This window comes from Carassius carassius, chromosome 7 (assembly GCF_963082965.1).
Source record: "Carassius carassius chromosome 7, fCarCar2.1, whole genome shotgun sequence".
NCBI lineage: Eukaryota > Metazoa > Chordata > Actinopteri > Cypriniformes > Cyprinidae > Carassius > Carassius carassius.
The window spans coordinates 16958040-17030128 of NC_081761.1; the positions used below are offsets into that span (position 1 = coordinate 16958040).

Here is a 72089-nt window from a genome sequence, read left to right on the forward strand (position 1 = left end):
CTGGATACGTACTGGATCCGGGTGACTGCAGTGACCCTCTGATCTGGATACAGACTGGACCTGGAGGCTACGGTGACCTCGGAATAAGAGAGAAACAGACAAATATTAGCGTAGATGCCATTCTTCTAATGATGTAGCAAGTACATAGGGTGTTATGGGAAGTGTTCCCGGTTCCGGTTTACCTAATTAATGCAGCCTAAAAATCCTTTACCGGATTTGAATATTAAAAGCATATTAGTATGTTATGTGTAAGCCAGGTTAAAGAGATGGGTCTTTAATCTAGATTTAAACTGCAAGAGAGTGTCTGCCTCCCGAACAATGTTAGGTAGGTTATTCCAGAGTTTCTATCTTAGCTTGACATAAATGTTTTGTGTGACCTAACATCCCTAAAAGTAGTAACACTTCACATCCTAATTGTTCCTCTTATCTTTTCCATTATTATTTGTGTTGGAACAGTAGTTAAAAAAGTAAAGTTTCCACACCAATGCCATTTCCACACACTTCCACTAACCTTTAAGAATCCTTTTGTGAAATGGAAAGTTTCTATTGATTTTATACGCTTTTCATTAAACTGTAGATGCCAGTTAACCTTTATTTTTAGGAGTGTAGATTTTATGTAGGTATACAAGCTATATAGCTATAAGTATACTAGTTGTCTTGAGAAATTGCCAAAGTTCTTGTATGGATGTCAGTTGCTTTTGTCTCTTCATAAAGTCCCAGGTGAAGATGTTGAGGTAAGGGTTCTGTTGAAGGACTCCACGTTCATACAAAAATCTCATGATACTATTAGAATACTTCTAATATCTAAATCTGACAATTAAAATTTGTATTTAAATTTAAATTTCCTACTGGTACACTGAAGCCAAATATACAGCTTAGAACATTTATTATTGTAAATCATCTATTATGTGCCTTAATATTTACCAGACTACTGTTGTATTGTATTGGAGTAGCTTTTTAAATACTTATATTGACCATATTGTGCTTGCAAACATGTTCAAGGTTTAGTCACTTCCTCACTTCAACAACAAACACATCAATTCTGCCATTCTATGTAAACCGTTTGCCTTTTTACTTTTTTGATGCAGGTATGAAGACAACAGCATTTTTTTTTTTAATTCCTCTTTTTCTTTTACTCTACCTGCTTGTGAGCAGAGAGCAGCACTGCTAGGGCTGTCAAACTGGATCAGAGCTCTACTGATTACTTCCACTTTGTCACCTTCATCAGGAAATGATTCTGACACACACTCACACCCTGGTCTCTCCACATCAATATGTGCGCTGTGGAAAAAAAATGCAGATGGGAAATAAATAATAAAAAGGAGGGCATGCTCCAGCTTTACACTCCCATTCCCTCGATTTCTTTCCTTTTTCTTTTTCTTCCCTTCTGTGACCTTACCACTTTATGCGAGAAAAAACAGTCATGTCTCAAAATTTAATTTCTGTCTACATGGACTCCAGCATTTTGAGAGGATAACCATTTTTTATCTATATTTCTGTAAGCGGACATTATACAAGTATACATTGTGGTATTTTGATAGGACATATGGTGCCAAAATATTCAGCTAAATTGACTATTCCTTTTTGAGGCAAAGTGTCTGTGTTTATCTTGACTGCTCTATCACATTAGATCAACCTGTCTTTTTTCCTCAACCCCTCACCCCCCCTCCAAGAGTTGTGTGTACCAAGGAGTTGCCAAAATTCATAGCACAACAGATCACGGCTCAGCATGAGCATTCCTTGCAGAATCCCTGAGGGATTACTTAGATGACTGCACCATCCCTGGGGTGGGCATGCCTGTGGGAGACACAGGGTTCAGACCCAACAGTACCACTAAAAAAAGTGAGAAATTTCTGTCTACACTTTTTTCCCCCTGTGAAATAGTTTTTTTTCATATATTTCATTTATTGGATGTTACTGTCTGTTTGATTTTTATATATAACATGAGCTATATAACATGAAAACAAACACATATGTGAAATGTCATATGTTTCAAATATATTTATCATGACCAACTAATATGAATAACAGATTCATTTCAACAAACTGATTTAACACAACGAACACTGCACGACCAATATCTGTATGTTTTTGTGTTACTTTATTTTTTGCAGTTGAGGACTGTGTGTTTTCTGGGAACCTACTTCAAATCAAAGTGTGTGAATGGGTTCAAGAACAGAGAAGGATTAGAGCCCTCTCTGTTGAGGTTTAATCTCAGCATTCAACATGTTCTTAATGGCCCTTATCACTTTGTTATCACTAACCAAGGGGATTTGTCATAGATGAGGCTGCTGTCAACTGCAGTAATTTTCCTCAGCCCTGTACTGCCAGCTGTTCAAATGCTTCATATTTCCTGTCCAACATACTTTCCTGAATAGCAAAGAGTCAGTAACAAGTAATAAATATACATTTGGCACTTTTAATTAATGAGGTGCAGGTCGTCAAACTCAAGAGGTGAATTATTTTTTTATTTTTATTTTTTTTAGTCTACTCAGTTTTGAGACATAATCATAATCAAACTGTAAAAAAACTAAGATGCAATTTCCAGCCAAAATGACTATCAGCAGCAGGAAAACCTCAAAATACTTTTCGTAGTACATGATCAGCCTCATATGTGAGACCTTTCTGATATAGTAAGCTTGGTACCTCACCTGGTACAACATCCATGAAACAAGAGTCAAGAAAAAAGAGGTCAAAGCAAAAATACATGGTTACTCTAGCAAATGCAGTTTAAAAGGTTCTAATATATACCATTTACGTACTAATATGTGCACTTTAGACACTAATATGTATTTTTAAGGCACCGAAATGAAACCTTAAGGGTAAATAAGGAACAAAGTTGTATATTTTGAAAGGAAATACAGCTCCAGTGACAGCATGTGTATTAAGTTTTTTTTTGTGTATACATTTGCTTTTGGTACCAATCAGGTTTAGGGTATGATTTAGTGTAAGTGGTCCATTATTAGATGTTAGATCCAGTGCCAGTCACCAGAAACTGGTAACAATATATACCAATTAAAATAAAAATGTTGGCAGATTCATGTTTTGGATAAAGATTCAGATTAATCTGTTTTGGATAACACTGAACAATTTCTAGACCTCTAAACCACTCACTGGACCTCTCAAACTTTGCAAAACGCAACATATCATTTTTTTTACAGAAATGTTGTCACCAGTACGTTTCGCAGTGAGACTGGATTGATTTTCTGTGGTCTATTTAAAGTTTTTTTCAGGTTTATTCAACTTGTATATACTGAGTTGTATATATTTAGTATGGAACAATAAAAGTGTTTGACAAAATTCACATGTAACATGAATTTTGTATCCTGATAAATAACAGTGGTGTAGTTTGCAATTTAGCCTAATCTAATCACCCAGAAAAAAGACTAACTAGTTTGGAACCAGGTTTTTTTAGTTTTGATAATGTTATGTGTCCCATACATTTTTTGTATTAGAAAAAGTCCTTTGTTCCCTTTTCCACACTTTCAAAAATGATTCTGTCCTTACAATATCCAAAGCCCAATTTACCCAAACACCCCGTCTACCCATCAACCTTCAGTATTCCATCCACCCAAACCATCACCCCAAAACGCACCCTTTCCACGCATTACAAACCACATGGGATTTCAGTCTCTCTTTAAAGCTTAATGCCCCTGGGAGCGACTCTCTTTTCCATGTGACATCTTTGCATTCTAGGGGAAGATGGGAATGACAATGCCTGTTTCTTCACGTATTTTCTTCCTTCTTTTTTATCGCTTGTGATAGATTGCATTACAATTACACAGACATGAACTGCATGCTTGCATTAGGATAATGGAAAGACAAGAAATACAGTATACTGTATATAAATTATAACATTTAACTGCACGTTTGATTAAAAATTTCACCATTTCCCGGCATCAAATTACATTTCTCACTTTTTTTTTGTTCGTTTGTTTGTTTCCTTTATTATTTGAACACGTAAAAGCATCACAACAACAATATACAAATTTTTTGATATCTTTAAAACAAAAACACATTTACACATGCAACATTAGGGTAAAGACAATGAGCAACTTATTGGATAATTCATTTCGGAATGTGTAGTTTACTGTAAGAATAAAAATGCATGTCACAAATCTTACTGTGATGTTCACGAAAGTTCTTTACTGGTTCTCTACCTACCTTTGGGCAGCTTTTTAAACAGATTCAACCAAAACTAAATGGAATGCAATTGAACTTTGAGAGACTATACAAACAACCTTAAATCACCTTCTCTCAGTGTTACCAGACTTTTAAAAGTGCAACATGGCAACAAGAAAGTGTGTCCTGCACTGCAATATGCCACACAAAATCAACAACTGAAAATAAAGAAACTTACTGGCTTTTGTTTACTGTTTGTACACAGCATGTGAATTACAAAACATCACATTAATAGTGGAGGTCACAACGTGTCCTCTCAAATTTGTTGGTTTAATTGAAAAGAGGTATTCTTAAGTCCCTAGAAAGCCTGGGAGATGGCAGAGAACAATTAAGTTTATGATTATTGCATTAGGTCTAAAAATATGTGTTGTGTTTTAAAGAGAGTTGTGATCTCATTGGCCATTAGTCCATTGGTTGACATTATTTTCTTTTGTTTGTAATGATTGTCTACTCAGTTCTTTACAAGAATTGCTGCAACGTGCACAGCCGAGACACTAAAACACATTGACATACACTGAAAAATATACATTATGATGCTGCCAAAAGTACAATAATAATTACACAGGAAATAAAATTACAAAGTTTTTTTTTTCTTTTTTGAATATATTTGTTTAGCTTGTCCCACCCTCTCTCATGCTCTGTCATCCACAGTCTGGGCTTCTTGGGTCCTTGTAGCCCTACAAGTTCTTTTTGTGGTAAGTCTGTGGCATCAATGCATATGATGTCACTTGTTTCAGAGTCCTAAAAGAACCATCGAAATGCTTCCCCGTTGTTTACTGGTGTTCTCTGTTGAAAACAAAAAAGGAATGTATAGAGAATCAGCAATATATATTTCAGAACATTTTACAGTAAAGTTAACATTAATTAATGCATTTTTAAAGCAAGTAGGTACAGTGCAGTATATTGTTACATTTATTCAAATGATTAACATTGCTAATTAAATTCAATCTGCACATCTCATGTTTTTATCCTGATGTTTGAGTAACTGCACACTTAACCACGCCTAAGCTAGTTTTGTGTGTGTGTGTGTGTGTGTATGTGTGTGTGTGTGTGTGTGTGTGTGTTTGTGTGTGTGTGTGTGTGTGTGTGTGTGTGTGTGTGTTTGTGTGTGTGTGTGTGTGTGTGTGTGTTTGTGTGTGTGTGTAAATTGTGAAGAAAAAAAAACATAGTTGAGCAAGTGGTCTAGGATAATGAACACACAAGGTTAAGCCTAAAGCAATGTAGCATTCTATAGATTTAAAGTGACAAAAGAATGTATAACAAGGTATAACATAATGTCAAAGGAACCTTTTTTTTTCAAACAGCAACTCTATTCATCTATGTAAGTTATTTGAAAGGTGTTCAAGACCAAAGATGGTATAGGCTTTATTAATGGACGTTTTTATAGTGGTTCATATTAAATGAGCATTTCATAAGATCATTCAGTGCAAGGACACTTATTATCCAGCAAGCAAGTTGTAAGACATGACCAAATGTGACAACAAAAGGGAAGACGTCTTTCATTCAACAAAAGCTTAGATTCACCTCATCACAATGTATTGCTTGCTTGAGAAGTTTATGAGCATGTCATTCTTTCCATTCAAATTGGACCTCAACATTTAGGCCTACTGCAACACAATGACTACTATAAAAGATGACAAACTAAAAACACCTTAAGCATAAGATGAGCTATGAATAATTTCATGAGGTGCCGTGTGTCACCACATGACAAATAACTGAAAATAAAAAGAAACATGATGTGAGCAATAATATAAATAAAATTTGTAAACAGTAAATAATCTACACATTGTATTGATGCCACCTTACAGTGCTGGTAAATCGAGTACTGCATCTATCACTGAAGACATTACAGAATTATTATGCACAGACTCCACACTTTCCTCAAAAATGATTACGTTCACACTCAGCATTCATGTTCATTCTTAATGTTCCTGTTTGCATGCAACACATAAAAAATTTACTTACTCTGAAATTAAGCCTTTGTTGTGCCATCTTAATGGCAAATGCAACCTGTCCTCCAACCAATACGCCCGTATAGGTCGTTTGTCCAAATCCCTGAAATACGACCCATCAGAGCATATACTACAATTGCGCCCCTATTGGCAAAAGGTCGTTTTCATATTAATGTTTTGTACTCTTTTATTTGCACTCTGATTTGCGTTTCGTGTAGCTCAGTTGGTAGATTATTGCGCTATACATTGATAGGTAATCATGCTATCATGGGTTAGATCCCAGGGAACGGATGTGCACGAAAATGTATATGCTCAATAAATCATAATTTAGCATGATTTCTGTGAGGGTTAGGTTTAGGGGTGGGGTTAGGTGTGGTCATTCGAACGAATAAGCCACCTAGTAAAATATGTAGGAAATACTGTGAGATCGGTGTAAAAAGCCCACACATTGCATTTAAATAAACGTGCGTTTTGATTGGTAATGACGTTATACGTCATTTCATGACGAAAGACGCAACGCGATACTGTCATTATTTTTACACCCGCTAGAGGGCGCTTAACTTTAAAACGTAAATATAGGTCGTAATAAGGTGCTTGCACAAACGACCTATATGGTCGTTTTTTGTTGGAGGACAGGCTCTAAGAAGAGGCCAAGCACCCTTACTCTGAAAAAAAAACAAAAAACTACACTATTAAAAATAAAGGTGTTAAAAGGTTCTTCACAGCAATACCATAGAAGAACCATTTTTGATTCCACAAATAACCATTCAGTCAGATGTTCTTAAAAGAACAATCTCTTTCTTACCTTTTAAAGATCTGAATGTTAAAGGTTCTTTATGGAACCAATTAGACAAAAATGTTATTTTTTGGCATCGTGAACCACCTTTATTTTTAAGATTGCAGGCATGCATTTAAGATTTATTTATTTGAATTTCATACAAAATGTCCATCCATTTGGATTACTTAGTTTTAAAATACACTAATAAACTTAATGTGATGCATACATAATTTTATTAGATGTATGTAGTAGTATTAATAAACTGAATGTGTTTTTAAAAAAAATGAGGGGGGGGGGGTTCCTGGTTCATTCACATAACTGACAAATATGCAATGCATTAAGTTTATTATTGGTAACAATGTGTGTTGACAATATTAAATTTAGGCCTAATTAAATATTTTTCTTGAATGTATTCTCAAGGGACCAATCAGACAAAAAGGGGAAATAATGTCTTGGTTACGTATGTAACCGTCGTTCCCTGAAGGAGGGAATGGAGACGTTACGAATGGGATCTCGCCCGAGAGCCCAATCACCTTCGAGTGGTACAAAACGAGCCAATGCTACACAATTTGTATCGCGAGCTCCGCCCCGCAGAGCGGGTATATAAGGAACAACGCGAGCAACTCGCATTTAAGTCTTCGCTGAGGAGCCAAGCCAGTGATCCGGCCGTTCAGCTGAACAGCAATGTGGCAAGGGGACGTAACGTCTCCTTCAGGGAACGAGGGTTACATACGTAACCAAGACGTTCCCTTTCAGTCGGTCACGTTCGACGTTAAAAATGGGGTCCCTTACAAAACGCCACATGGCTGTCTTCCAGCGACCCGTGTGAGTGATAGCACCCTGTCGTGAGGCCAACACGAGTGAGGGCCCATAACTTAAACAGAATACACTGGGTAGCATATTCCAGCTGGAGGTATGCTGGCAGGCTGCCTGCCTGTGGGAGGACTTACAGAAGGCAGGTATCCACCCAGGTGGTGATACATAAGAACTCTGAGGTACCCAGCCCGCAGGGTGGAAGTTTCAACGACAGAGCTAGCAAGGGGATTGCCAAGGGAAAGACACATGCTGCGGAGAGACTTACTGTGGACATACACACGTGGGATTGCCCAGAAAGGGGAATCACAACACATGGAGGCACCTAGTCCCACACAGGGCTGACCAAAGGGCATGTACACAAGTGTTGGACATTAACAGTGCATTAAGAGTGGAATGGCGCAGCAAGCGGATTGACACCGAGCAGGTCCTTACTGGCCCGAAGGGGCGAGTACCCAGGAGGACACGGGCTCTACACGGAGATTATAAAATCTCGCGAATGTGTTAGGTGTCGCCCAGCCCGCAGCTCTACAGATGTCTGTTAGCGAGGCGCCATGCGCCAGTGCCCAGAAGGAAGCTACACTCCTAGTTGAGTGAGCTCTCACCCTTAGGGGGCATGGGAGTTCTTGAGCCTGATAAGCCAGGACAATAGCATCCACGATCCAGTGGGAGAACCTCTGCTTGGAGACAGCCTTTCCCTTCTGCTGGCCTCCGTAACAGACAAAGAGCTGGTCTGAGGTCCTAAGGCACTGAGTTCTGTCCACGTAGGTGCGGAGCGCACGTATTGGACAGAGCAGCGCCATGGCTGGGTCTGCCTCCTCCAGGGGCAGCGCTTGCAAGTTCACCACATGATCCCTAAAAGGAGTGGTGGGAACTTTGGGCACGTACCCAGGCTGGGGTCTCAAGATAACGTGAGAGTTAGCCGGCCCGAATTCCAGGCATGCTTCGTCAACTGAAAATGCCTGCAGGTCCCCGACCCTCTTCACCGAAGCCAAAGCCGTCAGGAGCGCAGTTTTCAAAGATAAAACTTTAGCTCAACTGAGAGCAAGGGTTCGAAGGGAGCACTCTGCAGTGCTGATAGAACCACTGCAAGGTCTCAAGAGGTGACTTGCTGAGGGCGAGGCGGATTGAGCCTCCTTGCTCCTCTCAGGAACCTGATGATCAGATCGTGCCTCCCCAGAGACTTACCTTCAACAGGGTCATGGTGAGCCGAAATGGCGGCCACATAGACCTTGAGGGTGGAAGGAGACAACCTTCGTTCCAACCCCTCCTGAAGAAAGGAAAGCACTGACCCAATCGGACATTTCCAGGGGTCCTCACGCCGTGAAGAACACCAAGTGACGAAGAGGTTCCACTTCAAAGCATAGGCGTGTCTGGTGGACATGGCTCTAGCTGAAGTGATGGTAGCTACCACCTGTGGTGGCAAGATACCTAAACCTTCCGTGACCCGTCCAGGACCCACACAAGTAGGTTCCACAGATCGGGACGTGGGAGCCAGAGGGTGCCCCGTCTCTGAGAAAGAAGGTCGTTCCTCAGAGGAATTGGCCAGGGAGGGGCTGTCGCGAGGAGTACAAGTTCGGGGAACCAGGTCCGGGGGGCCAAAAAGGCGCTACCGTGAGGACCTGCTCCTCGTCCTCCCTGATCTTGCACAACGTCTGTGCAAGAAGGCTCACTGGGGGAAACGCATACTTGCGCAGGCCCAGCGGCCAGCTGTGTGCAAGGGCATCCATGCCGAGAGTGCCATCGGTCAGGGAGAAAAACAACTGGCACTGGGAATTTTCTGGAGAGGCAAACAGGTCTACCTGAGCGTCTCCGAATTGTTCCCAAATCAGCTGAACCGACTTGGGGTGGAGTCTCCATTCCCCGGGGTGAGACTGCTGCCGTGAGAGCTCGTCGGCTGCACGATTGAGCCTGCCTGGAATGTGAATGGCACAAAGCAACCTCAGATGCTTGTGACTCCACAAGAGGAGATGGCGAGCGAGTTGCGACATGCGGCGGGAGCGTAGACCACCCTGACGGTTGATGTACGCTACTGTCGCAGTGTTGTCCGTACGGACCAGAACGTGCTTGTCCTTCAGCAGGGCCCTGAAGCGGTGCAGAGCAAGCCATACTGCTAGCAACTCGAGGCAATTGACATGCCACTGAAGTCGGCGTCCTGTCCAGGAACCCATTGCACGTGGAACCCCAGCCCGTGGCAGAGGCATCTGTTGACACAACAACATGTCTGGACACCGGTTCTAGGGGCACGCCGGCCCGTAGAAATGAGGGGTCCAACCACGGGGTGAAGTATCAGCAGCAGGCCGGAGTGATGGTCACTCTGAGCATGCCCTGTTGCCATGCCCATCTCGGGACTCGGTCGTGAAGCCAGTGCTGAAGCGGTCTCATATGGAGTAGCCCGAGCGGTATGACCGCCGCCGCGGACGCCATATGCCCCAGGAGCCTCTGAAACAGTTTCAGTGGGCAATTCAGCAGTGACTGCGCACGCTCGTTCGTAAGCCGCGCGAACATGGTGACCGAGTCTATTTCCATACCGAGAAAAGAGATCCTCTGCACAGGGGAGAGCTTGCTCTTTTCCCAGTTGCCTTGAAGACCCAGTCGGGCAAGGTGTCTGAGCACCAGATCCCTGTGCTCGCACAACCGCTCTCGAGAGTGAGCTAGGATCAGCCAGTCATAGAGGTAGTTGAGGATACGGACACCTTGTTCCCTGAGAGGAGCCAGGGCTCCCTCCACGACCTTCATAAAGTCGCGGGGAGACAGGGCCAACCCGAATGGGAGAACCTTGAACTGATATGCCTGCCCCTCGAAAGCAAACCGAAGAAACGGTCTGTGTCGAGGAAGAATGGAGACATGAAAGTACGCGGCCTTCAGGTCAATCGCTGCAAACCAATACATCAGACGAAAGCATTCGAAAATGCGCTTGGGTATTAGCATCTTGAACGGGAGTCTGTGCAGAGCTCGGTTCAAGGCACGCAAGTCCAGGATTGGCCGTAACCCACCTGTCTTCTTGGGTACTATGAAGTAAGGGCTGTAAAAGCCGGACTTCATGTCGGCTGGAGGGACCGGCTCTATCGCGCCCTTTGCCAGCATTTGCCGTGAGCTCCGCGCGCATGACAGGGGCATCTTTGCCCACCATCGTCGCATAGACACCCCGAAACCTGGGGGGACGCCGGGCAAACTGAATCGCGTAGCCGAGCCTGAGCATTCGGATGAGCCAGCTGGAAGGCCTGGGGAGCTCTAGCCAGGCTCCCAGGAACCGAACCAGCGGGGTCAAGGGGACTACAGGCGTACCCACATTGGGGCACCGTGGTGGAGCAGACAACCCTGTCATGGGAGGCATAGCGTTACTTAGCGGGAGCGGAGTGCGGACACTCGTTTGACTCCAAGTAGCAAAGAGGGCATGAGAAGGCGAAGCGTTCTTGAGCCGGCTTTGCATGGAAACTGGCAAGGGGAAAGGAGAACGAGAGCGGCGAGGAAGCACATCGCCAACTGTCGTTCATGGCCTCTTGGGACCCAGAGGTAGAGGAAACAGCTCTTTTAGTGAAGGTTTGGGTACCACCGGCTGCAGGGCCAGTGGCGGAACAAAAAGAAAACGAGAACAAAGGATTCTCCCCCGGCCCTCCTCCGGGGGAAGGAGTGGTCCTGCTTCCATCTTCTGATGAGCTGACTGACTGAGGCAAAGCTCTCTACCACGTCGCAGAAGAGGCCATCCTGGGAGACCGGGGAGTTCAGCCATAGGTGGCGCTCCTGGACCACAAAAGTGGACATCACCTGACCCGTGGAGCGCGCAGTGACCTTCATCGCCCGGACAGCGAGGTCGGTAGCAGTGCGCGCCTCTTGCAAAACCCCTGGGTCAGCACTGCCCTCGTGCAGCTGCCGGAGCAGCTTGGCCTGATAGACCTGAAGTGAGGCCATGGCATGCAGGGCAGAAGCGGCCTGGCCCGCAGCTCTGTAAGCCTTGGCCAGAAGCGTGGATGAGAACTTACAGTTCTTGGAGGGCAGCTTGGGACCGCCATGCCAAGCGGAGGCGCTCTGTGGACACAGTAGCATCGCAACAGAACGCTCCACCGGGGGAATCCCAGCATACCCCTTGGCCGCCCCGTCATCGAGGGCAGTGAAGGCGGAGGAAGTACCAGAATGGTTTAGAGCAGTTAAAGGTGCCTTCCATGAACTGGTTATTTCCTGGTGCACTTCCGGGAAGAAAGGAACCAGAGGGGGGTGCTGGCGATCCACATGAGCAGCCCCCAGGAACCAATCATCCAGCCTCGAGCACTCGGGACAGGGCGGAGGATTCCACTCAAGCCCGATGCTCTCCGCTGCCCGGGAAAGCACGGCCGTCAGCTCGGGATTGGACTCGGACAACGCTGGCACTCCCAAGGGAGGCAACGCAGCCGAATCCTCATCTCCCGAGGACTCAAGCCCACCTTGTGATGCGGCGATCGACATACGGTCCTCTTCGCGAGCCCCGAATGAGATGTCAGGAGCCTGAGAGGGTCCAGCAGACTCATCCGGAAACTCGACTGGCTGTGAAGTATGTGAGGGGGGTGTGGCCCGAGGAGGTTGGCTCGTCGGGGAAGCCAACACAGTAACCCTCAGATCATCCTGGCCACCAGCCGAAGTAGCCCTCTAACGAGAAGAAGAGCTAGAACGGGGTGTGGCAGAGGGGACTCTATACCTTTTAAGGTAACCGAGTCTCGATCTCAACGCCGAGATGGTCATGTCCCCGCAATAAGAACATGAGCCATCCACGAACGGAGTCTCAGGGTGCTGGAAGCCCAGACACGTGACACAACGATCGTGGCCATCACGAGGAGCGATGTATCGACAGCACCCAGAAACACACGGGCGAAATGACATCTTTAAAAAGACGCAAATCGGCCCGTATCTCTTTTGTGAAAGAAATTAGCTCTTTCAGAGGTGTTGAAGCGCTCAGGGGAACGTGGGAACTGTCGCAGGAAACCCAGACGAACCGCTGAATCGCGCCGTCACACCAACACCAGCTCTTGCTTGTAGCACTCCGGGGAAAGCAGCACACGATGTGCTCGGCTCCGAAGCGAAAGCTTGAATGCGAGTTGCTCGCGTCACTCCTTATATACCCGCTCTGCGGGGCGGAGCTCGCGATGCAAATCCCGCAGACCAAGGTACTTTGTGTACCATTGGCTCGTTTTGTACCACTCGAAGGTGATTGGGCTCTCGGGCGAGATCCCATTCGTAACGTCGAACGTGACCGACTGAAAGGGAACTGCTTTTTAAAGTTGAACAGTGCAAAATAATTTTCTTGAATGTTAAGAATCATGAGGGGGTAAAGTGTGCAGGAGGATGATAGCTTCAGTAAAAAAAAAACAAAAAAAACAAAAAAAACATGAATGACTAAATGTAAAGAGCAGGTACGGGAACAGATAGAGCCATGGACAAAAGGATTGATTTGCATAGAGTGGCTCTCTTCTCACATATATTTTGGATAACTGCCAGCCACTGAAAACACTGAAAACCAGTGTTGAGATTTTTTGGAAAAAAATACCTTTGGTTTTGAATGAGAAACAGTCTAGAGAAAAACTCTGAAATAAGATGTGGCTTAGAGAAAAAAAAATGTTTCTCTAAATCCATATATTTTCCCCCATTGAACAGTCCCTGGTGGAAATGTGGCTCGCTATAGACAGTAATGACCCTGATGTGCGTGGCCAGCATGTCTGCGTTTTGTTAAGTCTCGCACTATCGATCTGGTTGAGGCTTCCTGAGTGCTGCTCAAATTCACTTCCAGCCGTCTCTCCTCGCCTCACTGCTGTGACCAGGCACAAAGAGAGCTCAATTAGCACAGCTCGACGACGGCTCTCTCCCGCCTGCGCACTCCATCAAAATCACTCCATCAAACCACCCAGAGAGAGGGGGAGGGAATGGGAGATAGAGGGGTAGTGATATGACAGGGAGATTCAAGTAGCTTTGAGGTTTTATTTTCAATCAGAAGATGCCAGGACAAATGTTCAGCTGGCCAACAGGGCATACAGTACATACATATTAGCCTGCAGTCAATGCTTAGTCTTTTAGATACATGGAAAATCTTTTTTAAAAATATGTCTTCAAGGTTGCCAGCATATCAGAGACCACATTGCTGTCGGGTAATATTACTTTTTTTTTTTCTTCTTCTTTTTTTTTTTACATTAACCAGAATCTGATAATGTCAGAAACTGTAAAATATTAAAATAATATATTGTAATGCTGGCAGTCATATCCAACATTATCTCAAATGTATTCGTACGTCTGTAAAATTTGGTTTTACCAAATGAACATTTGCATACACACTGAAATATCATATTGATATACAGTAAAGTAAATCCTATATCTAAAATTTATAAACAGCTTTATAGATGTGGAAATATTTATGAATCTTATTTAATTTATGAATATTGGTCTCACTTTAAATTCACTGGCCTTTACTACAATGTACTTATATTTAAATGAAAAGGGTCATATGACATTGCTCAAAATAACATTATTTTGTGTATTTGGTGTAATGCAATGTCTTAACTTTTATAAAGAATATCTCTTTGGGTTTGAGACTTTAGTCTTTGCAACTTTAGGGATCTTATCTATGCACAAACAGCTCGTAACACTCCAAAGAGAAAGGAGAACTTGAAATTGTATCATATAACCCCTTTAATCATTTGGTACAATGCACTTATTATTCACACATGTTTTTACAATGTACTTATGCTTTAAAAATGACCTGCATGTAATTACATCTGAAAAACAATTCTGTAATTGCATTTATAATACACTGTTGACCAATCCCTTACGTTTTAACCCACCCTTAAACTTACCATACCACCAAACCTGTCCCTAACCTTAACCAATCACACCTCAATAGCAGCCAATGTGTTCTGCAATACAATACAGACTCAATAAGCACACTGTGCTAATTTAATGATGTAATTACATTAAGGCCACCTAATAATCTAAAGTGGGACCTGAATATTTAATTAATTTAATTAATCAGTTGATTTTGTTATGAGCAATGAAATTTTACATTTTTCAGGTGCATTTATTAGCTGATTGTTCTGTGGCACTTCTGGTGCTGACTTGTTTTAAAGGATTACATAATTTCAACAATTTAAAAAAATTTGAACATTTTCTTTAATGATTTAAACATTATTTAATGTGATATTTATTTTGTTTGCTGTAGAATACAGCAGCTTTCGGAACATGCTGAAATAAACTCATGCCTGCATTAAGTGTTCTCTATCTGCAAACCCAGAAGCAACCATAAAACCCTATATAATATATATATATATATATATATATATATATATATATATATATATATATATATAAACTGTAAAAATGAAACTGTATTTATGATATAAAGGATATGTAAATATTTTACTTTTCTATATTTGTAAATACATAATTCTGCTGACATTTCGAAGTTTCCAACATGTCCAGATTGTAGGTTTCAGTATCTACCCAAACATAAAAAGGTAGTACTGTATGTTGCAAAGGAATACCTATGTATAACTGATCATTATTTTCATGTTATTAATAATAAAACCAGGCCGTCATATCAATTATTATTTATATAATTATTAATTATTTGTATATGAGAAAATTTTCTAATCAGTGCACCCCCCACCCCTCACACACACACCTAATGCCCTAAAACAATCAGCATGAATATATTTATGTGATTGAGACGTACTGAAAAAAGAATACAATCTTGTGTCCTGCTCACAAAGAAAGACACGTCAAAGCCAAAATCAGGCAGACTGAATGAAAGAGAATTAGGATGGCAGGTGCAGTTAATGACAGGGGCCGTACATGTCCTGCTCTAATTGAGGTGAGGGAGAGTAGAAAGAAAGAGTGATGAGGTAGGAAGAGTGCTGACTCATAATCAAACCCTAATCAAATGCCAAACACACACACAAGTATATAACATATACAGTGCATATATATATATATATATATATGTGTGTGTGTGTGTGTGTGTGTGTGTGTGTATGTATATATATATATATATATATATATATATATATATATATATATATATATATATATATTGCTTCACACACATATATGCACACATACTCTTTCTTTGTCTCACGCACACACATCATATTCAATCACATCCCTTCTCCCCACCCCCAGAAGCCCTGATATGGTGATTCGTAGAGGCCACAGGAAAACCACTCAAGACCATGAGGATGATAATGGCAGATGCTGCAGAGACTCAAATTCAATCAGCACTGGGCTGTCAATGTGGATGAGTTTAAGAACGAAACACGCTTGCTGACACACGTTAAAGACACATCAATCGAAGTAATCCAAATAAATCTCTGAATTTAAGGAATTGTTATGATATTCTGAAAAATAAAAAAGAAAAGAAAAAAAGAAAAGAAAGAAAAATTTGAAATTGCCATAGTTTCTTCATGTTGTTTCAAACTTGTTTGACTTGTGTGACTATTAACAATGAAGATTATATATATATATATATTTAAGAGACAATTTAAGAGACAATGAAGAAGACAACAGAGTCTTAAGTTTTTGTATTCGTCATCCTTTCCTATCAAAATGCTTGCTACAGATGCAAAAACGCAGAAAACCGAACCTGAACTCGAATTTTTTTCTGATGGATGAAACTTTCGGAGGCATTGTGTAAACATGATTGACACGTGAGGTTGTATTTATTTTTAACGTGCAAACATTTCAGATTCAGTGTGCAACGACCTTTAGGGAGAATAAAAATCATGAAGAATTTAAAGACATTGTGTGAATAATATGTGATCATGTTATCCATAAAAAGTAACTGTAATCTGACCATGAGCATTTAAATAGTTTATATAATCTAATTGAAAGCACTTAATTTTTGGAATCTGTTTGCATAATCCAGTTAACATGTAATCAGTTAGTACTCAGCACATAATATGTATATGTAAAAATATGTTGAGATGTCCTCTACACTGATAGAAAGTTTTCTTTTTTTTTAAAAAGAAGGGTAAAGTTTAATAAACAGAAAGCTGAAGGGAAAAAAGATAGAGGGGGTTGGGTTCAGTGACAGTGGCTGAGACCCTCGTCTCTTCACGAGATGAATACCAGTCCAGGCAGTGTGCTGATGTGCTCCAGAATGCTCATTATAACGCACAGCCCATACGTTGCCCTGACATATCCATTATTTATTAACGTATGGACTGGGAACCAGGCCACCATTCATGACTGCAATCCTTTGGAGGCAATTCTGACAGGTTCTTTCAGAAATAAATAAATAATCCTTCACTTCTCTCTTCCTTCATGGCTTATGCTCCCAACACAAGAATAGCTCATATCCTCAGACTGTTTCTACCGCTGAGCCTGTAAACACATTTCACATGCTTTCACTGCTCAACCTAAAAACACAAGAACTTTGACCGTTATATTGGTAAACAGATTAATCTGTCTCATAATTTAAATAATCATGCATAATAAATCTTCCTTTAATTTCAGAAAATTTGTGTACATATCATATGCATTCATTTAGTGAGAGGTGTATGCATTATGACCAAAATCTTGTACAACGGTATGAGTATTTTTTTATTATTATTTTTATTATAATTATGGTAATAATATATGATGCCACAGTCAATTTTTCAGATGGGGTCAGACAGCAGGATAAAAAAGCAAAAGCAAAATGCAAGTAATAAAATGCTACTTAAAATATATTTGTGATTTGTACAAAATAAATCTGATCTAAATAAATGCTTAAAGAACTATCAACTTTAAAGCACCTTCCATATCTTTGCATGCATTCATACTGAAAATTATTTAGGTACTTTTATAGTTACTTATTTTTAGAAAACAATCAAGTGAAATTAAATATCTTACAAATGATTCATTCAAAACAAAAAACTCCTTAACCTGTTATAAATGGATCTTTAATTCCAATTTTCATGGGCTGCATTTGAAACCAATGCAAAATAGCCAATACACACATAGTACACACATATGAGCTCATCACTTGAATTCTATTTTAATGCAGCAAACTGCAATGTTGTAAACATTTCAACTCAGCTTTGCACTACACATTTCATGAACAAGTTACATGTGTTTAATTGATTAGGATATGTCTTAGACTGTATTTACTCCATGTGTAATCTATCTATCTCTGTGTGTCTCTATCTATCTATCTATCTATCTATCTATCTATCTATCTATCTATCTATTATTGTTATTATTATTATCTTTTATTCCCTTTCTGGAATGTAGCTATTTTGTATATTCCTTTTAGTAGGAATATATAATTTATGGCAAGTTCTGCCATGAAACTAGATGGCACAGGCTGATGGCCCGTTAATGCAAACTGATGATATTTACACCATTAAACTACTTGGCATAAGCCGATTGGTTCATGTTGCATACGCAGCCAATTAGCTCTTTAGCAATTACTAGAGCAGTTCACAGTGTTCATTCAGAGATCCTCTGAAACCCTCAGTCTTCACCAGCTCCACCTGTATAGTCCATCTGCTATGGGTTATTATATATGCTATTTGTGCAGCAGCAGTATGTCTTAATAACTCACAGCACCTTATTAGTGTATGTATTGGCAATAGCAAGTTCCTTTACTTGCATTGAAGCAGCAGTAGCAATAATATCCAACAGCAGCAGCAGTGTATCAGATCTCCACCAAGATCAAATACATCAGCATTGTCATATGCATTACTATGCTAAAATCTTCTGAGAGTTGGCATGATATAAATATATTTTCACTAATGTGATAGTGATTTATTAATATTACAATTTGACCTGCTTTTGTTTCAAATCAGCAAATGCAGCAAATTTTCAATGCCTGCTTTGCAATACTCACATCCTTATGAATTTACTGAACTTACTCAGACTGATATACACTTTACTGACGTGGATTAATATAGCATCATCCAAAACTATGGTTACATTACGTAAAAAAGTGGGGCAGTCCCATATTACTCTCAATTAGGGCACGCGGCATTTCCATTTTTCATCACAGACCATTACATAGCCAACCTTTCTACTGAAGCCATGTGCTAATTTCAGTATATAACCATCTCATTTTATAACTTAAAATAGTCTAGAAACTCTTATAATATTTATTGAATAAAGCTGAACATTTACAAGTTAAAGCAAAACTCCTAAATATCCAATTTAGGATTGATTCAGTTTATAGAGTTATATGTTTTTAAAATGAATTAATATTTTGGTGGAGCACAACCCCATATGCCCTTACAGATAAGTCACGGCTGGTTGTCTTAATGTCTGTCTTCATCTTAAAAACTGCACAAATGTTCATCAATTGTTTGGCAATGACAAAAAGCTATAAAAGTGTTTTTAAATGAGTTAATTCACAGGATGATAGAATCACAGAAAGAGAGGAAAAATACAACAGATTCAAGCAGTTTAGTGAGGGCTGGCCAAAAATACAGTGCTGCTCTCTAGACAGAAAAAAAAAAAAGTTTCTGTGGTGCAGCCGGCCCAAACTGATGTGTTATATATTGCCTGTCACTCTTTTCTGCGGGAATATTGGGGCGTTGCCGAGCTCAAACCTGGAAGGTACAGCAATCCATCACCAACATTCACAGAAGGAGATCTCATCTAAGTGTTGGTAGCCAATATCCCAGCCGCTTGATGGGGAGCGGCATATAATGGGGAGCCAGTTCAAGGCTGTTACAAACACACCACTCATCTCACCATTCACATTTTGCAGTTGATTGCTTTAGCCTTACACCTTCATGCAAACAGAATGAATGATTAAAGATACAGGCAATCATGTTTGAAAACATTTTATTCACAAAAAAAAAAAAAGATCTCGCAGTTCGCCCTTGTGATTTAGCTATTATATCAGTGTTTAAAATCTGAAATATATAATGCTTTATATATGCTGTATCTTTACAGCATTTATTTGCAGGGTTTTAATTATTATTTTTTTTTTTTAGAAATTCTGTATCAACCTATAATGATGCAATTATCTACAACACAGCAGTTATGTAAGAAGACAGAATCTGCACAATACAGCAGTTCTAATGGACTAATATTCTCAAAATTCTCATTTTATTTTTCTGTGTAAAGTTATGATTTGCTGCAATGAGAACGTAATGAAGAAGAATCGCATTATGTATCCCCCATTTTAAGTTGCTTTGGACAAAAGCTTCAGCAAAATGACTAAATGTAAATGCAAGTGTAAATGTAATGCCCAAAGTCCTAAAGTGACTTTACACTTATTTAAACCGCTTTACAAATCAAATAATATGGGCATTTCAAAAGAAAATGTATGCAAGTTCTTTTTATTATTTTTTTTTTCTGCTTTTCAATATTCCAAAAATCAGCCCTGTTCACTTCCATTGTGTTTTATTTTATTTATTTATTTATCATTTAATTTGAAGAGGACCCAGAGCTTGACACAGAGAAAGCACACCTACTGTATGTGTGTGATATCTGTCAAGTAGTAGGAATATTTAGTGGAATGTAGTGGAATTATCACATTTATCAGACCACAGAGCAATGATAGAAAAGTACCTGTTTAATATAAAGCATCTTTTCAGATAAGGACAGAGAAAGAGAATGAAATACTGAGAATAAATGTGTGAAGAGAGCAGTTAGGAGGTGTAATGTCCATGCCATCTTCTGAGTATAAATTTGACCTCAAAAGAAATGTAAAGATCTAGAATACCATAAAGTACATCTGGAGGTCATGGGCTATTTTTCCCTCACATAATACTTTACACAAATAACAGAGATAGCCAGTCAGAAGAGATGTTACAACCAAGCTGGAGAATACTTTAAAAGTCTCACTAAATGCTACCGTTTTGTTTTAGTTTTAACGTAGTTATTCATTAATTTACATTGAATGTACACTGCACCATTGACAAAAGGGACAAATTCTGATTATTTCTTACTAAAAATGCTCTTAGAAAAAAAGTGTTGGTCTAGTGTTTAGTGCACATATTCTGCATGTTGAGCCATTTTTAAGCTCACCTCCTTATCATCATTCTGTTTATGGTCCTCTTACAAGTGTTATAAAAAACAGTAAAATACAAGACTTATGATGAACTGGCTGTCAAGGTCATTTTCTTGCTTATGATAAAATGTTTTGACAGACTTTAGCATTTCTGTGACACCACATATGACAAGTAGTTAATAAAATAAAATTAAAAATAACTAAAATAAAATAAAATAATAAGACAAATATGACTTGTGTTGGACACAAGATGCTGATATATATGATCATTTCTTGGACCTTACATAAGACAAGTGATTAATAAAATAAAATAAAATAATAAAACCCTCAATAAAGTAGCACCACATAATTAAGAATTAAATAAAAACACAGATATTTTTTAAATTTTTCAACCAAAATCTCAAAGGTGTTGAATGATGAATACATCTCCATTATAATTTTAAGATGCTCAGTATTCAGAGTCTGTCAACACAGTCTAGAGAATACCATCCAGCTTTCTGTAAGAGCACTTCTAAGGTATCATCATTGCTCAGACAACAACCCCATGAACAGTGGTAAAATAGGAAAAGACAGTGAGAAACAGGGAAATAAGACTGATGTCACTGTTAGCTGCTGATCTACATCAAGAAAATTAATAGGGGTAGAAAAAGAAAAATTCATTTTTAGAAGGAGGCGGAGAAACACAAGTAGAAAAGGTACAGGAGTGAATGGTGAAAAAGTGAGTGTAAGACAGTGGCAGCAGGGTGCTTTCTAAGGGCTCTCAGGGGACATTTTGTGGAAAGCTTCCCTCCCTGTGGCGGCCCGCAGGCCTTTAAAGAATGGCAGCGGGACGTCAGTCACTGGCGTCGGCACAGGAGAGTGAGTGAGTGCAGCATAGTGATGAAGCATGTGGGTGTATCGGTGCGAGGGCTAAGCGATCTGAACAGATTGCCTGTTCTCTGAAATGTTAAATCAAAATGCAAAACAGGGGTTGACCGGCCTTCCTCTCTAAACAGATTCACTAGCATATGTGTGGGAGTGTGGACAGCTTCTCGGGGAGCACTAATATTTTAAGGTAATTAAACTGAACCTCCCACTGACAGTGAAGCCCTCAGTCTATCTGTTTGCAATGCCAGTTATTTTAGCCGTTTTCAGGACTGAAGAAGAGATCTGTATTATTTTCTAAGTAGAAAAATTCTGTCACAGATAAGCCGGTTCTTCATTTCAGTTCTTATTTCAGTTCTACTTAATTCAGATTCTAAAATATATTCTAAGGCCCTGTTTACACTAGTGTGTTTTTGTTTTAAAATGCATAAGACATATCGTTTACACTACTCAGCGTTTTCCATGTTAGAAAATGGAATCTTTTGGAAACGCTGCTGACCCCATTTTAGTTTGAAAACTCTGGGGTTTTGTTTCTGTGTAAATGGACCAAAACATGGCATGGCTACACACATGATCTGTGCATTTTGGTTATGTAGTGTAGATGGAGATCGTTTCTGAAATGCAGCTGAAACGGCTGTGTAAACGCGAATAGTTAAAATGAAAACCACTAGTGTAAATGGGGCCTAAAATACCAAATTTGGTTGGTAAAGATAATCCATCAATTTAAGCAGAAATAGCTACATATTTAGAAATGAAAACTGTCTGTAACACCAGGTGTACACTGTGATGATGTGCTTTATGATTGGTGATTGTCAAACTGCAAAAAACAAACAAACAAACAACAACAAAAAAATCCTAGAAAAGAGATCTTGGGTACAAGCAAAGTATGAATATGCACATGTGGAAATAATTTTTTATGGCAGTGCGAACATCTTCTAAACATCTCCTTAAGTATTCAAGGGAAAACGTTATACATGTTGGGAATGTCAGGAGGCTACTGATCACAGAATTTCCATTCTGGAGTGATCTAATGCTTTTATATTTGTTAAATTACAGGCTTCGATATATCTCCAACCAAACGTCCTCATCTAGAGGGAGTAATCATTTCTCCCTAACAGAGTTATTCAAGCTTAGACAAATTACATGTTGGTCATTAATGGATAGTCTTCTTCCAGTCATACCAAAGATCCGGTGATTTGCATATCTATAAAAATTATTAAGAGGTTTTCGAATATTATCTTTCATGCATTGTGTAATATAGCGGTTTGTGAATGTAAAATGTCTGCAAAGTTTTAAAGATCAAAGTGCACAGTAAATAAAGTTATTTTCTCCTAAACGAAAGACTCTAAAGAGTGGGTAATTTACTTGTTGATTTGCTTAAAGTCTGAGTTTGAGATAGTTTAAGCTTTGCCAGAAGCAGCCATCACAAGATGGTTACAGTGTGGTAATTAAAAACTGGACATGGTTAGCAACAATACTCAGGTAGGCTGAGGCATTTAAATACAACGCTCAGTTGGTATGGTTGGTACTGCACTGTTTTTAGCAGCAACAACAACCATGCAATGGTCAAACTCCTCTCTTCACCATTCTGACACTTGGCTTGAACTTCAGCAGATCGTCTTTACCATGTCTACATGTCTAAAGTTGCTGCCATTTGATTGACCGATTAGATATCTGCATTAACGAGCTGTTTAACAGGTTACCCAATAACAAAGTGTCCGTTGATTGTATGTAGCAGTAGCCTACTTTTTCCCCATGGAAAAATGGCAGGATTTTAAGTGCTGAGCATGAAGACAAGACAGCCACAGCCATCATGCCACAAAATGTATCTGTCAGTGGCATAGCAACACAGTGGCGAACCATACACTTAAAAAATGGGGAAAGATGTTGAGGCAGCCATATGCTGCAACATGATCCACTAAGAGAATACAAGAATTTGTTGGGACTGAATCCAAGAATGTCAATTTAATTGATGTGTGTTTTAAGACACAAGGAAAAGCATAGACAATGATGTGCTAAGAAGCCATAACTCATTACAAAATTGACAAGGATTTATTTTGAAGTAGTAAAGAAAATGTGTCTCGGAAAACAGCAGCAAGATGCATTAGACTACAATTCATATATAGTTTAAGCAAAAATATATATAACAGAAACATTAAGGATGCTGTAACAATGACATTGTACCAATTAATGACATTTTGCACAATAAGCATGTGTAATCAGCTAAAACCTCACACTGTATTAACAGACACTCAGAAATGAAGATAAGACTTTCTTTCTATCTATCTATTTTCACAACACAAAGAGAAAATTTAATTTTTTTCTCGCCTGAGCTCATCAGACAAAAAGAAACAAATCATAAACAAACAGCCTGGTGTGAAGCACCAATAGTTAACGAACAGACTTCATGCATCCACACCAGTAGATGTCAGTATATATCACTGGAACAAATAAGAGACAGCAAAAATCCAATGAAAACATCTCGGTTACGTATGTAACCTTGGTTCCCTGAATAGGGAACGAGATGCTGCGGTGACGTCACCACGTATGGGAACACCTTCGGTGTGACGAATGTCTGAAGCCCTATACCATCCCGCCAATCCTATTGGCCAAATAGCGCGTGGCACCGCCCAGCATGCGTAGGCATATATATACCTGGTGCCGCGCGCCATTTACCTCAGATTTCATGACGAGAAGAGAAGAAAGCTATCAAGGTACGGCACGGCCAGAACCGCAGCATCTCGTTCCCTATTCAGGGAACCAAGGTTACATACGTAACCGAGATGTTCCCTTTCATAGGTCACTTCGATGCTGCGGTGACGTCACCACGTATGGGAACGCTATACCATCACGCCTGACGTACCTGATAGCTTGGATCCAAGGAAGCATCTGCTCAAGCGGAGAGAACCCGGGAGCCAGGAGCCATCCTCACATCCAGACTGTAAGACCTGATAAAAGTGCTCGGTGAGGACCAGCCTGCCGCAGCACAGATATCATCCATAGAAGATCCACTGAGAAAGGCTTGAGAAGAAGCCACTGCTCTTGTGGAATGACCTTTTACTCCTAAGGGCGAAGCGAGCCCGCGCGCCTCATAGGCCAAGGAAATAGCCTCCACCAGCCAATGGGACATGCGCTGTTTCGTAACTGCATGGCCCTTATTCTTATGTCCAAAACAGACAAACAGCTGGTCAGACTCACGCCATGGGGCAGTGCGATCCACATAAGTCTTCAACGCCCTCACAGGGCAAAGACTTAGATCTCCAGACTCTGTCGCAGCAGGAGAAAAGGCCTCCAGGACCACCTGCTGAAAATGAAAAGGATTATACGCGACCTTAGGAACATAATTAGGCCTAGGTCGCAACAACACTTTCACAGAGCCTGGTGCAAACTCCATGCACGAGGGTGAGACAGAGAGAGCCTGTAAATCCCCAACTCTTTTAAGGGAGGATAAAGCCATGAGAAGAAGTGTCTTCAGAGACAGGAGCTTATCCGATACAGTTTCCAGGGGCTCAAACGGATGCCCTGACAAACCCAGTAACACAATGGATAAATCCCATGAAGGAACTCGCACAGGGCGGAAAGGCCTCAACCGTCGCGCACCCTGTATAAAGCGAGAAACCAGTGGATGACGACCCACTGAAACACCACCTATATGCTCATGGTGAGCTGAGATAGCTGCCACATAAACCTTCAGGGTGGCTGGTGTCAATCCCTCCGAAAAACGGTCTTGAAGAAACTCCAGTACTGAAGCCACAGGGCAGTAAACTGGATCCACATCATGAGTTTCACACCATGTCATAAACAGTTTCCACTTGAAAGCATATAAGCGTCTCGTAGAAACTGCTCTAGAGTTCAGTATAGTCTCGGTAGTTTCAGCAGAAAGACCGGGACATATCAACTCACTCCGCTCAGAGGCCACGCCCACAGGTTCCACAGATCTGGCCTGGGATGCCAGATCCGTCCCTGTGCTTGCGATAATAAATCCCGTCTGAGGGGAATCTCCACCGGAGAGCCCGCTAACAGATTGATGAGATCCGCAAACCACGGCTGTGTGTGCCATCGCGGAGCCACCAGCAACAGCTGTCCCACTCTGTCCCGCCGTATTCTGCATAATACCGCTGGGACCAGCCGAATCGGAGGAAACGCATACAAGCTGGTCCTGGGCCAGCTGTGAGCTAGCGCATCCAGACCCAGGGGTGATGGAGGGCTTAGGGAGAACCATAGCGGGCAATGCGTAGTCGTGCTCGACGCGAATAAATCCACTTCCGCTTCCCCGAAAATATGCCATAGGTGATTCACCGTTTGGGGGTGTAATCTCCATTCCCCTTGTTCCAGAGTCTGCCTGGATAATAAATCCGCTCCGAAGTTCAGTCGTCCGGGGATGTGAACAGCCCGGATCGACAGAAATTTGTCGTGAGACCAAAGAAGAATCCGCCTCGCCAGTCTGCACAGAGGGCGAGAACGTAATCCTCCCTGATGGTTCAGATAAGCCACGACCGCAGTGTTGTCCGTTCTGAGAAGCACATGACGGCCGGTCAGTAGACTCGAAAAATACTGGAGAGCCAGAAAAACCGCCAGTAATTCCAATTTGTTTATGTGCCAGCTGCGTTGTGCCGCTGTCCACACTCCGTGGGCTGGGCGCCCCTGACAAACAGCTCCCCACCCGGTCAAAGACGCGTCTGTCGTGACAGTCTCTCGGGAAGCACAAATTCCCAGCCGAACCCCGGTGAGGAGAAATTCGGCTGATGTCCATTGTTTTAACGACATCACACACCTCCGCGTCACCGAGATCGTTCGATGCGGAGAACAACGGGGTGAAATATTCTGTCGTTTCGTCCACCACTGAAACGGGCGCATGTAAAGCAAACCCAGATGAATCACGGGAAGCGCCGCCGCCATTAGACCTAGTAGTCTGAGGCACAGTCTCACTGTCACTGTGTGACCCGCCCTGAAGTGCTGAACGCATGACGTAATCGACTGAGCGCGCGGGACAGAAAGCTTTGCTGTCATCGCGCGAGAGTCCAAATCTACTCCCAGAAAGGTAATCCGTTGAGAGGGGATTAATACACTTTTCTGGAAGTTTGTGCGTAAACCCAGGCTGTGTAAATGATTTAGCACAATATCTCGATGAGAGTGTGCTTGAGTCTGAGATTGCGCTAACACCAGCCAGTCGTCCAGATAGTTTAACACACGGACGCCCCGGAGCCGCAACGGGGCCAGAGCTGCGTCCATGCATTTTGAGAATGTACGGGAAGCTAGCGCTAAGCCAAAGGGAAGAACGCGGTACTGATACGCTTTGCCCTCCAAAGCGAATCTGAGGAACTTCCGGTGTCTCTCGATGATCTGAATATGAAAATAAGCATCCTTCAGATCGATCGTGACAAACCAGTCGTTTGGTTGAATCTGAGACAAAATAGATTTTACCGTCAACATCTTGAATTTGCTCGACCTGAGTGCAAGATTTAGACGGCGTAAATCCAGAATGGGTCGTAATCCGCCGTCCTTTTTTGGTACCACAAAATAACGGCTGTAAAACCCTGACTCCATCTGAGAGGGGTGTACTTCTTCTATAGCCCCTTTGCTCAGTAGAGCTAACATTTCCTGTCTCAGCACCGCCATGTCCATCGGTTTCATCACCGTGGAGAGAATTCCGTGGAAAGGGGGCGGGCCTTTCCGAAACTGAATGGTGTATCCGTGACAAATTGTGCGTAACACCCATTGAGAAATGCCGGGCAAGCGTTCCCACGCGGCCCGAAACAATATTAGCGGTTTCAACATGTTCGTTTCCTGCAACGCTGTTGCACACATAGAAATGTCCGGGCACAAAAGACTCACGGTGTTCGTGCACAGGGGAAGTATATGCAGAGCAGGCGTTGTATCTCGTTGTACGTAATCCTGAAACGTGTCCACGGCAGGAATTAGGCCAACAGATTGAGCATCGGGCTCTGCCGCTAGCGAAACAGCGGCGGCTGAGCGAGCCGTCATGACGGGCCGTTCGATGAAGACCCTTTGAAGCGCTCCTCGAGCTCTGAAAACTGGATCGTGCATAGTGTCTGAGGAAGCGATTGGTGTTACAGTTGGCTCCAATGCTGTTCGAGGCGCTGTTTGCGGCGAAACAGTCAGGGTTTGAGCGTGGGGACTGCAATGAGAGTGTTGGATGCGCGAAAGCGGTCCAACAGCGCTCTCTAGCGGAGGGCACAGTCCCTGGCAGGCAGCGAAAAAATCAGGAGCTGCTGTTATGTGCCCGAGAACGAGAGGCCTTGGCCGTCGAACTCAGGTTCAACCTTTTTCGCTGGCGTTGTTGAGCCGGTGGAACAACCCTAGGGCCCCAGTCCTTGCGAGGGGGCGCCATAGGTGAAGGCTCTTCCCGAGAGGGCACTCGCTGGCGGTGAGAGGAGGTTGAGCGAGAACGCGCGGGCGCCTGACGGCGTTCAACCTCTCTGGGTCTGCGGGGAATCAGCTGGCGGAAAGCGGCTGATTGTTGTTTCGCTGCTGTGAACTTCTCCACCACTGAAGTGACCGCCTCTCCAAATAAACCGTCCTTAGACACAGGGGCATCCATGAGGAAAGATTTATCCTTTTCCTTTATATCGGTGAGATTAAGCCAGAGGTGGCGCTCAACCGTAATTAATCCAGCCATGGAACGGCCCACTGCTCGAGCAGTATGTTTGGTAGCACGAAGCGCCAAATCAGTTGCTCGCCGTAGTTCCTTGACCGCCTCAGGTGTAATGCCGTCCCCCTCGTCCAATCCTTTTAACAGCTCCGCTTGGTAGGCCTGAAGGACCGCCATGGAATGAAGCGAAGCAGCCGCTTGACCAGCGGCCATATAGGATTTTCCCACTAAACTAGACGTGACTCGACACGCCTTCGAGGGGAGGAGGGGGCGGGACTTCCACGCCGCGGCCGAATTAGGCGCAAGATGTTCGGCGAGAGTCTCCTCCATCGGCGGTATCGCTGTATAGCCGTGACTCGCCATGCCCGAAATGGTGGCGAAATCCGCGGCCGCAGCGTTCGTGATGCGCGCCGCAAACGGCTGTTTCCAGGACCTCGAAACCTCCTGGTGGAGGTCCGGGAAAAAGGGTAAAGGCCTCCGGGGCTGCGCAGGTGTCCGACTAGTTAGAAAACGGTCGTCCAGCTTCGAAGAAGGTTGGGCCTCGGCCTTCTCAACCTCCCATTCCAGCCCCAATGTACCCACTGCACGGGAAACCACATCCAACAGCTCACTGTAGGAGGGGGAAACACGCCTCTCCTGTCCACTAGGAGGGAGAGGGCTCGTGTCGGCCGCGAAGTCCTCGGACCCCGAGGCCGCAGTGGAAAGAACGTCGTCATCATGGCGGTCACAACCGAAGGAGATGGCACTACATGCCCCCGGTGTGGGCCGTAAATCCTCACAGGAAAAGACGACAGGTTCAAAAGTTTTCCTGTGTATTAGGGTAGGGGAGAGCGAGCGATGTGGAGAGTAATTTTCCATCGCTGAACTGTCCTCGAGCTCCATGTCACACGTGTCACCCCAAGCTATCACCTCGTGCGGTGCCTCGGCAGTCGCAGAAGTGGTGTGGCGGGGGTTAGACACGGCGACATCGGAGAACACATCTACCCTCGAGCGAAGGACCCTGAGTCGCAGGCCATCGCAATGGGGGCATGAAGAAAGGCCGCTAAGCGCCTCCTGTGCGTGGTGTAAGCCTAGGCAGACTACGCACCTGTCATGAGTGTCTCCCTGAACGACCTGGTACACGGGTCCTTGCACTTCTTGAAACTCATCGCGTCCGCGGAGAGGAGTATACTGCTCGTGACGATCGCTGAGAACGCGAGACAATAGGGCACAGAAGATTCGCTTCGTACTGAAGGAATGAAATCTGAGGTAAATGGCGCGCGGCACCAGGTATATATATGCCTACGCATGCTGGGCGGTGCCACGCGCTATTTGGCCAATAGGATTGGCGGGATGGTATAGGGCTTCAGACATTCGTCACACCGAAGGTGTTCCCATACGTGGTGACGTCACCGCAGCATCGAAGTGACCTATGAAAGGGAACTGATGTTTTGTAGCTTTTAGTAAAACTATGTTAGCCAAAAAATTATCTATAAACTAGAGTGCTCCAAAACTATGACAAAATTAGCATATAGCAGATTTATGATTTAAAATTATACAGTCTCTCTCAACTACCAATATGGATGGAAAATTTAAATGACATCATATATCATCAGCCTCTCAATTTTCAGTGCTTCTCACAGCCAATCATCTGTGCAAGATCTACATTATACACAGAATGCTGTATTTTAAAGTGCTATAGAGGAGTTATTTGATAGGCCTCACCTTTACTTCTTATTTCAATTGGAAATTTGTCAATGCACTGAGGAAAAAATACACTCATCAAACCACTTTACTGGAACTTTTGATTAATACAAACTTATCTGCAGTTATTGTAATAAATATTTGTATAGGGATCATTTTTAAGACTTTTATTATTCTTTTAGTTTGTCCTTACTGTTCATACCCAAATCTGTGTCAAACTTCAAGTCCTTTGACAATGTTACTGTCTTCCATGCTTTAGTGTGCTGGACATTGTGTTTAAAATAATGTAAATTACTTGAACTTTATACTGAAACCTATTTGTGTAGATTCAGCATGAAGCAAAGACAAGGGTTTTTAAGAATGATATGAACCCCCATATTCAAATGAGTATTTGTAACTGATAATTAATTTATTATGCAGAAACAATGCATAATACATGTGTTATGCAAATAAAATAAGTAAGATCAAATGCTTTATCAAATGATCAAACTTTATCATTACAAATCTGTAATTACAAATATTTTTAAATACATGACATACAAGTTTTATTCTATTAAGAATAAATATTGTATTATTCTATTTTATTATATTATTCTACAAGTACTTTTATCCATATATATATATATATATATATATATATGGATAAAAGTAAATTCAGTAGTATGCTTCATATTTCAAAGACAATTGATATAATTATGAAACTACATATAAATAAGTAATTTGTCAGAATTAATTTCTTAGTAATATCTTTCTTTCTTTTTAATTTATCTCTCTCTGAATCTGAAAATGTTGCTGAAATGTGGTACAAAATGTCTACAATATTTTTTATAGCCTTAGTGTAAATACTAAGACCTCATCTGCGTTTACTTTCTTCACGTATTTTCAAAGAGGTCACTGCAATGATGGGAAACCATTTAACTTCTCATCCAGAGCTAGCCATCAATTATTTACAGTCACCTGTTAAAGTGCCACACATTAACGTTCGCAGCACCTACACTTTCACCCTGACCATCCCCCACTGATCCGCCACCCCTCCTCATCCTAGAAAATGGCCACTGATAATGAGTTGCTTTCGCCACTGAACTGGAGATGTTAAATCAAGCCAGGTCAGAGGAGACAGCAGGTGTCATGGGTAAGGGCACAGGCCAGGCGTGTCTGATTACATTTCAGTCTTAATTGGTAGCGCAAGAAAAAACAATAAATTCAGCAACAAAGTTGTAGCACATTGTGCAGAGCAATGGGATTTGTTTTTAACTAGAATTTTTAAGCATTAATAAGATTCACAGGAAGAGGGAAGAATATATTCAGTGAATAATAAGAGATTCACCCAAAAATTTAAATTCTGTCGTACCAAACCTGTTGACATTTTGATATTTGACTTCCAAAGAGAGAAAAAAACTAAAATTTCTCAAGACATTAAAAAACAACATCTATAATGTTGCAAATAAGAAAGTCATACAGGTTTACAGTAAATCATGAAAACATTTCATTGTTGGGTGAACTATAACTTTACATTTTATTCTGGCCCTCTCACAAAGCTTTAGTATAATGCTGTTCCAGAAGACATAAATTGTGACAATATACTGCTCAACAGTAGAAGTCATATATAGCCTTTACAGTGATGTTTTTTTTAAAATATTAGAAGCTTGTAAATTACTGTAAATACTGCGTATATGGTTTTGAACGAAGTGTGTGAATAAATTATGACATTATACTTTTTAAGTGTACTATTATTATAATAAACTGTTTGTCAGATAATCAGCCTTTTACAGCCCAAAACAGCCCCTATTCATTGAACAAATATAATACTTTGTCTTACACTTAATTTCCTCAAGCAAAATTTCAATAATTTATGCAGCATTTAAGCTGTGGTACTTCTAAATCATGAAATCTATCTTTGTGCATTATCATAAAAAAATTAAAATAAATAAATAAATATTTTTTATTTCACATCAAAAACAACCACATTCCAATATAGATCATGGCTTACAGTATGTATGCACACATCCTTTGAAAAACATCTTTATAAAAAAACTTCCAAAATGAACCCAAGCTCAAACTGTCTGACTAACCTGGAGCAGTACTGGACCCAAAACAAGCTCGGGAAATGTTAGGAAAGATAAGATGACTCTGCTAGACTAATCCATTCTGGTGTCTTGAGAGAGAGAGAGAGAAAGAGAGAGAGAGAGAACAGCAGAGCAGTGACACAGGGTAATCCTCCGGGGTCTTGCATTAGCGCACTAAATTAAAGGCGGTATTAGATTAAATTGGCTCTCCGATTTCAGGGGTGTAAGTAAAATTCTAATTTGCATTTTCCACTGCCGCTTAAGATATAATTAGTTCGGGGTGATTCCCAGGTGCAAAACACTAACAGCAACATCCAGCTGCTTACTGGGAGTTTATCATTTGATAGCAGCAAAACGTGCAATCAGCTGGGTCTACATACAGTACATGTGTGTGCCTGTCTGTGTGTGTGAATCTGTGCGTGTTTGTGTGTTGTGTATCCAGACATATAGCTGGAAACAAGTAAATAATAAACTGAAAAAAAGCATATACTTTAGTCTGTATGTGTATGCAGATGTTTATACTGGCCCGCTCAATATAAATTAATAAAGGCTGTGTGTGGGCTGAGGATGCTAATCAGTCTTACAGCAAACTCACTTCACCCTGCATTTCCACACTTACTAAGCAGAGCTCCAAGAGAATAGGGTAAAATATTATTACAATGTAACAGCTGTTTTCTATTTTAATACATTTTAAAAAGTAATTGTTTCCTGTGATGACAAAGCTGAGTTTTAAGCAGTCATTATTTTCAGTCTGTCACATGATCCTTTCAGACATTATTCTGATTTGCTGATTTGGTGTTCAAGTAAATTTTCTTTTATTGTTATCAACAGGCACCTCACCGGGCACAATATCTGAAGTAAACCTTACCTGAGATTACTATTAGCCCTCCTGCAGCTTTGTACAATTCTAGATCAGTAAAAACCCCATTGATTAATTTCTGTATCACTTTATCTACCGAATGAAAATGAAACATGTTCATTAAAACTTTCACCAATGGAGTTTATGCTAAAGAATGTGTATTCCACAATATCAAAATGATGATTTATTAAATAAATAAATTAAATAATAGTTAACAAAAAATTCCAAACTGCCATATGTCCTAAAATAAATGAATACATGATTAAACTGAAAAGTGAAGTATGTTACATCTGTTTCATAAGTAGCAACAAAAAGAATATAAAAAAATAAGAAAACAACAACAAAAACACTGTTTTCAAACAGGCATCCAAACCAGCCCACTTCCCTCATCTGCCACTGGTCACAAAGACTGATGGGATTTTGAAAGACTGATTTATTTTTGATCTATTTAAAATTAAAAGACTCTGAAATTGCCACAAATAAGCACTGCTTATGCTATCATAAGAAATCAACATATAATAGCTTACATATGGTCTATGTATATTAAGCTGGGTTAGTTAAAAGTATTTTCAAATCAAAAAAATTCCACACTCCACCTATCACACATGACAATCACATCAACAATGCACAGTGTACATTCTTGATAAGGTAATGATTAGGAAGAAGAACGGCATAAACTACTTCATCCTAGCTGCTACAACACCAAACACATGTAACAAACAACAGTCACACTCAAACTTAACCTGCACTCAAGGCAACAGACAGTATTAACAAGTTTGTAAATTAGTGCTGTCAATCGATTAAAAAAATGTACTAATTAATCACACATTTTTCTGAAATTAATCACGATTAATCCCACCTTACATTAAAGTTTTTAAATATACTTTTATATTGCAGTAATTTCACATTCACACTTCAAATTAATGTACAAACAACATAAAAACAGTATATTTTTAACATTTGTTTAATGGCATCTTTTTTATGACTGAAGACCAGCATCACTGATATTAATATGTCTCTATAAAACATAGAGATTTTTCATAGAGACATTGTGTTTCCCCTTAATATTTAATGATTGACTGGCCATTCAACATTAAAGTATAAATGAGAGCTATCAGTTTTAACATTTATTAAAATTAAAAACGTTAAAAACTTAAACTTAAAACAATCTTCACATAAGCCTATTATAATAAATGTCATATTTACCTGTGCCCTTCAGAAGCAATATACAGAAATTTAATAAAGTTGCCAAACACTAAATTCTAAATTAAATATAGATGAATCCATAAAACTATAAAAGTTTTTGATTTCCTTCCTGATTTATTTGATTAACAGACATCACAGCAGCTGGTTATTAGGTTGTTTTGGCTGCTACTTCTTTAAGAGCTGCCGCTGCCACTGCTTAACATGACGCAGATCTGACATGTTAGAGTCAAGTAAAGTTAGAGTGTGTGTCTGAAACGTCTCCTGGTTGATGTGCCCGTAAAGACCATCTGTGACTAAATAAATGCACTTGTTGTCGAGAAAAAAAAAGAGACAAGAAGCAGCAGTTTTGAGTGGGGTGGCCAACCCTGGCCCCACCCCTGCATTAATTGCATTAAATATTTTTAACGTGTTAAACTGAAAAAAAGATAACTGCCTGTGTTAACGTGTTAATTTTGACCGCACTGATATTTAGATAAGTTTCCAAGCACTCATTCAGCAGGTGTAGATTATACTCAATGTGAAAAATATGCTTTAGGCCCTATTTACAACTTGTACTTTTTAAAATGCTTTTCATATGCATCTCTTGTAACCATTGATTGTGATTGCAGTTCGTTGAAGGGAAGGTCAGTGCATATTTAAGTCACACAAGACACACAAGTCAATGAGCAATTTTCAAACCTTTGTTTTGATGCATCGATTACATATTAGATGAGTAGGTATTCATTCAGTGTTGTCTGAGATGCATTAGAACACATTAGCATTTACACTATGAATACCAAATGCTTTATATTGTCCTTTTGTGTAATTTGTCAAATATGTGCACAGTAACCTGTTTACACTTTTATATTGTACTGTTCACGTTACCCAAAACAGATGTTCACACAACGTGTAAACAGAACCTTTGTTAGCAGAACTACATTCTCCTGTTTCTAGAAATATATCCTATATTTGTCCACTCTCCTTCAAGCATACACACACAAACCCTTCCAAATTGGTATTTTTTTAGAAACATTATTGTGTTTTCTTTATGTGGTTCATTCATTCAAAAATAATTCAAATGCTTTCAGTTGTTTTTTCTTATTTCTTTTTTAATGTGTAAGGATATTAGGATGAGAATCTAGATGTTCCACGTCCCAAGTGTGATAGAAGAACAGCAGCAGGAATTTCCCTATTGCTCCCATTGTGGGAGAGATCGACTAGCCTCGTCAGGAGACAGTTTCTATAATTGGTTAAAATGACCAAGTGCAGAGAAGGATGGCTCTCTGCTGAAAACCATTTCCCAGCTCAGCTTGGAGCAGAGCCAAGCCCTGGGTTGTTCGGATGCGTTCCAGCCCCAGCCTGACTGGCAGCAATTAGGGGTGTCTGAGGCAAGCTCAGCTTGCGCTCCGCACAAACACCCCTAATTACTGCCAATTAGGCTAGGCGGGTAGGCAGATTTGAGAAGCCGGGGGGATGTTCAGGCATGGGTGGGCATGGAAACAATTTTCAAGGGCTTAGAAACGTGACTAGAAGGAAAGGTTAATGCTTTTGAGTGCATGGAGGGAAAGAGGGAGGGGGAGTGTAGTGTCTGAGCCGTCGTCTCACCTCTAGTGATGAGCCAGGCTTCTTTTTTAGCTCCTCGCATTTCCGAAACTTGCAGATCTGGTGCCCCGTCTTACGGTTCCGACAACTGCTGCACACTCCACAGTTGATTAGCCTCCTGCAGGGCGCGCAGACCCCACACCTTTTCCTTTTCTTTTTCGCTGGGTTTCCGCTGGATGCAGAGGAATTATTCTGTGGGCAGTCTGCCAGATTGGCAATTTGAAACGCACTGTCTGTAACGGCTGCTGAGGCTGCGGGGGAGTGAAGGGCTGTCATGACGATGACCCCGGGAGGTAATGAGATGCCCCCTAAAGCCGGAATAGCGGAAAAAGTTCCAACACGTTCCGGGAGATTCATTATCTCTGCTTCAGCAGCACCGCATTTCAGCTTGTTCATGCATTCTCCTGCTAAAGGTCTGCAGTGTTCAGGGGATAAGCTAGAGAGGAAATTATTATTTGCCATTTGCAGCGTCTCTGGCGGCACGCCAGGTTTCCCCGGCCTTTGGGAGTCATTTCTATGCATGCTGGTCCTATTAGGGTTTATTGCTGCTGATTTCCTTCCCCAGAGCATGCCGTTATCACAGTTCCAAGGGGACACGCCGATTCTGGCACTGGGAAAAATTGGTGTCGTTATGCGGGCAATCTTAGCAGTCTGTGGAAATGCCCCATTGGTTTTGTAAAAGTTTGCAAACGACCTGTACCTTTCCATTTCGGCATTGTAATCCAACAGCTGGCTTAATCCACCATCCTGAAGATTATCCTTTTGCAAGAGTGACACGTCGCTGCTCTGGCCGCTTTCAATGCAAAGTGCATTGTTAAGATTAGACATGACTGTTAAGTTTCTAGTACTCACAAGAAAAATTCAGGGGAGGGTGGCAGTTGTTTTTTGTAAAGGTGAAGCTTGTTAGATACAACACGTTACCATCCTGGTTTATCCACTTCACTAAAACAAGAGAACAACAATTACGGATACAAGTGACAAACATTTCCTGTGCATCATCTCACACTTCCAAGTTACTCAACTATAGTGAAAGATTTTTACTTTACAAGTCAAAATTGTCAAAAAAAAAAAATTTCTCCTGATTGCTTTAGTCATAAAATTTGATTCTAATCTTGTGATTTACCATTATAGCTATGACACTTTTATGTAGCATAACCATAGGAAACAGGCATAATCACATGTGAAAGTCATAAAATTTCACCAAGATTGAAAAAAAAGTATTGTCAGTACACTGACTTCCAAGAAAAAAATGGTAAAATTAGATAATTATTTACTATATTATTTACATTATGGGACCAATATTTGGAAAATCAAAGTAGCATCATAATAGAAACAATAAATTCATGCACATTTAACATATTTTTTTTAATATAGTTATCTCAAATTTAAGTAACCTCAAACCTTAGAAGCCTTGAATAAAAAAATAAAAACCTTGATCATGCATCAAGCACAAAGTTCTTATGTAAAATATGTCAATATTAAAATAAAGCACATTGTCAAGATTCACCTAATGATACAAGGATTACTTTGTGAGGCTCAGTTCAACCAAGTCCAAGACCTTGACAACTATAGTGTGTGGGGGGATCCATTTCAGATCTCCCAGTCTGGCTGGGTTGTGTTGCCACAGATAAAAGCCTATTAGACACATCTTGCTCTACTTGCATTACCTTTTGCTAGACTCTCTCAATGACTGTCTATGGTAAATTGCAAGACGACTACAGCATTCAAAGCTCTGTTAACATCTAGCTCTGAATTTAAATGTACATTTCCACCTGAGAGACAAATACTGGATAACCATTCATATCTTAGACCCTGTCATTAATTATCTGAGACCTCACATGAATTCCACTAATGTTTTTATCAAGTTTCTTAAAAAGGCTCATGCTGCTTTATAACCTCTCAATTAAAGGCAAACAGAACAAAACTGAGTAAAAAAAAAAGATCACTTTACACTTTCTATTCTGAGAAATAATGCACAATATACTGATGATGCAAATTAATTTAGTATTGTTATCATCGCTTTTGTTTTTTATTTTTCGGTTCACTAGTAAAAGGGGCTTTTTAAACCAATGAATTTCAAGATGTAAACAAAGTTCAAAGAATAAGAAATATCCGATAGTCAGAGGAGACTGAACGAGGTCGAGAGTAGACAAGTGTGCCGTCGATTACAGTCCGAGACATTCGAATCAAATTGCATAATGGAATTGAATCACTCTGGCGCCTTCAAAACCACCCGAAATAAATAATAAAACAGTGGACATTCAGAAAGCATGCGCTAAAATTCAAAAAAAAAAATGAAAGAGCATCACCTACCAGACAATCCAGACACTAGAGCAGCACATTACTGCGATGAATACACAATAAACACACGCCGAGTGATCACTACAAAAACACCATCTTTACGCACAAAACGCCATTCTCCGTGAGAAGAAAAGTAGAAGAAAATGTATATATTTATGATGGCGTCCGGGTTGAGCCTGTTGTCCGTGGAGCGATGACTGGAGGTGAGGTGTCTCCTGTCGCTGTGTGTGGCTGATTGGTGCTGAGGTGAGGAGGATGGGGATGTGGACACCAACTGATCATTGGCTGGAAATTACTATAGAAACACCAGGAGCTCTGGGGAGGGGGATGCTCATCAATCTCCACCGGGAAACAGCGTGCCTTCTCTCGCTGTTTGGTAACTCTTTACATTACAGTCTCACAGATTATGTGTAAGTAGGCTAATTAATTAATCTAGACACTTTGACTCATAACCCTGCTGAAAGAAAGGCAGTCAGCTCGTTAAGCAAGTACGCAGGTAAAAACTAAACGTTTGTTTGGTAACCTAATGTGCTTTACTGTTTTTGTTTGTTTGTTTATTGGTTTTCTCGGCCATTATATTTATTTACAAATGTAACAATATATTAAATAACGTTTGGAATTATTTTTTTGGGGGGGGGGGGCTATCACCTATCACTAAGTCAGTACCACATATTCACGCTTAATCATTTAAAGCTGTTAAAAACAAAAGAAAACATTTTGATGAACACATGGAAGAAGACAGTGAACCACTGACTTCCACTGAAAAAAACACAGAGACATTTTGTCATGCAGAAGAAATATGCTACATTAAAAAAAATACATAAACAATAATAATAATAAATACTTACTATTTATGTACTTTATAGCCCAGGTTATAAATGTATTACTTGGTATCTGCTTGAGTTATTACTCTATAGGCACTGTAAAGTCGTTTAAAGTGACTTCTGAAGACTTCTACTAGAATAGCTTTAACTGAAAGAGTTTTAAGGGCTTAATCAAAACAAGAAAAAAATGTAAACTTTGAAATGGGGGAAATATTGCTTATGTCAGATATTATTATTATTATTATTATTCATAAAAATACCAGAACAGGGCTCTATTTTGATCCGACACTCATAATGTTTTGACCAACTATAATCACTGTTTTAACACACCAGTTTAGCTCTTAAGTTTGGGATTTGAAATTTTTTATAATTTAATATAAGATAAAACAAATGCTAATTTAATTTAATATTTATGCTAACTTTAGATGTATTTAGTACATATTACTGAATGTGTATAAACATACCTGCAATCACATTACTAAAAGCCCAACAGACTATTAAAATATTTAAGGCTATTCAAATATTTGAAAATTGCAGGAAAAATAGACTGTGAATATACTGTGTATTAAACAGTTTTCAACATTGATAATAAGAATAAATGTTTTTGAGCATCAAATCAGCATCTTAAACTGACATTTGACTGGTGAGTTTTGTAATGGCTGCTGAAAATTATATATATATATATATATATATATATATATATATATATACACATACATACAGGTCCTTCTCAATTATTTGAAGGTTGACTTTTTTTGTATTAAAAACACTTTTTTTTATTGGTCGGATGAAATATGCTAATTTTTTGAGATAGGAATTTTGGGTTTTCATGAGCTGTATGCCAAAATCATCAGTATTAAAACAATAAAAGACCTGAAATATTTCAGTTGGTGTGCAATGAATCTAAAATATATGAAAGTACATTTTTATCATTACATTATGGAAAATAATGAACTTTATCACAATATGCTAATTTTTTGAGAAGGACCTATATATATATATATATATAAATATATATATGTTTGTATATATATACAAACCCGAAAAAGTTGGGACAATGTACAAATTGTGAATAAATACAGAATGCGATGATGTGGAAGTTTCAAGTTTCAATATTTTATTCAGAATACAACATAGATGACATATCAAATATTTAAAATGAGAAAATGTATCATTTTAAGGGGAAAATTTTAAAGATTTTAAATGTAATTGCATGGGGAGTGAGGAGACAAGTTGCTCAAGTTTAGGAATAGGAATGTTGTCCCATTCTTGTCTAATACAGGCTTCTATTTGCTCAATTGTCTTAGTCGCATCTTCCTCTTTATGATGCGCCAAATGTTTTCTATGGGTGAAAGATCTGGATTGCAGGCTGGCCATTTCAGTACCCAGATCCTTCTTCTACACAGCCATGATGATGTAATTGATGCAGTATTTGGTATGGCATTGTCATGTTGGAAAATGCAAGGTCTTCCCTGAAAGAGGCGACGTCTGGATGGGATCATATGTTGTTCTAAACTTGGATATACCTTTCAGCATTGATGGTGCCTTTCCAGATATGTAAGCTGCCCATGCCACATGCACTCATACAACCCCATACCATCATAGATGCACGCTTCTGAACTGAGCGCTGATAACAACTTGGGTTGTCCTTGTCCTCTTTAGTCCGGATGACATGGCATCCCAGTTTTCCAAAAACTTCAAACTTTGATTCGTCTGACCACAGAACAGTTTTCCACTTTGCCACATTCCATTTTAAGTCCATTCCAGAAATGCCTGCGCTTCTGGATCATGTTTAGATATGGCTTCTTTTTTGACCTATAGAGTTTTCTGGAAGTATTCCTGAGCCCATTTTGTGATTTCCATTACAGTAGCATTCCTGTATGTGATGTAGTGCCGTCTAAGGGCCCAAAGATCACGGACATCCAGTATGGTTTTCACACAGAGATTGATCCAGATTCTCTGAATCTTTGGATGGTATTATGCACTGTAGATTATGATAACTTCAAACTCTTTGCAATTTTTCTCTGAGAAACTCCTTTCTAATATTACTCCACTATTTTTCGCCGCAGCATTGAGGGAGCTGGTGACAGAGGACTGAGGTGGAGCCGGAGGGCAGAATGGGCCTGACAGAGCCAGAGGGACAGAGGGACGAGGTGAAGCTGGAGGAGTGGAGTCTAGAGATGGCGCATGGTCAATGACAGACCAAGGCGGAACCGGAGGGACGAGGGTGCCTGGCAGAACTGGTGGACTGATGGGCCATGGTGGAGAGGAGGGAGCTAGGAGCCATGGTGGAGTTGCTGGGTTGAAGGGCTGAGGCAGATTTCTGGACTCAAAGGCTGGAGGCGGCGACAAAGGATCCTCCAGCCAAGATGCCAATGGAGAGTGGCAGACCCGCGTCGAATCCAGCGCACAGATGGTAGGCTGAGGGTGAGCTGAGGGGCTGCCAGGACACAGTAGTGGCAGAGCTGAAATGGTAGAGATGATAGGAGGAGGCAGGAGAAGATGGCTGGGTGGGAAATCCAGGCATTTATAAAGTTCAGGGTAGCTAGAGAGCTCAAATGAGCATCTATATCCAGATTTATAAGATCCTCATTACTGTCCTGAGTGCTGCTCACCCTCAGTCATGATGCAGTGGGCGGACCTTCCCTCCGTGCTCTCGCTGTTCAGTGTTCTCCACCGTGGCGAGCACGGTTGCTGGCCCTTGCACCTGGTCTGACGGGTCAGGCTTAAGCTCTCAGCAGGTGTTTGTATGCATTAGTCCAAAAGAAGTTAAATAAAAAGTGGCCATCCATAAAAAAAGTGTCTCACACTGTTGTACACGTAAGTAGTTCTGGGCAGATGATGTATGGAGGTCAGCTTTGTGCATGTGCCGCTCAGAAGTGACGCAAGTGAAAGAGCAGGAGAGAAATCAAAACAACGGTCTCTTATTAGAAATACAAAATGTACTGATCTCATACGTCATGACACTTTTTTTTTGGATGGGTGCTTTTAATTTAACTTCTTTTGGACTAATGCATGCAACACCCGCTGAGTGCCATGAAACAGCTTGAACGATCAAAGTCCATTTTTTATATAACTCAGACAGGATTCGGCTAAAAAAAGAAAGTCATACACACCTAGGATTAGTTGAGGGTGAGTAATTTATGGGCTAATTTCCATTTTTGGGTGAACTAACCCTTTAAGAGTCATTTTATCACAATGCTCCTTTCACTATAAAGAGTGCTAATTTTATTAAAAATATATTTCATTACAGTACTTAAAACAGGTATTTAAAAAAAAAAAAAAAATCACACAATTTAAATTTTGCCTAACAATAAATCTAGAGTTGCCAAAAAGGAAAATAAGGGACAATTGTTTATAGGAAAACAAGAGATAGAGTAAGGGATGCTCAAAATATTTGTACTGTACCACATCCTGTACGTAATTTCCATGTCTGTATTTAAGTATATGTAAAAAAAAAAAAATATGTATAAAAAGGTTCTCAGAAATAATCCCATTTCTTTGCTTAAAATATTTATGCACAATTATTCTAAATGGAGTTTTAATGTCATAAAAAAAATATCACACACATTACACATAAACCATTGGCATGTGAAATAGTGAAAATCATCCCTCAGGTAGATTGCATGTTTTCTTGCCTAGCTGTATGTTGTGCTCATGATAATAACACTGATCTGCCAAACTCAAAATGTGGACAGTGAAGGGAATTGCTGTCAGCACTAGTTCTGTTCGCTGTGAACAGGGAGCAACCAGGTGGCAGAGGATTCCGCTTAGTCATAAAGCATTCATCGAATGGCTATGTTAACAAATTAAACAGTGATTTGTGCAAAAATAATGATTACTTCTCAATTAAGTATATGCCTGCAATACGGGACAAACTGCATTCCGTACTTTCATACGGAACGGTCCTTTGATTCACTATATAACTTTACCGGAGCCAGCTAACCTATGAAGGAATAACCCCTGTTTCTACAATTGGATTAGCAGCCTGAAACATGGGGAGATCAACAAAGATCAACACAATAAATCAGATTATCATAACGTTGTCAGAGTGCATATGGAGCAGTGCAGGTAGGCTGTTTAATTTGCTAGCACCTGGCTAGTTATTGTTAAAGGAGACATATTATGCAACTCTTTACAATATGTAATATAAGTTCCCTGGTGAGCCCTCCCTGGCAATTTATATAAGACACCACTGTCATGCTATCACATGGTGACCCTTCAGGTCTGATAAGAAGGTCTGAAGGGCTCGATATACTGCCATCATCTCAAGGCAGTTGAATGTGTGGCCGGCCTTCTGCATCTGAGCAGGAGCTGCAGGACGGTCTGCCTTTGACAAAGCTCCCCAACCCATGTTTGATGCATCTGTCGAGACAACCTGCCTTCTGTGAATCAAGCCCATAGTCACACCCTGTTTGAACCAATGTGGGCCTTTCCAGGGGGCCAGAGCTGTTACACAGGCCTGACTCACCCTGACACAATGCAGAGCAGGCCCAGCTGTAGTACCAGCAATGCTGAAGCCATAAGGCCCAGCATCTTTTGAAACATCTTTAGAAGGCGAGAGGCACCGATTTTGAAATACACTGCGAGCTGTTGTATGGCCAGTACACGTTCTGGTCCCCCATGTGGAGTCGAAAACTGTTCCCAGGAAGGAAGTTCATTGGCTGGGAGACAGAAAGCTTTTGACAAAATTGACCCTGAATCCCAGGCGCATGTGGGATATTAGCTCGGCTTCTGACTGGGCTAAGATGAGCCAGGCATCTAGATAATTCATAATGCAGACTCCCATCTGCCTCAGAGAGAAGAGGGCCGTGTCCATGCACTTCGTAATAGTCCGAAGGGCAGGACCGTGTACTGATATACCACTCCCTCAAAGGCGAGGTTATTAAGTATATATAATGTATTATGTATATATATATATAAATACACACACATGCATGTATATATTTCATATATTTATAATATAAATTAAATGAATATTACTGTAGACATGTAAATTCATGCAAATATTTTCCATATATATATATATATATATATATATTAGTGGTGGGCCGTTATCGGCGTTAACGTGGTGCGTTAACGTGAGAATCTTATCGGGCGGAAACAAGACGCGGAAATGCTGAACAGAGTAGCTGGTTACTCGCGCGCTGTGTTCGGTGCGCACGAGAGAGAGACCCGCGTATCACGGACAGCGACACTGAACCGAGCTCTCTTCTGCGAAGTTCTCCTCAAAGTCCCTCCTGCACCTGAACGAACAAATACAAAATCACAGTTCGAACAAACAAAAAGATGTGAAAGAGCCCAATTCAGTACTTGCGCTGTTCTGGTGCTCAGGGTTCACGCAGAGAAAGGAGTCTAAAAACACTTGAACATCGAATTTGCTTATTTTTGCTCTTGTGCCGACAAATACATACAAAATATCCACCTTGGAAATTATGCTCGAAAAAACTGTGAGTTATTTCTTAAGTTCATTGTCTCTTAAAGTGACCGCGCCTAATTTAGCTACTAGCTGCTGTAATGTTAATCCAAGAAAATGAAAATGAAAAATCACTTACTGCTCTTGACTGAATTACTTTGTAGTTTTAACAGTCAAACCAAAAATTATTCAGACACCAGATCTAATTTTTGATATGTATAGAAAAAATTTAATAATGTGAGAAATGTTGAAGGTGTCTGAATAAATGTAGGTTTGATTGTATATTTAATTTTTACATTGAAGACTATCCAGTGCTATTTTACATTTAATTATTTGGTTTCTGTACCTTGACACATACAAACTTGAAAAAAAGAGACTTTCACATTGTGTAAATAGCACAAATAAATGAAAATAAATGAACATACAAATTAAACAATTTCAAACAGGGCCCACTGGTACAACCTTCACCGGGGCCCCGCTGACCCACGCCTGTTTCACACATACTCCGTCTGCAGTGTGTATGCAGTCCGTGTGCGTTACGTGTGTGGTGCAGCACGGACTCGATTTGCTTTCACACAGGATGCATTTGCAGTTCGCTACTCGGTACGTAAACGATCGCTGCACTACTGCAGACGCAACGCTCCTGGAACACAATTGGAATCCGTTAACATGGGTGCGTAAAAAAAATATGCAACGCATACGCACTGCAGACGGAGTATGTGTGAAATAGGCGTAAGGTTGTTTGCACCTTGTGCAATGTGGAATTAGTTTACAGCTTTCTCAAGCACTTTGTGATGCATTTTGGAAACAGGAGATGAGCCCCTTTTCTAATGCACCACATGGCTTGATAAACCCCTTCTCAAAGACTTACTGTTTGTCAATTTTATTTGGGTAACACACATATTCTGAATGCCTTCGGCAGAATTCGAATGAGCCATTTTAATCTAAATTAATCTAGATTAATTTCAAGATCACAGTGAGATGAATCTAGATTTAAATAATTAATTTATGTCCACCACTAATATATATATATATATATATATATATATATATATATATATATATATATATTTTGTGACACGTGTCCCGAGCTCTCATCAGCGTCGCCCTGGGAATGAAGCAGGCACACCTGCACCTGCTCATCACGGGCTGAGCTGCCACACCTGCGCCCCATCAGCCACTGCATTTATAATCCCCGCAAACGGGCACAGAGGTTAGAGATGTCTCCGCAAGACTCGGCTAAACTTGTCTTTCCCTTTGCCCGCAGAGAGCAGCGTGTGACCGCCACCCCCAATGCCCACGGGAGAGCACGGACCCACACTACACCAGCGCACCGATAGCCAAGACGCAGAGCACCAAGCATCAAACCGCCTCACAGCAACGCCTTTCACCACCCCTTCTTATCAATAAAATCCACCCTTCGGGGAACTTACCTTCATCCTCGAGTCATGTCCTACTTCACCCCGCCACACTGGTGGAGAATGCAGGCAGGACAGTTAAGAGGACACCGACGACCCCTCCCTACACCGTGTGCTGCAATTGGACTGGTTTGGATAGTTTTTTTTTTTGTTTTTTTTTCATGTTCATTACCTCACGTGTCTTCTCTGGTTCCCTAGGTGGCGATGGAAGGGCTGCTCAAACACCTCACCAAGGTGAGCATCCACCAGCAGCAAATTATGGAGCACATGGCCTCCCAGCAGGGGGAAACCGAACGTGAGTTGGCCACGCTACGCCTCGCCACAGCCCGCGAACTCCGCTACCTGACAGCCGTGTCCAGGCAACCCAGCTGCTGCCCAGGATGACTGCACACGATGATGTGACGATGTACCTTTAGATGTTTGAGACCGTAGCCACACGGGAGGCTTGGCCCAAGGAAGAATGGGCGTGCATCATTGCACCCCTGGGTGGTCCAGGAGCGGCGCACGCCGGAGGGCACCCAACTTTCTGCCGCCCCAAAAGTCGGAGCTGCAGCACCTGGTCAGTCAGTTTCCAGATGTGTTCTCCCCCCAGCCTGGACGGACCCATGTTCTGGAACACGACATCCGCACACCACCGGGAACCATCATCCAGCAGCGGCCCTACCGTGTCCCGGAGGCTCGGCGACAGAGATGCTGAGGTTAGGGGGAATCGAACCATTGCGCAGCCCATGGTCCAGCCCCACCGTCATGGTTCCGAAGCCCGACGGCACCCTCCACTTCTGTAACGACTTCTGCCGCCTGAACGAGGTCTCCAAGTTTGACTGTTATCCCATGCCCTGCGTCGATGAGCTACCGGAACGTTTGGGAAGGGCCCGGTTCATATCCACTCTTGACCTCACCAAGGGCTACTGGCAGGTCCCCTTGATGGATCAGGCAAAACCAAAAACGGTCCCAAGTTCTACCCCAAGCGGCCACTGGCATTACTGGGTCCTTCCCTTCGGCCTACACGGGGCCCCGGCCACTTTCCAATGGCTCATGGACGTCCTCCTCCGGCCGCACCAGGCCTACACGGCGGCCTACCTCGACGACATCGTGATCCACTCAGAGGGGCAGCCGGAGAAGGTTCTGTGGACCTCCGAGACGGAAGCAGCATTCCTTAAGATCAAGGCGGCCCTCACTACAGAACCGGTCCTCCGTGTCCCCGACTTCAACCTCCCCTTCCTGCCGGGTTGGGAGCCATCCTATCGCAGGGCCACGACGGTGAGGAACACCCGGTGATGTTTATAAGCTGGAAGCTGACCCCTGCAGAACAGCGGTACGCCAAGGTAGAGAGGGAAGCGTTGGCCGTCAAGTGGGCAGTCCTGGAGCGCAGATATTACCTCCTCGGCTGCCACTTCACCCTCCTCACCACGCTCCCCTGCAGTGGATGGCCCGGGCTAAGGAGAGCAATGCCAGGGTGACGCAGTGGTTCCTGGCGCTCCAGAACTTTAACTTCACCCTACAACATCAAGCGGGGATGGCCAATGCCAACGCCGATGGACTCTCCCGCCTGTGGTCAGCTTTCGCAGGTCTGTCAGGCTCCACTCACCGCCCGCCCGCCCCCAATCTCCCCGTTTCTCCAGAGGAATAGGATGACGTTTGGGGGGGGGGGGGGGGGGGTGACACGTGTATTTATTCCTGTGACACAAAGTTGAATTTTCAGCATCATTACTCCAGCCTTCAGTGTCAGATGTAACATCCAGTTTATCACATGATCATTTAGAAATCATTCTAATATTCTGATTTATTATGAGTGTTGGAAACAGTTATGCTGTCTAATATATTTGATGAATAAAAGGTTAAAAATAACTGCATTTATTCAAAATAAAAAAGCATTTCTAATAATATATATTCTAATAATATATTTTCTTTACTATCACTTTTTATCAATTTAACACATCCTTGTTGAATAAAAGTATTGATTTTATTTAAAAAGAAGAAAAAAAAATTACTGGACTAACTTATATATTTAAAAATGACCCCAACTTAGCACCAGCAAGCTTGTTAGCTAGACAGTTAGCATCAGCTACCAATATTTACTTATTTTCAGAATGGTTAAGAATAAACATTCATATCTCTCTACTCAGCTAACTTAGTTATATTAATCCAAACAATAGGGGAAGTGAGTCGTGGCCTAATGGTTAGAGAGTCGGACTCGCAATCGAAGCGTTGTGTTCGAGTCTCCAGCTGGCAGGAATTGTAGGTGGGGTGAGTGAATGTACAGCGCTCTCTCCACCCTCAATAACACGACTAAGGTGCCCTTGAGCAAGGCACTGAACCCCCAACTGCTCCCCAGGCGCCGCAGCATAAATGACTGCCCAGCAGTGATGCTCGGATCAATGTATAAATGACCCGCACCCAACCGATGTATTCAACTAACCTGCCTTCAACTTGGACCGCAAAAAAGAAAAAGAAAATATTGTACCTGCATTTTTTTAAAGTAGTAAATGCGTCGCCCCTTTATATTACTTTAATTACTTAAATAGGCTATAGCCTACATGATAATAAGCGTTATGACTGCGCACATAAGGCTTGCCACAAAGAACCGGTTAAAGTAATTCTCAAGTTCGGATCTATTTCTTGTGCAATTCCCCACTTGAAAAGGACAGTCCCTCCACATGAAGCTTTTAACTGGATTTCACTCAATAAACAGCCATGGGAACAGTTGTTTGTCTTTTATTTACCATTCCTTGATAGCAGTAAACAGGTGAAAAACCTCAAAAGAGATGACAAATACAAGTTATTATTTGAGTTGACAGCCAAATTAAACAATTCTTCACATTCACCTCAGATAAACACAGTACTGTCATTATAAAATACAAGGTTTCCACTTTTAAGAAGTATTTTCATATTAAAAAGACTATTCTAAAGGCATCATTGTAGCCACACAACTAGATATGCTTTAAAAAACAAACTCAATTGGTCTTTTAATTTTCAGAATGTTCTTATCTTTCAACCAAGTATCTTTAGCCAAATAATTTTAGAATATACATTTTTTACTGAATTAAGAACTTGGTTTAAGATTTCTACAAAGTTTAAATTACTTTTAACCATTTCAAACACATTCTTTGTCAAACAATGAATTTGGCTTTTCTTACTTTTCCTTTATACCCCACAAACAACATTTGAATTTACAAATACCACTGCAAAAGTCCTATCAAAGTAAAAAAGAGTTAAGAGTTTGTGTTTTCCAGAGTACCATTAGCACTGCACTGCTTAAAGGGTTAGTTTGCCCAATTTGCAAAATTATGTCATTAATAACTCACCCTCATGTCGTTCCAAACCCTTAAGACCTCCGTTTATTTTTGGAACACAGTTTAAGATATTTTAGATTTAGATTTAACATAAAGTTAACATCTTAAGTCATTTAAGATTAAGTCATTAAGGATTAATGCGTATTGGAGACGCAAAGCGTTTAAAATGATTCAGTTCGATTTGGTGAACTGGTTACATCGAATGATTCATTCGCGAACCGGATATGACAAACTGCTTTGTTTTGAACTCTCTCTCGCAACAGACATGGAAGAGAAGACAATGCTGAATAAAGTCGTAGTTTTTGCTAGTTTTGGACCAAAATGTATTTTCGATGCTTCAAAAAATTCTAACTGACCCTATGATGTCACATGGACTACTTTGATGATGTTTTTCTTACCTTTCTGGACATGGACAGTATACCATACACACAGCTTCAATGGAGGGACTAAGAGCTCTCTGACTAAATTTAATTCTCAGAAATCAAGTTTGGGCCGGCAAGCTGGCTCCAAGACCTCCAGAACTTGTTGACCTGGTTCTGCATCTCTCTGAGTCTCTTGTAAGGGTAGCTTGCAAAGTCAAATGTTCTGATCTCACCGCTTGAAGAGGCTCGGCCCAGGAGAAGTGTGTTGGGTGACACATACTGCACACTTTCTTCATGGCTCTGCACCCTGGCATCTACTGGGCATTTGTTGGCAAGGTTTGCAGCAAGTTGTAGTGTTGTCTGAAGCTCGCTGTAGTTGAGGCCAGTGTTGTTGCCCAGGCTCTGCAGTGCCTTCTTGAGAATGCGGACAGCAGCTGCAGCAGCCCCATTGCGGTGAGGTGAGTCAGCAGGGTGAATTGTCCACTCCCATTTGGTACCTTTTTGAGCCGACATCTCTTCTATTGAAGTTCTATTCTGAGCATCCAGGAACTGGTACAGCTCTCTTAGGACAGGTTTGGCGCCGATGAAGTTTGTCCCCGGGTCGGACCAAATCTTTCTTGGGTGCCCTCTTATTGCAGTAAAGCATTGGTAAGCCATCAAGAAGCTCTCTGTCGACATTGTGTTGACCAGGTCTGCATGAATTGCCCTGCTGGCCATACAACTGAAGAGGACACCCTACACTTTCATTGAGACCCATTTCTTGATGTCATCTTTGACAAGGTACGGTCCAAAGAGGTCGACTGTAGTGAACTCGAACGGAGCTGCAGGTGTGGTCCTTTCAGGAGGTAGGTCAGCCATTACCTGTTTGCGCCTTCTTGCTCTTGACTTTTTGCAGAAAAGGCAGTTCTCCACTACGTTTTGGGCAATTTTCCTCCCTTGGATGACCCAGGTTTTCCTCATTTTCAGCAAGGTTGCAGTCACACCTTCATGACCCTCATCGTGCACCTCCCGTGCCACTAAAGTAGAGACCCATGCATTGAAAGGCAGAAGGGGAACTGCAGCGCCATCCTCCCTGAAGCCAAGGATTCTCCCACCACAGACTAGTAACCCAGATTCTGGCTCTCTGTACACAACCAAGCGGTCCGTAGTGGTACCTGGAAATGTTACCCCTTCTTGAGCAGCAAGATAGATGTCTCTTATTGCCTCTTGACGTTCTGTGGCGGTGATAACTCCTTTTGTGGGAATAGCCTCCCACTTTGGGGTCCCAATGGACTTTGTTGCAGATGTAAACCTTTTGGCGGCTTGATTAGACACTTTAGCCTACTAAAGCACCTCTCATCTACTAAGTTTAGGACAGCTGCACCAGCAGGAAGTCGTCCCGCAAGACTTGGAAGACTTTTCGCTTGAGCTCTGGTGAGTACAGCCACGAATGACTTCTTTTACATATTGTTAATGCTTTCTCGAGCGGTCACAGACACATCTTTTGACGACAATTGGCCACTCACTCTCTGGAAGATGAAGAAACTTTGGCCCTTGCTGCCACTCTGAATGGGCATCAAGTTCCTTTGGCCCAGCTCCTCGAGTGATAATGTCAGCTATGTTTAGTGGTCCAGGGATCCACCACCAGTCCTGTAGCCGTGTGCTCTCTTGGATCTCTCCAATTCTATTAGCAAGATAGCCCCTTTTTGCTTTAATGGTGTTGTCAGGCCAACTGGGTTGTACAAGCCAGCAACTTGACTCAGCAGTTCACGTCTTTTCAGCGGGTCTGGTGTCTGTGCTCGTACTTCTTCTAGCAGCAAGTCTTGTCCAAGTCTCATCTTTTTCCTCTGCCCGGAGAAGTTGACCCTCACCATGACATGCAACATGTCTTCATTCACAATGTAGCCGAGACCGAGCGCCTTGTTCTCTTCCTCCTTAAGCTGGTTCGGCAGGACAACAATATTTGGTGATGCCTTTTCTCTTTCTCCTTTACTTTGGTCTGAGAAGACCCAAGGCTTCAATGCAAACCCTCCTGCTTTTAGAATCAGCTCCACATTCTTTGTAATGACTTTGAGTCTTTCACGGCAGTTGTGGGATGTCAAGATGTCATCGACGTAGCTGTGCTCATGTAATACTTGACATTCATCTGTGAGGTGGCTGAATTGAGATAGGTTAGCTGTCTCCCTCATAGCAAGTTGCGCTATGCATCCTGCTGGCTTGTCCCTGATATTCACTCTGGTTATGGCGTATTGTTCTAGCTCATCGCCCTCTGAATCACGCCACAAGAACCGGTCTAGATGGACTTCCCTCTCCTCGAGCCACACAGAATTATACATGTTTCTGACATCTCCTAGAGCGGCGAAGAAGCCTTGGCGGAACTTAAGGAGGACAGCTCGAATCGAGTTGAGAACGTCAGGACCTTTCATCAAAAGGTCATTAAGACTTTGGCCTTTGTACTTCTGACTGCTGTTCCAGACAAGTCTTACCAGAGTTGTAACAGAGTGGGGGTTGGGTGCGATAAGATGACTAATATACCAGACAGGTCCATTCCAGTTGGTTAGATCCTCCTTGGTCAACTTCTTTGCAGCCCGGTGGTCAACCATTTCATGGACTTGAGCTCCATAGGCTTTTTTCCACTGCGGTTCTTTGGCGAGTCTCTCTGTTCTGAGGAAGGTTGCCTCCACTGCTTTTCTGTTGTTTGGCAATGTAGATGGGTCCATGAGCCAAGGATATCTTGCATGCCAGTGTGGACTATCACTGATCATCAGCACCAACATAAGTCAGGCCACCCCTTACAACTTCCAGCTCCCTTTCTTCAGCCAGAGTAATTTCTTTGCCACCAGGTTGACAACTGCCGCAGCGACATCCTCCACATTTTGGAGTGCAGGGGGCGCCAATGCTATCCCATCTCCACCACTCAATAAAATCCCGAGTTGTAATAGCAGAATAAGAAGACTTGATGGTAGGTTTGGTGCAGATATGTTCTTCATACATCAATGCTGCCGTTCTCATAGACCTGGTGAAGTGCGTTCTGGACTGGTGTGCTGTAACTGTAACCTCTTCAAACAGACCAGGGTGTGTCCCTGCAATTGTCTTTCCCAATGGCCCATCCCATAGTACAAGGTTCCCAACGGTGCGTATTTTCTGTGGGACCAGTCGCATTTCCTTATGGCTTATCAAAAGCTGTATCTGTCTTGGTCTCACAAGTTCATTTTGGGGGACATCTGGAAATAAATCTTGTGAAATCTTGTGTCACCTCCCACTTTGCCGTTGTTATTGGACCCCTGGACAACATTCCATTTGAACGTACCAGCTCTCGGGCAAAGGTAATAGTGGTGTTCTGCAGCACGCTGTTCTATGCAGTCTGGCCTCCTGCACAGAAACTCTGATTTACAGTAGTCACCTTCATTGTGAATCTCCAGGCATTTTTTGCAGGCTCCCAGCTTCCTGACAGCATTTCTTTTCTCTGACAGCTTAAGAGTGCGAAACTTTTGGCAGAAATATAGCCTTTTCTTATGCTTGCCATCTCCGCTGACCACACATCCTTGACCCTGGCTGCTTAATTGGGTGGAGGTTCTGGTTCGAGCTTGTCGAGGTTCAGATTTTGGTTTTGGTTCCTCCGCTCTCAGTTGGTCCAGCTTCTCATAGATGGCTTCCTGACCTTTAAGAAACTTGAGGAGGTAGTCAAATCGCTTGTCTTCCTCCGCTTCATCATCTTTGCCAGCTACATGAAGAAGCCATTCCTTCTTCAGACCATCAGGAAGTTTACTCTCTATCATTTTTGTTACAAGAGAGTTCTTTATTGCGCCGGTCTTGCCAAGCTCAGTCAGATCGCCCAGGGCTTTTTCTACAGATTGAATTAGCTCAACAATCCTCCTAGGCTGGTTACCTTTAACTGCTTGGAGTCTTTGGAGCTCTTCTACTATCTCAAGGGCTACAGTGGTCTTATTCCCAAGGCGGTTCTCCAAGAACACGTCCTCAGCAGTTATGCAAGTTGTAAGGAGGAGGTCTCGTATTATCTTCTCATCCACACTGTCGAGAAGTTGGAACTTTTTAACCTTTTGGATCCAGTAGGTTCTCCCTGCATCTGGAGCGCTTCCCAATCTTTTTTCCACCGGTGAAACTCTCGGCGGATGCCAGAAAACTTTGGGAGGGCAGCTGGCTTTAATTTAATTGCTGGTGTGGCCACACAACTGATTGAAGTAGTACCTAATTTGCTGGTTTCTTCTCTGACATGTGCCCCTGTAAAGTCTGCTTGTCTTATCGAGAGTTTTGGCAGGATAGTCTCAAGGCCTTGATTACGACTCTGGAACTGTTGTTGCTCTGCTGGGGGGGCCCAGCACTTCCAATGTTTATGCACCTCCTTCGCAGCCTTCACAAATTTCTCTAGTTGTCCGATCATGAAGAGATATGCATCTGGGTTTCTACTTGGGTACACAGCTCCCACGTTTTCTGCTTGCGAATCTGCTGTTGTAATTGATTGTGGGCCAATTTCGGGGAATATGAACTGACACAATGTCTTTTGTATGAGGTCCTTTAGCTCTTGCAATTTCTTCTCACACTCATTAGCTGTTTGACCAAGTCCCTCTTTTGCTGCTCACTCAACTCCTCTGCATCAGAGCTTTCTTCAATACATTGCCCCTCTACATCATCGTTGGCTTCCAGGACTTTGCCAGCTTCTTCAGAGATCTTCTTAAAATTATTTCTGAGCTCATCTTCTGACATCATTGTATGCATTCGTAGCACATTATTGGCCAACCGGGAAAACTAACGTTTCACTGATGTCCTTGCAGTCTTTAGCTGCTCTAGCAGAAATGAATCAGCCATTTTAAATCACAGCTACAGGGCTGGAACAGTCTTTTTTTGTCATCAAGGTGACTGTGCAAGACCAAGCCTTCCACAATACTGTGAAGGACAGCCAGTTTTTCACTGTCAAGTTCTGATCTATTTCTTGTGCAATTCCCCACTTGAAAAGGACAGTCCCTCCACATGAAGCTTTTAACTGGATTTCACTCAATAAACAGCCATGGGAACAGTTGTTTATCTTTTATTTACCATTCCTTGATAGCAGTAAACAGGTGAAAAACCTCAAAAGAGATGACAAATACAAGTTATTTTTTTAGTTGACAGCCAAATTAAACAATTCTTCACATTCACATCAGATAAACACAGTACTGTCATTATAAAATACAAGGTTTCCACTTTTAAGAAGTATTTTCATAGTAAAAAGACTATTCTAAAGGCATCATTGTAGCCACACAACTAGATATGCTTTATAAAACAAAATCAATTGGTCTTTTAATTTTCAGAGTATCTTTATCCAAAGTATCTTTAGGCAAATAATTTTAGACTATACATTTTTAACTGAATTCAGAACTTGGTTTAAGATTTCTACAAAGTTTAAATTACTTTTAACCATTTCAAACACATTCTTTGTCAAACAATGAATTTGGCTTTTCTTACTTTTCCTTTATACCCCACAAACAATATTTGAATTTACAAATACCACTGCAAAAGTCCTATCAAAGTCAACAAGAGTTAAGAGTTTGTGTTTTCCAGAGTACCATTAGCACTGCACTGCTTAAGTCAGTCTGGCCAAACATGGCCAATATGGCGCTTACCGGCTGTCCTTCACAGTATTGTGGAAGGCTTGGTCTTTGCACAGTCATCTTGATGACAAAGATGGTTTCCTTGGTCTTGTGGTGCTTTAAATGCTCCTTTGACTGCGGCCTAAAGACAACAACAGAGCCAGGTACTGGCACGCTCAGATTACCTGGAAGATTTGTTCCACCTGGTTCACCACTGATTGAAGGAGGAGGAGTTTCACCACTGAGGAGCTCCCAGGCAGTTTGTCAGCACAGTAATGATTATAAATGTGTCTGAATAAGCAAGGAGACATTTAAGACATTAAATTGTCGAAGCGGACTCGCCATGAATGCCAGAGAGAAATGCATATTTCATATGGATAACATAATCAGAGAGTAGCCTATTTATTTTGGGTTTGAATATTTTCGTTTAAAAGTAGACATTTCAAGCTTTCTGTAATATATTGCCTATATTTCTTTTTAAACCCACCGACTAAAAGATTAAGACACTACCTGGCCCAAAATATCACCCAAAGTTTCTACAGATTTTTTCTTAGCTATTTCAGAATCTGGAAAAATTACCTGGGCTAAAACTTGTTACTGCAGTCGGTAGAGCGATGTGAATGTGTGTGATGTACGGCATGATAAATGCTCGTCACTTCTGCTGCCGAAACTTTGTCAGCCTGTGGGTCATTTGGTTCACTGAAAACGATTGCACTGATTTGCATGTTTCTTGATGATGTGCTTTTTTCTGTGGTACTCACATGCACCATGTCGCTTCACGTCGTATTCTCCACCATGTCCCACAGAAAAACAGCTTTTGCATAAAATGCAAAAAACTCTCTCTGCTTCGTAATCTACAGGTCTTAACCAAGAGTATGTGGCGGTCCATTTGCTATTAAAAGTGCAACTTCTCTTTTTCGTGGCCATGGCTGCTTGAACAGCACGCGCGCTCTCCAATTTGAGATTGTTGAGGAGGCGTTCGTGCACCAGTCAACAGTTTGAATGACATACGACTCAGCCTATCAACTAATTTTATTGCTCTCCTCTGAACTATTGGACCTAGTTAACAGTACGCCTATGGACGTGTCCGTGTATTTATTCGGCAGGGTCGAATGAAAAAGCGGGACAGATGCTCAATTTGCGTGAGGCAGGACAAAGGGTAAAATTGCTGTACAGTACAATGTAAAGTGGGACAGGTGGTCACTCTATTCGCGCCAGTTATTCAGCCTATAAAGTTTAGTCCTATGTATTTCAAACTTGTGTCTAGTACTATATAAATGACAAAGGTTTAATTGGCATCTTTATTTTAAACGACCCGACCGACTGCAACCCGAATATCATTAAAAATATTTTTTGATGACTCGTAACCGCGGGTGACCGCAGGCACCCGCTCATTTTGGATGCGCATCACTGCTGCCCACTGCTCTGGGTGTGTGTTCACTGTGTGAGTGTTCACTGCTGTGTGTGTGCACTTTGGATGGGTTAAAAGCAGAGCACGAATTCCTAGTATTCCTAGGTCACCATACTTGGCTGTATGTCACTTTCACTTTCACTTTCACTTTCAATATAAACATTTATACTGTTGATAAACAATATAAAAACATATGTCACATAGGGCTAAATGCGTAGCATTTTAATAAAACTGTTAACGTTACAGCAGTGGGGAATTTGAACATGCATTAGTTATTTTATTTAATCTGTGTTATTTTAATTGTTAGTTTTTTTTACCTAAGAGGCAATGTTGCTGATGTGTCTGCATTCAAGCATTTCAGTGGGCTTAAATAGATCACCCTTTACAGCAGATTTATTTAAAAAATAAATGACAGTTCTGACCTAAATATGATTTTCAGTTAATAATTAATCCTAAATTTCAACATTAGTAACTTACTTTTAGCAGCATCAGACGCGCACGCGCTCACAAGATCTCCTAGTTCTTACTTGTGATTTCAGTTCACTGGAGACTCACACTAAACGGTTCATTAGAACCAGTCAGTTGTCGACTCGAGAACAGCTGAAATCGGATCATTCTAATTTGTGTATGCATCACTTTATGTGTTTAAGTAAAAGTAAAAGTTACTAAAAATAAAACTACTCCAGTAAATTACAGATACTTGAAAAATTTACTCAAGTACAGTAACGAAGTAAAGCTACTCTTATACTGACCACCACTGGACAAATCATAAAAGCTGTGAAAATGAACCCTAAAATACATGTCTGTAAAATTACGAACAACCTAAGTCTCTAGAACAGGACACCTAAATTTTAATTTTGACTTAATGTATGATGGCAGTAGCAGAATGTATTTGGAGGGTACAAAATCATCTTGGCTACCAATATTCAAGAAAATTTTTACCAAAATCATTAGAAAGCACTACATGCCAGAAACACCCTGCCAGTTCAGTCAAGGACTTTATCAGGGCAAAGAAATGTAAAGTCTTAGGTTGCCCAAATCAATCTCCAGATTTAAATCCGATTGAACATTAATTTCACCAGCTGAAGAGGAAACTAAAGACAGAAACTACCCAAAACAATGGAATTGGCTGCATTAAAGGCTGGGGAAAAGCATTTCAAAGCATAAGACCAAGAGTCTGGTAATGTCTGTGGGTTGCAGACTTACTGCTCTGATTGCATGCAAGGGACATTTTTTTATTTGTGGTTCCACTTCTGGTTCTCCCCATCGAATTGTGTATTCGAGCCCGGTCGTAAGAATGCAACGGGTTTCTTCTTCAGTGCTCTCTCGCCATACACACCCAGCCTCAATTATATCCATCTGAACAGTGTAAAATTGCCCTTGTGATCTCATCCCTCACAGGTCCCACACTTTGGTGGTCCGAAACAATCAGGTCACAAGCTGGTCCCGCAACACAGTCTTTCTAAAACTTCATCGCACAATTCCGGGAGGTATTTGGTACTACCAAGGGTGATTTATTAATTGGTGAGAAACGTTATCATCACAAACAAGATGGAATGACTATGCATGAGTATACCCTGCAGTTCAGAACCCTTTGTGGCGGCTAGCGGGTGAAATGAGGCATCGTTGATCACTGCATTCTGCCAAGGTCTAGAACCCAAACTCCACCTCCAGCTGGCATCATTCAATGATTCGCAGGGCCTAGAACGTTTTATCCAACAAGCCACCAGATGTTCAAACCACCTGCAATCTTGCCTCCAAGAATGCTCACCAGCCAACCTAACCCCACGCTACCACCGAGCTAACACCTAGAACCCTTCTGAGACTGACCAAGAACCCATGCAAACAGATACCAACTGTCTGACACCCACTGAACGTTGAAGGAGAATGACCCAAGGTTTATGCCTCTATTGTGGCGCGAGTGGGCATCACATCCTGGCCTGTCCCCTTCATCCTCCTCGACCAGTGGTGAGTTTTCTAAGACCAACACCTATTAAGATGAATCCACTCACCACTACTGCCCATCTTACTGCTGCCCACATCACTCTTCCAGTTACCACCCTCCTCGACTCTGGGTCAGCTGGGAACTTCATCTCGGGGAACCTCTGCCCCCAGCTTCACCTACCGATCTCCAACACTGAAACAACCTACCAAGTAGTCTCTATCACAGGCAAACCATTGAATCGAAGCCACGCATGTTCAAGCGTGGGTCCAGTCCAACTGATGCTTGGCCTGCTGCATACTGAATCCATCAATCTCCTAGTCCTTGAAGGCTCCACAGCAGATATTATTCTGAGTCGTCCCTGGCTGGTGCAGTACAACCCAATAATCTCATGGTCATCTGGTGAGATTTTACGTTGAGGTGACCAGTATTTCCCTTCATGCTTCCCCAATCGTCCAGCTCCATCGAAGCCACCTCCTCAGACCTTACCCCTAATACCACCTCAATTGAAAGCCCCCTGAAGAAGCATTCTGTCGACATTCCCTCCTGTTACAAGGAATTCCATGATGTCTTCTGCCCTCACAAAGCCTCACAACTGCCTCCTCACCACCCCTGGGACTGTGCGATCGATCTGATTCCGGGTGAGCCAGTGCCTTGTGGAAAGATCTATCCCCTCTCCTTACCAGAACAGAAGGCCATGGAGGAGTATGTGGAGGAAGCTCTCAAACAAGGCTACATTGTCCCATCCAACTCCCCTGCTGCTTCAAGCTTTCTTTGTGGCAAAGAAGGACATAGGCTGAACCAGATTACTATCAAGTTCAGTATCCTCTTCCCCTCATCCCAGCTGCACTTAAACAACTTTGGGGAGCCACCATATTCTCCAAACTAGACTTACGCAGTGCATATAATCTCATCTGCATTCGCAAGGGAGATGAATGGAAGACGGCATTTGTGGCCCCTACTAGCCACTATGTTTACCAGGTCATGCCGTATGGTCTAGTCAACGCCCCTTCCATCTTCCAGGACTTCATGCACGCAGTGCTCCAGGAGTGTTTCAACCGCTTTGTCATTGTGTACATCGTCATCCTCATCTACTCCTGAAGCCTTGAAGAACATTGTGTGCATGTAATGACCGTCCTATCCAGAATCAGACAATTCCAACTCTTCCTAAAAGCCGAAAAATGCACCTTTCACCAATCCTCAGTGCACTTCCTGGGTTATGTAATCATTGAAACAGGAATCCACATGGACGAGGGGAAGATAGAAGCACTTACCTCCTGGTCACAACCATCCACAATCAAAGAACTCCAACGCTTCCTAGTTTTCGCCAATTTCTACTGCCAATTCATCAATTACAATTCAATCTACATTACCATCACTAGTCCCATCACCAACCTCCTACCCAATAAACCCATGTCCTGGACTCCAGCCGCCACTGAACCCTTCGCCACCCTGAAGTGAGCCTTCATAACCGCTCCCCTCCTAGCCCACCCAGATCCAGAGCTCCCCTTTGTGGTTGAAGTGGATGCCTCTTCCACCGGAGTGGGAGCGGTTCTCTCCCAGCGGCAGGGCTCTCCTCCTCGACTCTATCCATGCGCCTTCTTTTCCCGGAAGCTCAGCCTGGTGGAGAAAAACTACGACATTGGGAACCGAGAACTGCTGGCCATCAAATTAGCATTGGAAGAGTGGCAACAATGGTTAGAGGGCGTGGTTCATCCATTCACTGTACTTACAGATCATAAGAACCTACAATACCTTAGAGAAGCAAAACACCTAAATCCCCGCCAAGCTAGATGGGCACTATTCTTCACAAGGTTCAACTTCACAATCTCTTATAGACCCAGTCCTTGAAACATCAAGGTTGATGCCCTTTCCCAACTCCATGCTTCCGAAGACGGTACGGATGAGCCTGAAAACATAATCCCTACTCAACTCATTTCTAGCCTAATTCAGTGGACCTCACCTCCAGCCACTGAGGAAGTCCCTCCCGCTGCTCCGCCGGGCTGTCCCCCAGGATGTCAGTATGTCCCACGGACCCAACGTACTCCACTCATTGTGACCACCCATACCTCCTTAGGCACTGACCACCCTGGGGCTGACACAACTCTCTCACTGCTCAAAGACCGCTTCTGGTGGCCCAACATGGTGGGAGACGTCAGGAGATTTGTCAGGGGGTGTACCAAGTGCGCCATTTCCAAGAGTCCCCATCACCTCCCAGTTGGCAAATTACATCTACTACCCATTCCCAACCGTCCCTGGTCACCTAGGAGTGCATTTCATTACAGATCTGCCTCCCTCTCACGGTAACACCTTTATCCTGGTAATAGTCGATAGGTTGTCTAAATTATGCCGTCTCATCCCCTTACAGGGTTTACCCACAGCCTTGGAGACAGCAGAACTCCTCTTTAATTGGGTGTTTTGCCAGTTTGGCCTCCCCGAGGACATTGTGTCAGACCATGGACCACAGTTCATTTCCTGGGTATGGAAGGCTTTTTTCTCCCTCCTAGGTGTGACCATAAGCCTCTCCTCTGGTAACCACCCTTAATCAAATGGAACCAGTGATTAAGATTGGAACCAGTTCCTGGGCTGGGCGGAGTATGTCCAGAACTCCCTTCATCAACCATATATGGGTCTTACACCATTCCAATGCTTACTCGGGTACCAGCCCCCTCTCTTCCCCTGGTCAGGAGACCCCTCTGAAGTTCCTGCGGAGGATTACTGGTTCCGGGAGAGTGAGAGAGTCTTGGACGAGGCTCACCATCATCTCCAACGGGCAGTGCGCAGACAGAAGATGGCAGCCGACCTTCACAGAGCACCAACTCCTACCTACCAACCTGGACAGAAGGTATGGCTGTCCACTCGGGACATCAGACCGTGCCTGCTCTCCCGGAAACTCTACACCTAGATTCGTCTGCCCTGTAACCATTCTGGAACAGATCAATCCCATCACCTACAAACTCCAACTCCCTCCACAATATAGAATTCATACCACGTTCCATGTGTCACTGCTAAAACCTTTTCACCCTCCTGTCTCCACAGAGACTGACCAGACAGAGGAGCTTTTTTTATTTTATTATATAACTTTACCCAGGAACTAGGGACTTTGGCCTGGTACTCGGCGTGTTTCCACCGCAGGATCCAGGAACCAAATTAAGAAAAAAAAATGCCCCTCAGAAAGTCCCTGCTGGCGAGGTAGTACTTTTTAAAAGTTCCGGGACTTTCGGGGGCGGGACTTGGGCACTAAACATGCTGATTGGTTGAGTTCATGCAGCATTGTGATTTCAACCATGATTTATTTGGATCATTTTCAAAATATTACGGTTATTGTGTCATGAAATGTAATTTTAAAAGTATTTCAGGTGAAAATGTAGTTGTTTAAAACTCAAATCTGTGGTTTATTTATAAAGACAGCGCCTATTTAAAAATGTGTTTCGCCAATTTCGGAGACGTGAGCTCCATGCGATCAGCGGGAGCTCAGTGATCATGTATCCGCCGGACAGACAGAAAGAAAGAAAGAAAGAAAGAAAGAAAGAAAGAAAGAAAGAAAGAAAGAAAGAAAGAAAGAAAGAAAGAAATTCGTTTTGGGTAAATCTAACAGGTAATCTTTGGTCGGTATTCAATTTATCTATATGTTAAAATGAAAATAAAAAAGGCAAATTGATATAATATTTTGTTTCATTGTAATTGCTGTATATATATATATATATATATATACATTTCTCTGAACTAAGTACATTTCTGCGGCTATTATTATGTTCAAATGAAAATGAAAGGAGGCAGTGGTATTTGATATCCCATTTCATTTTATTGTAAATATACAGAGAGGAAAACTGCAGTAGCCAAGGCGGGCTGATTGATGACATAAAGGCTGTTTGCAGAATTACTGGATTAGCGTCGTCATGACATCACACCCCCTAGTCGAATGCGCAATGTCTGAACTACCAAGAATGCAAGTCCAAAATCAGTGTACTTTGTATTGAGAAGAGCGCGCAGACCTATGTCACCAGACTATTTGCCTAATCTTCCCGGTACTTTAGACGGCGGTGGAAATGCAGAAAGCAACAGATCTGGGGGGAAAAAGTTCCTGGGAAAAAAATTCCTGGTGCAAATGTTCTGTGTATTTAACAGTCCCTTATTTAACATTTTTATAATATTTAACAATACTACTGTATTTCATATTAAATAAATGTATCCTTGGTGAGCGTAAAAGATTTCTTTACAAAACATTTGAAAAAATCTTACTAATCTGAACAGTAGTATATTAGTGTTTACTATTAAAATGTCCTATGTCATATTTTCAAAGACTATAGTATCTTTAAAATCATGATCATCAGTATGGTATTTTTATGAAATTTTTTTAACTCTTTGCACTTAAGCTCAGCAAACTTATCTGGTTCAGTATTAAAACGCCTATCAAAAAAGATGACTAAAAGTTCAATTTAATATCGCAATGTACAGGTGCATCTCAAGAAATTAGAATGTCGTGGAAAAGTTCAAAAGTGTATTTTTGTTAAATGTTACCCAAAAACATCCCAATTAAAAGAATCAAATCATTGAATTTATTTAATACACGAGTTTCACAATTTGAGTTGAATTACTGAAATAAATGAACTTTCCCACGACATTCTAATTTATTTAGATGCACCTGTAAATTGTTCTTAGCCATTTAAAGGCTCAATGTAATTTATTATTACTGAATAACTAATTACATTAGGCCAAACCAACAAAAATATATATTTTTAAAGAGTCAGATAAGATAGATAGAAATAGATAAAATGGCTCCCTAAGATAACCTAGTATTGCCAAGTATCTCTTTTTATAATGCTGGTGAGGTGAGCTCTTTTAGATAAATGCTTTCACTGCCACTTTGCAGTTTCAGACTATTATGCATGGACACATCTGTGTCAGTCCAAACCTCCTTACTGCAGACACATTTTATCTTATGAGCATCCCCTTAATCCTCCTGGGAAATCTGCAGAGATGGTCCTAACTGTCAGCAGACAGAGACGAGAAATTGAGAGTGTTTGTAGCTTGGGAATGGAATCGGCCAAACATGGCAGCCACATGACTGGCTGTGTGTCAGTCTCTTACTTCAGGTATGAGTGTGTGTGTGTGTGTGTGTGTGTGTGTGTGTGTGTGTGTGTGTGTGTGTGTGTGTGTGTGTGTGTGTGTGTGTGATAGAGAGAGAGAGGTGGTGGGGGGAGGGTTGTCACCATGTCAGTCTCTTCCCCCAATTAAATAATTTAGCAATGTTACAAAACAGTTGCTCTTTGGATGCAGTTGGGTCACGTTGCACCATAAACTTTTAAAAACATTTTAGAAATTAATTTTTAAATAATGTAATCAAATGATTTTACATTGCAGTTTACAGGTGCATCTCAATAAATTAGAATGTCGTGGAAAAGTTTATTTATTTCAGTAATTCAACTCAAATTGTGAAACTTGTGTATTAAATAAATTCAATTCACACAGACTGAAGTAGTTTAAGTCTTTGGTTCTTTTAACTGTGATGATTTTGGCTCACTTTTAACAAAACCCTACCAATACACTATCTAAAAAAATTAGAATACTTCAAACTTTTTTTTTTGTTAATTGTTGGCCTTCTGGAAAGTATGTTTATTTACTGTACATGTACAGTACTCAATACTTGGTAGGGGCTCCTTTTGCTTTCATTACTGCCTCAATTTGGTGTGGCAGGGAGGTGATCAGTTTGTGGCACTACTGAGGTGGTATGGAAGCCCAGGTTTCTTTGACAGTGGCCTTCAGCTCATTTGCATTTTTTTGGTATTTTGTTTTCCTCTTGACAATACTCCAAAGATTCTCTATGGGGTTCAGGTCTGGTGAGTTTGCTGGCCAGTCAAGCACACCAACACCATGGTCATTTAACCAGCTTTTGGTGCCTTTGGCATTGTGGGCAGGTGCCAAATCCTGCTGGAAAATGAAATCAGCATCTTCAAAAAGCTGGGTAGCAGAAGAAAGCATGAAGTGCTCCAAAATTTCTTGGTAAACGGGTGCAGTGACTTTGGTTTTCAAAAAACACAATGGACCAACACTAGCAGATGATATTGCACCCCAAATCATCACAGACTGTGGAAACTTAACACTGGACTTTAAGCAACTTGGGCTATGAACCTCTCCACCCTTCTTCCAGACTTTAGGACCTTGGTTTCCAAATGAAATACAAAACTTGCTCTCATCTGAAAAGAGGACTTTGGACCACTGGGCAACAGTCCAGTTTTCTTCTCCATAGCCCAGGTAAGATGCCTCTAGCGTTGTCTGTGGTTCAGGAGTGGCTCAACAAGAGGAATACGACAACTGTAGCCAAATTCCTTGGCACATCTGTGTGTGGTGACTCTTGATGCCTTGACCCCAGCCTCAGTCCATTCCTTGTGAAGTTCATTCATATTCTTGAATCGATTTTGCTTGACAATCCTCATGAAGCTGCAATTAATCTCGATTGGTTGTGCATCTTTTTCTTCCACACTTTTTCCTTCCACTCAACTTTCTGTTAACATGCTTGGAGACAGCACTCTGTGAACAGCCAGTTTCTTTGGCAATGAATGTTTGTGGCTTACCCTCCTTGTGAAGGGTGTCAATGTCAATGTTCTGGACAACTGTCATATCAGCAGTCTTCCCCATGATTGTATAGCCTAGTGAACCAAACTGAGAGACCATTTTGAAGGCTCAGGAAACCTTTGCAGGTGTTTTGAGTTGATTAGCTGACTGGCATGTCAGCACATTCTAATTTGTTGAGATAGTGAATTGGTGGGCTTTTGTTAAATGTGAGCCAAAATCATTAAAATTAAAAGAACCAAAGACTTAAACTACTTCAGTCTATGTACATTGAATTAATTTAATACAAAAGTTTCACAATTTGAGTTGAATTACTGAAATAAATGAAATTTTCCACGACATTCTAATTTACTGAGATGCACCTGTACATATGTTACACGCTCACATGCACTTACAGCTGGATATTGTTTAACCTGTAAAATTTCTTGTCTTTTGCCTTGCCTTGCCTTGCCTTGCCTTGCTTTGCCTGTGTTTTTTATCTTGGACTGTTAATCTGTTTTGTGATCGTTTGCTGCCTGCACGGATCTTTGCCTGTTTTGTGTATTACTCTTTTGCCTCTGCCCTGGATTATTATTGTTTACTGTTGTTTTGACCCTGTCTGTCTGACTACATTTTGCTGAAATAAATCCTGCATTTTGATCCATGACTCCGTTGTCATGCCCCACTCTGTTACAGAATATTCAGCCATACACATAAAGAGACGCTTTATGATTGTTTCCAGGCCAGCCATGGACCCAGCTAAGAGGTTAGTGAGTGAAGTGAAAAGTGAAGTGACATTCGGCCAAGTATGGTGACCCATACTCAGAATTTGTGCTCTGCATTTAACCCATCCGAAGTGCACACACACAGAGCAGTGAACACACACACACACACTGTGAACACACACCCGAAGCAGTGGGCAGCCATTTATGCTGCGGCGCCCGGGGAGCAGTTGGGGGTTCGGTGCCTTGCTCAAGGGTACCTCAGTCGTGGTATTGAGGGTGGTGAGAGAACTGTACATGCACTCCCCCCACCCACAATTCCTGCCGGCCCGGGACTCGAACCCACAACCCTTCGATTGGGAGTCCGATTCTCTAACCACCAGGCCACGACTTCCCCTATAACCACGACTTCCCCTAGTTCTCCTCAGTCAGGGAACATGTTTCCTCGAGAACTACATTCAAGAATTTTTAGACATTGCATTATTACTCTGATCTCCCAGACTATGCTCTTATTCACTTTTTCTGTCATGGACCATTGAGATCCAAGCTCATTTGTGATGGTCTTCGAGGGTCGTTCTGCAAATTTTTGGACTTTGCTCTGTTGTTATGTGGACTTTAAAGCCCCAGAGACTTTTCACAAAATGGCTGCCAGCACAGAGACTTTTTCCAAAATGGCCACCAGCCCAGAGACTTTTCACAAAATGGCTGCTGTTCCAGAGTCTCATCCAGTCATGGCCATCGTTCCAGAGGTACTTCACATCATGTTGACCATGCCCAGAGCCACAAAGTCAGTCCCAAAATGTCAAAGACTGGCATTCACTGTGGAGGATCCACTGCTGGTGTCGGTGCAAGTTGCCAGCTACCCCACAACCTCAACGCTCTCAAGCCACGCAGTCTCAGCGCTAACAGTCTGTTCCAGAATCTGCTCTATTTCCCAAATCCATTCTCAAGCCTGCTCTAGATCCCAAATCCATTTCTGAGCTCACACCAGCCCTTGAATCTGCTCTAAAGCCTGCTCCAGTCCCAGAGTCTGCTCCAGTCCTGGAGCCCGTTCCAGTCCCTGAATTCACCCCCGACCACGCTCCACTTCTTGAATCTGATCCAGAGCTTGCTCCAGTCCCTGAATCCGCTCCAAAGAGTCGCGAGATAACTCTAGCCCTGACCAAAGTCAAGAGATGGCTCCTGATTCAGAGTTCTACACTGAGAATGTTCAAGGGTCCGCGAGTTTAGCCCAGAGAGGGCTTTTGTTCCCTTACTTAGCCCAGAGGTGGCTGCACCTGCTGCAGAACCTCCAGAGGTGGCTACGATGTTCACTTCAACTCCTCTTAAGGCGTGGATGTCAACTTATGAACTCTTTGTCTGTCTTCATGCGGTCATGGAGACCCTGGATGTCAACTTATGAACTCTTTGTCTGTCTTGATGCGGTCATGGAGACCCTGTTCATGACTTAATTGTCACGCCCCATTTCTTTACAACATATTTGGATTAAATGATGATTACTAAATTGCTACTTTGTAAAAAGTTTTATTTTTGTCACAAATGAATCTTTTTATTAAATTACACAACCAAAAAATAAATAAGTAAATATATATATATATATATATATATATATATATATATATATATATATATATATATATATATATATATCTGCAGTGTTATACCTCGTAGATTTTAAGTAGGCTCAAATAACATAATGTTTACCTCAAAAACCAAACCAAACTTCAACATCTGTTTATAAAAAAGATAATCTGTCAATTTTAATTAAATGTTTTTAAAAAAAGTTATTGAAATTATTTTTCTTCATATAGCCTAATTATTTTAGTAATCATCCTTATATTAAATTATCAAATACTAAACCAGATCACAATGCTTCAATACAATATTTGCATTAAGTTGTGTTCACAGTAAAAAAAAAAAAAAAAAACTGTTGCCTGCAATTGAAGTTATTATAAAACCTGCAACTTGTGATATTATTTAAACTATGACTCTATGACATTTTTACATCATGAGAAATTACAAAAATGGCACATATAAGTTGAAAGCAAAATAATAAAAAAACATTAAGGTGTAGATGACCTTCATGTAATTGCTGGTCAATTTTCTTATTATTTGTTTTTATAAATATAAATATGAATACAAATCTGAAGGCAGACCACTTCCATAAGCACTTAACTAATCCACAATAATAAGCAAAGGTGCTTACTATAACAACTGTTTAAAAAGCAGTACCAGACTGCACATGGTAGTTTGACCTAATGAATTGGACATTACCAAATGTTCTGTGAGACTTATTGACTTTATTAATTGAAATTTCAGTGGTGACCCAGGTATGTATAATTGACTGACTACACTAAGAATACTAGTTCAGTGGGGGATATGATTAGTTGAGATGCTAAGTATTATACTGTTTCATTTTCACCCCACCTGATCTCCACCAGTGAAAGTTTTGTTTGTTTAATCATAAATAAAATCATTTTAATTTGAGTTGAATTTCAAATTATTTTATTTACAAACCCTTCCTATAACTTAACATTGGGTGAATTCAAAAAGCATTTTTGTGGCATTCAACAGCATTGCTGGAATAAGACAAAAAAAATAGGAAGCCATGTTACGTAACACAAATACAATCATTTTAAAATTATATGTAACTATAAATGTATATTTATTTGAAACAGCAAATGCTTCCTTCAAGAGTTCACACTTTAGAGCTGTGCCATTCATGGTGAGTAGACAGTTCACTTCTGACTGGAATTTGGTTCCTAGGTACAGGTACAGTTCAATACTGCCCTCTGCAGGACTAAATATATCTATGCATCGAATTTTTGACTTTTTACAATAATTTAGCAATTTTAAAAAAACTTGCATTTTGATTGCAGTTATGTCACGTTATAGCACACACTTTTGAGGGTTTAAATGTAAGAAAAACTAATTTGTCATTTAAGATTTGACAGGTTTTAAGGTTTTCTTTCTTCACCCAAATACAATCTCATGTAATAAAGTAATAACTAAACGGTTTAGTCTCATTTCAGGGCATTTATAACCAAATTTTTAAATTAACTATTCTTCCCACACCTTGTGCTTTGATACTATTGGATTAATTTGACCCGTCTACAAATCATTTCTAACAGGCTGGGTTCTGCTGAACATGCATTAATTTTTTATTTGCCACTTTTGGTTTGTGTCTGTACATTTTGTCATCAGACGGGTCTGCATGTACTGTGCACATACAGCCCAGAATGTCTATCTATAACTGCAACACTTCTGTTCATTTTCCTAAAACTGACTGCACTAAGTAATGGATCCACTTGGTGGCAACACCCACAGTTAGGCCACTTCTTTCAATTAGTTATTTAAAGAAGAAGAAAATGGCAATCGAAAATAAAAAAGTGATCTCTATTTTATATTGGGCGTACCTACATTTCTTTTCAGTTCTGACAACATCATGTTCTGTGAGGGATTTCAATTCTCTTGCTCCCTTGTCACAATGTTTTTATTGCTTGCACTTGAGGTGAATGTGCTTGCATGTCTGTCTTTTGTTTGTCATTTTAGCTGATATTTAATGCAGTGTGTCTTGCTACTTTTAGGAATTATGCTACAAAGTCCGCAGGAAAAGAATAGGACCAGTGACGGTCATAACCAGGGTTGCCAAACCGTAAGTTTTCCTGTAGAATTTAGACTGTTCCTTTTAAAATTCCCAATATTTATTCCAATAAATCCAAATTATATAACATGAATATTCCTTGACTTATATATATGAAAATATATACGAAAATTAAAACATTAGAACAGCAACAAAAATACTCTGTATTGTGGAAAGTGCATTTTTTTAGCAACCACAATTATTAGGGTGAATATTAATATCTGAAACTACATATTATTATCTAAAGTGTACAAATTACTACATAATTTATACATGTTAGCAGCTGTTGAATTGTGATAGCGTAAAATACTGTTATTGTATCAAAAGCATAAAATACTATTAATTAATTTTCCAAATAAAAACACAGGAAAACTTTTCTTAATAATTGCAATCAAGTAGTATGTTATTGTGCAGTCGCCGTGATTTTGCCAGACATGTTCCTGGATCAACATCTTTTGATGATCCTGGATCAACATTATTGTTCAAAAATAAAGACTTAACCTAATCCCTACCCCTAAACCTAACCCTACCCATATTTTATTCCTAAAATCAGTGGGAAATGATAGCTGATTAACGAGGGTTTAGAAGCACCTCTGATTGAAAGCCTAAAACAGATATTTCCTGTAAAGTTACTATATCTCATTTCTTATTGATTGATTGGAATGTTGTTCCGGGATCAACAGGGATGTTGATCCAGGAACATGTTGTACTTGGTGAAATCGTGCTCACCATTATGGTGCATAGAAAAAAAAAAGTTTTTAGTGATAATGCCTTAATAAGATGCCCTTATAAGATTCTATTTTTGAAAAGGGACTAGAGCTATAATTTTATTATGCTGATCATGCACCATTTTATAACCATTTGTCATTCAAATACAAAGAAAAACTCTTTTGTTTTGTGAAATAATTTAGTACCCCCAAACATTTATCTGAGAACCACATGACACTTCAACCCATGTGTTGGCAGAAGGTAAAATCCCAGGTTCAACCAACCTGGTATGTTTACTGACCTTAACTACAGAAACTTGATGGTGCCCAAAGTAGAATGTGCCTCTTTAAGCACAACAGATGTGAGAGTGCATTTCCTTTGGCAGTTTAGGTATGACACTACTGATATGTTGTCCATTCTCAAGAAGACCACATGGCAATCTTGTGGATCTGGTGGGGGTGGGGGGAATGGTTAAGCCAAGAAACCTGCCATCATCTTCAGCCTATTTATGTGCCAATGTGAGATGATTGCCCCTTCAGACTTCATAGGCCAAGTGCCCTTGTAAACACTGCCCCAACTTGCTAATGGGGTGTCCGTTGTGATCGTTCATTGAACGTACAAGGCATGAAGCCTAGACTGAGCTTGAACTGATAAGCTTTGACAAAAGCAAACCCAAGGTCTTCTTTATGTACCATATGTGTGCTAATAATACTCGAGAAGATTGTAAAACTTCCATAGCAGATTAATCGATCAGAAGATTCTAATAAACGACTCTGGGAGAGAGTTGACAAATTGAGATCAAGAAAACCATACAGGATATAATACATATATTTTCAAACTACAACAAAACAAACACTAAAACATTAAATTTGAATGGCCATTCATAAACAAATGAGGAAAAAACAATAAATTCATGTACGTCACAATGTCAACATGATCAGGCAATCATCTAATAACTACGACCCATATCAGTTCATAGTTCAAGTCATCATCAGTCCATTTGTACAATATCCCCACACACCCATAGTTCATTAAACCCACACTGGATATGGATATCAGGGTCCAGAGGGTTTACAGTGAAATAGTTTGTGAAAAGGATGAGGTGTGCTGCAGTGGGCAATGAGTAGGAGCGGTGTGGGAGAATAAGTTCATGGGCTGTAAGGAGCCCCCTACCGGCCTAGCAGGAGCAGCTCAGTCTTCAGACTGTGTAAAATCAGTCTCTATATGGGCTCACAGGCTTGAGGCCTGCTCCTTTGGTTAGCTCGCCATCAAAATCACCTGACCTGGTTAACACAAAGCCATCATTTCAATTAAATAAATAAACAAAAATCAATTAATACAAAAAACAATTCAATGTGCACACATTCAGTTAAATAGCACTATTTGTACTATAAACAAATTAGATATACAAGTTCCCAAAAAGTATAAAAATAAACAATATAAACCATAAATCACATCCAAAGTCCTAATAAACATTAGACAAAAACTAATCTGAATGTTTCAACTAGATACAAACAGTACAAAAGAAAGAAATATAATCATATTCCAGGTCAAATATAAAGTGCTTAGTGCCACAAAGTATAACATATTAATTTTGGCACAGATAGATTTCCTTATAAGTGTATAACACTAAGATGTCGATGAATGAGTAAAACACAGATCTAATACCACTGAGATAACAGCTAGACAAACAGTAACAATTCACAACACTCACCAATTCATAAATCACACTCCTCACATACATTTGTTTACTAGAGCTTAAGTCACGGTAAACGGCTCCTGAGATCGTAACACATACACAATCCATAAATGCCAAGTAGGATCATCACATAAAGGAAAACATCAGAATCACTCTAACTGACCTGCAGCTCTACCCACATCGGCGTCCCACTGCGTCTGCCATGCTCCCTACCTCTGCGTACTTTACTTCCTGTAAACCGCGGCAGGTCACGTGACCTCACGCCGTCACATGATTGGACGCAGAGACTCTCGCGAAAGTATGACAAAGCATCGCGAGATTTAACCAGGAGAACCAATATGCAGGTAGGAGAAAATTATTAAATTAATAACTAAGAAATCCTATTCAGGATGTATGATCTGGGTTACACCCTCCCCCCTTAAAACCATGCAACTCCCGAGCATGCTAAACAACATGAACCCGAGTACATATCGGCTTAGACACAGGCTTGGTAAAAACTTCCCCATATGCATCTGCTAAACTGTGGAACAAAGATTGCACTACCGAGATCAATGGTTTACCCAGGGCAGCATACTGGAAGCGCGAAGGCAATTGACGCCGTCGAACAGAACGACGAACAGGCTGCCCGGTTAAATCATCCACAGACTCAGAAACCACAGAAGGTACGTTAGCGGAGCAAGACGAT

General features: G+C 41.3%; 1 protein-coding gene across 1 annotated transcript; it reads right to left on the bottom strand.

Moving 5' to 3' along the window:
* Window positions 1–4788: 4788 nt before the first annotated feature.
* Window positions 4789–38349, bottom strand: cxxc4 (CXXC finger 4). Its single transcript, XM_059553229.1, has 3 exons — window positions 37860–38349; window positions 35550–36488; window positions 4789–4968 (listed from the first exon to the last, which is right to left on the bottom strand). Exons 2-3 carry the CDS (start codon window positions 36372–36374, stop codon window positions 4924–4926), a joined length of 870 nt encoding a protein of 289 aa, XP_059409212.1. The 5' UTR covers window positions 36375–36488; window positions 37860–38349; the 3' UTR covers window positions 4789–4923.
* Between the last annotated feature and the right edge of the window lie 33740 nt (window positions 38350–72089).

Excerpts from the sequence above, each read along its gene's own strand:
- cxxc4 (XM_059553229.1), bottom strand. The coding sequence starts at position 36,374 with ATGTCTAATCTTAACAATGCACTTTGCATTGAAAGCGGCCAGAGCAGC. Across the intron at positions 4,969-35,549 it reads AGCCTGGCTCATCACTAGAG|AGAACACCAGTAAACAACGG; the intron begins GTGAGACGACGG and ends TGTTTTCAACAG.